This window comes from Rhinopithecus roxellana, chromosome 18, assembly GCF_007565055.1.
Source record: "Rhinopithecus roxellana isolate Shanxi Qingling chromosome 18, ASM756505v1, whole genome shotgun sequence".
In the NCBI taxonomy this organism is placed as follows: Eukaryota; Metazoa; Chordata; class Mammalia; order Primates; family Cercopithecidae; genus Rhinopithecus; species Rhinopithecus roxellana.
In genome coordinates this window covers 27,611,009-27,683,097 of record NC_044566.1, presented here as the reverse complement: position 1 = coordinate 27,683,097, position 72,089 = coordinate 27,611,009, and positions in this window count along the sequence as shown.

Below are 72,089 nucleotides of genomic sequence, written 5' to 3'. Positions count from 1 at the left end.
CTACACTTCTTTCTTCTGTTGCGGAATTTTATCTTGATGATTATTTCAGGATTGCCATGGCCTCAAATCATCTATCTTTTTGTAGTTCCTTTTGATTTTTTAGCTTCAGTACAGAAAAAATCAATTTCCTGCCTTTGAGGACTCATGTTTTCCTGGAGGTCACCTTAAACCACCTTTGGCTTTCACTTTAATCACAGCATACTTTCCTCTGTTCCTGGATTGCTTTTCCCTCTTTCCATGAATATTTATCATCTGTCATATTATTGCAGAATTCTGTCTAGCTCATCATGTTATCTCTTTGCCAAAAAAGAGTATATCTGTATCCTCAATGGAAGGTACTGCACAGAAGCATGTTTTCCACAGAAATCCAGATAGAAAATAAATGAGAGAAAATAAGTATTTCATTGGAGAAAACTAGCCTTATACGACTCCCTTATGGGAGGTGATTTCATCAATTTAATGAAGATATTTTTGGTATGAACTATGAGCCTGGCATTGTGTTAGGTGCTGAGAAGCAGAGATAACTAAGGCACTATTTCTGCCATCATAGAGCATCAGATCACTGTGGTTCAACTTTTATGCAACAAAGGTTTGAGTCGCTTTTCAGTTGCCATGGCCCATCAGAATGAAGTTCCCCTAAGCTGAGAATGCTCAGCTGAGCCAAGTATGCAAACCACAAGTGGAACCTATGTGCTCAGACCAGGAATGGGATTGATCTAGGAAGTAGACACTATGTGATGGGTTACAAGGACCAATCAGATTCAGCCCTGGAGTCATCTTTTGGCAGGATCTAGTCAGAGTATGCCTCCTGGTATCACCCAATGGCAATATCCAATCAGGCTATGCCTCATTACCCACTGTTATAAAACCTGCCCCAACTACCAGCCTGGGGAGACAGATTTGAGCATTTCCTCCTACTTCCTTGCCACTCAGCTCACAATAAACTTTTCTTGCTGCAAAACCCCCATGCTTTGGTGTTTGGCTTTCTACTGTGCATGGGCAAACAACAGACCCAGTCTTGTGTGCTAACTAAAGGAGAAGAACACCGAAATGGAGCAATCACGGAATATAATAGTTCTGCAGTAATATGTGTACTGAGAATAGAGAAGAGTCTACTCTGTCTGACATCCCTTTAAGTGGATGGCCAATGGTAGTTTGAGACAATCACACCATAATTAGCCTAAAATATGAATATCCAAGGCCACATAAAATAACTACTCAGTTTCAGGTATAAATGATCTAGGTACAACCTCTTTGCTTTTAATGACTATGAGGCATATTGGCATGTGATTTTTTTTTTTTTTTTTTTTTTTTTTTTTTTTTTTTTAGATGGAATTGTGCTGTTTTTTGCCCAGGCTGGAGTGCAATGGCATGATCTTGGCTCACTGCAACCTCCACCTTCCAGGTTTAAGTGCGTCTCCTGCCTCAGCCTCCCAAGTAGCTGGGATTACAGGCACCTGCCACCATGCCCTGGCTTTTTTTTTTTTTTTTTTTTTTTAACTAGAGATGAGGTTTCACTGTGTTGGCCAGGCTGATCTCAAACTCCTGACCTCAGGTAATCTGCCTGCCTCAACCTCCCAAAGTGCTGGAATTACAGGCATGAGCCACTGCACCTGGCCTGGCATGTGATTTTTAAAATGACACTCTTCTTAAAAAGTTCACGGGCTTAAACAAATTGATATTTTCATCTCTAAAGACTAATGGGTAAGAAAGACTAATTGCATGTAATTTGAAGTTAAAAAAAAAAAAAAAAAAAGGTGGGCTATGAAAAGTGTTGAAGACCCAAGAAAATGAAGGCATGAAAGAGGCATTTCATTGTTTATGCTGTGAAGTGTATTGGCATAACATTTTTTTTTAAACTGCAACAACAAAACAGTGTCCACATTAGATCCTTTTCTGACAGTAGATTTACATGAATGTGGCAGCTGAGATAGGAGGAAAAGAGAGGCTACAAAATTAAATAGATCTTTGTCTATTTTACAATTTTGCCTAGGGCCAACCCTGTTTCATAAATATAAATGACTTGGACTTCAAATCTTGTTGATTGAAAAAATTGCATTGTAATGTGACATTATTTACAAAATGGTGTAAATAGAATGTGTTGATATAGTTGATAAAATTTCAATCTTACATGTGATATAAAACACACGTGTCATAAAAATAAATGCGCAAAGTGATTCTGAGAAGGTAATTCTCCAAAATGCAGCAGTGATTACTTTTTATGTTTGGGATGGGGAGCTTTTTATTTTCTTCATTCGACTTTTATTTTCCTTGAATTCAAAAAAATTCATTCAGATGCAACATTATACACACATTATACACTAGGCATTGGCACTATTATCTGAATATATAAAATAAAGCCAAAGCATATGTAATTTTTCCCTCACCAACATATATCATTGTTTTTCTTTATTTCTTCCAAAAGGAAAAAAAGGGGATACATGTGCAGAACATGAAGGTTTTTTACATAGGTATATGTGTGCCATGGTCGTTTGCTGCACCTACTGACCTATCCTCTAAGTTCCCTCCCCTCACCTCCCACTCCCTAAAAGGTGTGTGTTGTTCCCCTCTCTCTGTCCATGTATTCTCAATGTTCATCTCCCACTTACGAGAACATGCAGTGTTTGGTTTATGTTCCTGTGTTAGTTTGCTAAAGATGATGACTTCCATCTCCATCCATGTCCCTGCAAAGGATACGATCTCCTTGCTTTTTGTAGCTGCATAGTATTCCATGGTTTATATGGACCACGTTTTCTTTATCCAGTCTATCATTGACTGGACATTTGGGTTGGTTATAAGTCTTTGCTATTGTGAACAGTGCTGCAATAAACATATGTGTGCATGTGTCTTTATAGTAGAATGATTTATATTCCTTTGGTTATATACTCAGTAATGGGATTGCTGGGTCAAATGGTATTTCTTGTTTTAGATCCTTGAGGAATGGCCACACTGTCTCCCACAAAGCTTGAACTAATTTACATTCCCACCAACAGTGTAAAAGCATTCCCATTTCTCCATAGCCTTGCCAGTTTCTACTGCTTCCCAACTTTTTAATAATCGCCATTCAGGTGTGAAATGGTATCTCACTGTGGTTTTGATTTGCATTTCTCTGATGATCAGTGATATTGAGCTTTTTTCTATATGACAAACATATATCATTTTTAACAACCAAGAATAACAATATAATTTGATAGATGGAAAGATAGAGCAATAATAATTTTTTTAAACTCAAAGAGATTTAATATAATCTGGGGACACTTAAAAAATAAATATTTGAAGGAGATCGAGACCATCCTGGCTAACACGGTGAAACCGTGTTTCTACTAAAAATACAAAAAACTAGCCGGGCGAGGTGGCGGGCGCCTGTAGTCCCAGCTACTCAGGAGGCTGAGGCAGGAGAATGGCGTGAACCCGGGAGGCGGAGCTTGCAGTGAGCCGAGATCGCGCCGCTGCACTCCAGCCTGGGCAACAGAGGGAGACTCCATCTCAAAAAAGGAAAAAAAAAAAAAAAAAAAAAAAAATGAGAGGCATTAGTCTGCCAGATGTTTAAAAATAGTCTCATATTGCATGGATATTGAACCCCTAGGAAATTAGAGTGAGTCTTTTAACATGATAAACTCTTTTCCCAATATTTTACCTATTTGTTTAGGTTGGAAATTCTTCTGTGATTGAACTATATTTCTATTTTCTTACGGGTATATACTTTCTCTTTTTTTCAGTTTTGCACTTCAGTTGGAAGTGGGAGGTAGGGGGCCTTGATAAATAGAAGTGAGCTGGAGAAAGTTCACATATATGACAAATTTTATGAAGCAATTTATAAGGTTAATTTGAGTAATAGAAAACACAGGAGGAGGGTTGAGTTGCATGTTACAACATGGCTGATAATGGAAAGATTAAATTAAAAAACAGAACACTAGAAGCATGTTTAAAAATAAATTGTATATGAGAATTATTTCCCCAGGGAAAATATGTAGCTGTCAGTGCTAACAAACACTTTGAGAAACACTATAAATTTTTTAGTACGTTCTTCAGCAAAGTGTGTGTGTGTTTGTGTGTGTATGTGTATGTGATCACTTCAGATAAAAATCACAAAATCATGTGTTCAAGAATTTGTTTAACTCCTAGCATGACCAACTTTGTTAATATCAAATGTTTTGGAGTTATATGTTTCTTTCATTAAATGATAATGTGTGAATGAAGAAAAATGCATGGGATGATAAGCAGTGATAAGGAAATTTGCAAATCAGCATCTAAGAAAGCAGTTCATTAATAAATGGTTCAGCCTGAATATTTTTCTTATAAAATCTTTCCTGTAGTGAATACTTTGTAATCATCTAAAAGCCATCACTTTTTGAAAATAAAGTGGACCAAGATTTTGCTTACAGAATGTCTTCTTCCTCTAAAGAACTTAGTTTTTATTTAAATTATTATTTTTAAATTATGTATTATTTGGTTTATTAATAAACATACATGTAGATCCCATGGATGTTGCCAGTAATGCTGTAGCAGCTTATAAACATACACACACAAACACAATAGTAGTTTGTCTTTAGAGGACTTGTGGCTAGATTAATCTTATTTATGTACCGCTTCTTGGAGTAGAAATACTTTAAGCAAATTTCTGATATTCTACTACCACACTGGAATGCCTTTCCCTCTAAATTGAGTGGCAATCACATTTCTAAAGTTTACACTAACAATCAAGGCTCACAAGATACAACCAGAATATAATTTCTCCCCTATTACCAATTAAAACGACCCTGGGGGACTGTTTCTTAAAATTTTGGGGTGGTTTCATGACTTTTGGGGTCTCTTGGAAAATCAGAGCTTATTACTTTAGTCACAGAAAAAGGAAAAACAACCCTCAATTTAGTAATTAATATATATATTCCAGTGTGATAATTGAAACTCTGAACTTCACTGCAAGCTCAATTTTTACCCTGTTCTGAGCTAGAGCTTGTTTTAGTTGAACTGCTGCAAGGGAGAAAGAGGGCATGAGAAGTTTCTCTTCTAGGTTCTTTTATATTGCTCCTGACCCTACTTGTCCACTATCACGATGCCTCTGACTCCTTCGTGGTTGAAGGCTGGCAAGAACAGATTTTACTTGACCATGAATTTGGCACTGGATGTATTTGACCATGATTGATGTTTAAAGTGAACCTTGTTCTTGTTGGTGGGCTTCTTGAGATTTCTCTCTTGGGCATCTCTGACTTCTGTGCTCTTGATATGTATAATACCCTTTCTTTAGCAGGCATCCTAAGACCCCCTGACTCTTAATATTAAGCCAGTTTTTGCTGAGGTCTTCTTATCCTGCACAGGAAGTCCTACAAGTTACACATCTGGTTTGTGGATCTGTCCTTTGTGGAGATGCACATCTGGTCCTGGACCTGTCCTTGGTGGGGATACAATCATTCTCCACGTGGACTCCTCTGCTCCCATGCCACATATCTCTTCAGCTATCATCTCACCATAATCCAGACATCCATCCAGTACATCCTCAAAATTCAGGCAACACATCCCACATACTCAAGTGATTTCTTTGAAGACCACCTCACAATGTGTGAGATGAGAGAAAAGTTCTTTTAACTCTTCCCAATGGAGGTAGGCTGTGAATGCAAAACCCTTACAACTGTCTCCAAAATAAAACTTTCCTTAGTTTCCATCTTCTTGTACTCCTCTGCTTTAGTTCTTTAATAGCCTTAAAGTGACTATAAGGGGCCAAGATCAGAAAATTATTTTACAATCTCTTTTGAATGTCTTGTTTAAGGTGGCCTAGCATAGGAAGTTGTTGGTAGCTATTGTCTTAAGGCCTCATTAACTGAGTCAGAAAGTTTTGAGTTTTGATATCCTGTTATGAATATATTTATACATATCATTATGTTATGAGCACATACATGTATGTGTTATGCATATGTGTGTATATGCTTTTTCTGTCTTTCATACATACACACAATCTGTGTTTGTATTAATACATTCTATTATATAGGCATTTATGAAGATGCCTCTCAGTGTAAACCCTGTTAGGAACTGGTTATACAAAATGACTAAGACTTCTTAAGAATTACAGGCTGGCAGGATGATAAACATAAAAGCCGATAAATACATTAGAAAGTGAGAAATGCTGCTGGAAAGTTCTATAACTACTTGAAGGACAAAGATTAGCCATGATGCATGGAGGATATGATAAAACAAGCATCATTAAACTAGTAACAGGTCAAGGTAAGGATCTTCAAGTTAATGGGCAGTAATTACAGCTCCACTCTATAATAGCCGAGCATTCCTGGAACTACTAAAGAAGTGCATGTGGAATCACTTTTGTTACTTTTGTGTCATGATATTGATCCAAAACTTATGGTTTCCTGCTTGTATATCCTTCTTCTACCCAATTTAACTGTGTAATACACTGAAACTGTCTCTGGTCTCTTACCAAAGAAAGCATGACTTTAAGAAACCAGCCTAATCAGACAGCTGTATATGTTAATCAAGAATAATATTGTTCTCTAGAATACAATTTTTAGTAAAACTGTATTGTAGAGACAGCTTAGTTGAAGTCTCCACATAAAAATGTTTTGTTTTTCATCAAAATTCAGTAAAAAGGAAATCTGAATTGAGTGTCTTGTGACTTTGCAGATGAAAATCTGCAGACTCCAAGAAATTTACTCTTGAAAAATCAGTTCAATTGTAAGGAAAATGCTTACATATTGAGAATCTACTCAGAAACTGAGCAAAATTCAGGGTCAAATAATTCTCTTGAGTGAAGAAAACAGTGATTAAAAAAAAGGAGAGAAATATTGCTCAGTTTCTATGTGTTAATGAAAATGAGTTCATTTGTTTTTTTCAGATGCTTAAAAACATTGCCTTCCAGGAATTTAAAACAGAAATATTTTTCATTAACTGTACTACTTTAAGAAATATTATACTTATCAAGTATAAATGCCACTGACTCTCTGAATTGTTTCTACATGTGCATGTGTTGACCAATATTAACATTTTAATGTATGGTATTAATCTTTCATTAAGGATGTTAATACATTAACAATAAAAGTTAATGATTTTTATTGGGAAGGCAATTACCCTGGTTTAGATGGTAAAGACATGACGAATTTTCAGGCCATGTTTTCTTTTTTACTTTAAGAATAAATTTAGCATAATTAGTATCCTAACTTGAACTTGAACTAATGTGATGTCTGGAGACTTGCTGGAGAACTCATAGGATTTTTCCAGATATTTTAAGGTTGACTGCAAATTAAAACCATATTTGTTTATGTAACCTAAAACTACCTCTTAACAGGAATTCCAAGACGACAGTTTTAATAAACTTGAAATATGTGAGAGTTTAAGATACAAATATGAAACCTGAGAAACATGGGGCTTACAAACTTGGAACAAGCTGTTTTTAGCATCTTAACCTCTAACAGTATCTGTATACCTTCATTAAAATGCCATACATCAGCATTTATACAGTTGTATACACAACTGAAACTAAGTCTATCAGGTTTTAATTTACAATTGAAAACATATTACAGCATATGAAATTTCTTTTCTCTATTAAATAAGAAATGCAGCAGAAAGTGATTACTGTGATACTTCATCATTTGCTCATGCTGACCTGTCAGAGTCCTTTGTGGAGATTCTTTAAAAAATTTTTTTTATTACACTTTCTAAGTTCTGGGTTAAATGCGCAGAACGTGCAGTTTTGTTACATAGGTATGCACATGCCATGGTGGTGTGCTGCACCCATCAACCCGTCACCTACATTAGGTATTTCTCCTAATGTTATCCTTCCCCTAGTTCCCCACCCCCAACAGACCCTGGTGTGTGATGTTCCCCTCCCTGTGTCCATGTGTTCTCACTGTTCAACTCCCACTTATGAGTGAGAACATGCAGTGTTTGGTTTTCTGATCTTGTGATAGTTTGCTGAGAATGATGGTTTCCAGCTTCATCCATGTCCCTGCAAAGGACATGAACTCATCCTTTTTTTATGGCTGCATAGTATTCTATGGTGTATTTGTGCCACATTTTCTTAACCCAGTCTATCATTGATGGACACTTCTCAAAAGAAGACATTTATGCAGTCAAGAGACATATGAAAAAATGTTCATCATCATTGGTCATTAGAGAAATACAAATAAAAACCACAATGAGGTCCCATCTAACGCCAGTTAGAATGGTGATCATTAAAAAGTCAGGAAACCACAGGTGCTGGAGAGGCTGTGGAAAAACAGGAATGCTTTTACACTGTTGGTGGAGTGTAAATTAGTTCAACCATTGTGGAAGGCAGTGTGGCGATTCCTCAAGTATCTAGAACTAGAAGATTCTTAAGGTAGCACACACTAAAGTGCTGTCCTCTGCTGTAGATGATGATATCATTGTTTGCTAAAGTGATATGATCTGATAAAATTCATCACAGCACTGATAGACCACCATACAGAAATCTACCCCATCTCTAAGTGGAACAAGCCATGGCTACAATGATGGGAAAAGGCCACCCTTATCCCTTGCCTACCATCAGCTGACAATTTAGCTTTTTTGCCTTAACTCTTTCTTTCTTTCTTTTTTTGTATAATTAACTTTTTGTAAAGAAAAAATTCAGAAAAAAAGATGGTAAGATTCTTTCAAATTATTTATCCACTTATTATTTGCTTATTTCTAAGTACTTAAAAGTTTCCTTATCCTCTCAAACTTACCTTAGCCTTTTAGTTTTGTATCATCTACCAAAAAGTCAAGTGTTAATTTTTATTCTCTTTTGATAGTTCTCCTACCCCTGATCATTTCTGTGAGTTTTTTCTCTTCTTTTGCGTACCATTCAAATGTCCATGTCATTCAGCATTCTTCCTTTAGTTCTTCCTTCCACCTCCACAGTTCTCTATATTTTCCCATATTGACTTTCTTCATCCTTATAACTACAACAGCTATGTCTATGCTATGGCTATCCAAATATATTTTACTATCATAACTATCTCTTCTGAATTCCAGTCCTTTTTATCTAACTGCCTATGAGACACCTCCATACTGGATATCCCATAGTTGCTTCATTAGAACAAATGTTAGGATGAAAAAATTTTCCTCTGTACTTGCTGTATGTGTATTGCCATTGTCCTTTAAGAGAGAACAAAGCTTCCTCCAGCCTGAGAACCACCATCCCTTTGATTAAGAAGGGATCCACTGAACCTTGAGTGTTCTTGTCAGTTGCTCCTCTCTCCCAACACTGACATCCTCCTTTACACTAATGATTCCTCTAATACATTGACTTCCATGTCTTTGACACTTTCCTCCAAAGATCTTGTCCTCTGTTCTGAGATATCCACTCCCATGATTAGTCTAGACCTTACCAATCTATAATACTCATGCTTCTAACTTTCTTTAGGACCCCAACTCCAAGGACTTCTCAAATCCTCCAGGATTTTTCCATAAACTATTGCTCCTGCTCCACTTTTCATTGCCTCCCCACTCTCCTCAAAAGTTCACTTCCCAGCTTACTCAGTGTAAGTTCCATGGGCAGTCATAACAATCATTTCTCATGTATACCCTCAACTTCTTCCTTTCCTTCCATGGTGTATTGGCAAACACAAACCCACACAAAAATATATGACCTTTAGGCATGCGCCACTAAGCCTAGCTAATTTTTGTATTTTTAGTAGAGACAAGGTTTTGCTATGTTGGTCAGGCTGGTCTCAAACTCTTGACCACAGGTGATCTGCCCACCTCAGCCTCCCAAAGTGCTGGGATTACAGATGCGAGCCACTGCGCCTGGCCTGTGTGTACAGATTTTTAAACCCATGATGTCTAACCTCAAATATGCCTCCAGTGTTGCCTAAAAATTCCTCTCCATTTCCCCATGGTAGTCATACTCCCACTCTTATAGATGAATAGTGCTTACCTTTTCTCTTTTTCTTTAAGCTTCACCACATTCTCCTCATTCTTGTTTTCAGCTGATATCTGCTTATTTAACAGAGAAAATACACATGACCAGACAAAAATCTCTACTTTTTCTTTCAAACAAATCTAGAAACTTACCTGCATTTGTAACTAAATACTGAATATTTTTGGTTCTATTTCCACTTCACCCAGCACCCAACTTCCTCACTGAATTCCTATTCCTACTTCTAGATATCGTGAGGTCTCAATCCTAATATCTCATTGCCATGGTAATGTCACCTGGTTCATAAGTTGAAACATTGTCTACATGCCAACCAATCACAAATATTTATTTCCTGTCCAACCTCTCTCCTTGATTCTAGATTTCAAGTGTCCATCAGCTTAATTAACATCTCTGCTTAGATATTCTGGAGATTGTTAAGGCTGTTCATAAATACTCTCCTACCTTTGGTACATGGTACAATTGCATTTCTTGGAACCCTCATACCCATGTTGTTAGCCAGGAAAGTATTTTATGTCATTTATATGAGAAACCTTGAAGAGCTACAGCATAATGGCCACATTCCTGTTCCTGTCTATTGGGGAAGCATGTGTCTACAGACAACCTCCATTAGATTGGCTCTCTGAGTGAATGAAGTGGGTATGGCCTGCTGCCAACCCGTGTGGCTTTGAAGCAAGAGTGAGTAATAAATTGTCTTACTAAGCCAAAGGTACTTTGGGATTGTTGGTTCTTCATCATAGTTTATCCCAAGTGGTAATATTTCTATTATGCATATCAAATTTAATTTATTCTGAACAACCTTTTGCTTTTCCTTTCCATATCTGATCTGTCTATAGTTTTCTCCATATCAGGAAATGGAATCACCAATATTTCAATGTCTATGGTCAAAACTATCATTACTTTTTCTTATAACTCACATCCACTCCATCAACAGATCTTTTTGGCTCCTCTTTGAAAAGGCAGTCAGATTTAAATCACCTACACTGCAGACTAGTAAGTACACAGCTAGTACCCTTGTCCAAGCCTGAGTTTTGCAATAACTCCTAATTTGCCTTCCTGTTTCTCCATGTAAACTATTATACTCAATTTTTCACATAGCATCAAGAGGGACTTTTAGAAATACATCAGATTAGTCCATCCCTTGCCCCAAATCATTCAGGGTCCACCATTCATAAAGTAATATTTCAAGTCCTTACCTAGCTTACAAGATCTATATCATCTGACCCACTTATAATGATCTGTTCTCATTTTTACTTATCACTACTCTTTTTCACCACTCACTGCTTCAGTTACTCATTTCTCACTTAAACACTACTTACTATATCCAGGACATGTACTTGCCATTTCACTTGTTGACATTTACACATCAATTACCATTAATTTAATTTAAATCTACTCTGAAACTTGTCATAATAGAGTTAAGTTTCTGGCTAAGTCTGATTACTAAGAGAAACAACATAGTGTTCTATATTATTCAGAGATGTGTGTTGTAATCATTCTGTCATCTGTTGAATTGTAGTCTTGAGAATATAAGTAATTATGAAATACTACATTTGTTAGAATGTTTCTTTTTGAAAGAAGTGTTTGTTCAGTTAAAGTTGTAAACCCATGGTAGTGGAGTTAAAATATATGCACATATTCTTAGTTACTCCTCCTTTCAACAGGTGGAACTTGATTATTTCCCTTTGAGTGTGGGCTGTGCTTACTGACTTACATTTAATGAATAAAATGTGGCAGAAATGGCAGTGTAGTTCTGAAGACTGGATCATAAAAGGCATTGTGGTTGTGGCTTTTCTCTCTCTGTTTCTCTGTCTGTCTCTTGCTCCTTCTCTCTTGGATCACTTGCTATAAGGGAAGTTAGGTGCCAAGTCATGAGGATCTTTCTTATCATCAAAAGTCCACATGATAAGAAACTGGGGCCTTTGGTCAACATCCAGCAAAGAATTGAGGCTTCCAGCCACAGTGAGTGAGCATTCTTGGGACAGAGAATGAGTATTCTAGGGAAGCAGATTCTCCAGCTCTAGTCAAGCCTTCAGATGACTGCAGTCTTGGCCACCATCTTGACTCTATATTAATGTGAAAGTCTACACCATAAATACTCATCTAATTCCTGGATCCCTGACTCTCAGAAATCGTGTGAGACAATAAATGTTTATTATTTTAATCTGCTACATTTTGAAATAATTCCAAATGCAAAAAATAGATAAATAATACACCACATTATTTTTGTCATAGAAGTTTGATTGTGATTAAATATAACCAGTGTAAAAATTGATCTCTTTACTACCATCTTACTGATCTCATAAAAAGTCAAACAGTAAAAAGATTATATAGATTACCTTACATTTGAGAATATGTATAAAGCATTATTCTTTGCAAAATTATTTTTTCAATAAAACAGACAATTTTTAATTGTTATAAAATGCCTTACAGAGTCTCTTCTATAGGGGTGAAAAGATGAGGGAAAGACAGGAAGTGAAAATGAACATTATGCTTGCTGGGTAGGGCAGATGTCAGCCTCTCTAGAGTAAAAGGCAAAAAAAGAAGAAAAAGCCAAATAATTTGCCTTTAAGCAATTAGTTACTCAGAATTTTTTAAAAAATACTACTTTTATAAGTTTACTTCATAGTTCACCTTAGATTATAGATTACCTATAATTTCAATTGAATTCAAATCAAGATTTACTGTTTGCCAGGAACTGGGCTAAAGATTCAAAGATAAGCAAGACTTGGACCATTTCCTGGAAGAGTCTAGTAGGGGAATGAGAGCATCAGAATATAACCAATAAATATATTCTATACTATATATATGGTCAACTGGAGGCATCTTTATGATATATGCAGGCTAATTCTGGGCCATTACAATAGGCCATGCAACTAACAGGATAGAAAGCATATCTAAAAAGCAACTTGAAAGTGGATTCAGTGTCCTTCTGTTAAATTCATAGGAAATGATTCTTGTGGTTTCAAGGATATTATGAGGTTGCCCCTTGTGCCTTAAATATCAGTAATAATTCTCCCTTTAAACTCTTGGCATTCCATTCTTCATCCACAAAAACAGCTGAAGATGTGGTAGCAGAGAACAACAAATTGTCCTGTTGGCTCCTGTCATCACCTGATGACAGAAGAAGACCTGTCATATCGTGTTTATAAGCACTATTGATTCCTGCTGGTCATGCTGTTATAGGACCACCTGAGTCCCCCCAAGGGAAAAAGTTTTTGAGGCCATCTCCTAGCAACAAGAAATGGAATAATTTAATACCAAACATTTACTTTATTTGCCTAAAATTCAACTTCATTATATCAGAAGAGAAAGATGAGGGAAAGAAGGGGCAATGAAACAAAGTGAATGGAGAAGGAAAAGACAGTAAAAAGGAGGAGTGGAAAGAAGTTTGCAGATGCTTGAGTTCAATATATAGGACAATTGGGGAAACATTTGAAATATATTTCCTTAGGTAAATAACTCTTTCAGCCTCAACCAGAGCAATTGGTGAAACCTTTGCCTTCCCTGAGACAATTCTGTTCCCAGAAGTTCTTAAGGAGGCTCAGAATTTGTCCCTGAGGCAAGTGTCAACTGTGTCAGCTGCTTTCTTCATAGCTGTGAGCTGATAGTTCCACATCCTCCTGTTTCCACCACACAACTCTTTTCCAACCTACAGTTTTCTTTCCCTTTTAAAACTGCTAATGAAGCAGAGAGAGAGAAGCTGATGCTCAATGCTTCCCCTTGCAGAGCCCGTTTTAGGTACTGTGGTCTCTGTCACTGTGACCCGCGCAAAAGATATGAGGCTGCACCATATAGGAGAGAGGATTCTATAGGAGCTTTGTGGCAGGCCCATTCTTATATGGCACGTGCTCCCACTATGCTGCATGGAGGCCAAGAGAGGCATTGAGGTGTAATTCCTTCGCACCATTGTTCTGGTATGGTGGTCAGATTTGTCTGCTACAGCCTAACCTAGATGTTCTCAAACTGGAACATATATTAGAATTACCTTCAGGGTTTGTTAGTACACAGACAGGTGGGTCCTGATCTCAGAGTTTGATTCAGTAGATCTGGAGCAGGCTCAGGAATCTGCATTTCTAACCAGTGCCTATGCAATGTTGATACTGTTTCTCTAGGCCTTTCTATAGAATCTCTCTCCTTAATAATCACTGGCCTAAGCCATAGTAATGAGCTTGCCATTCTCTAAGCTTCTGTTTAGTGACACTGCCGTTTTCTTCTATTTTCTTTCTACCAGAGGCCGAGAGGTCCAGGGAGTACTCCTATATTCTTCTTGGGACTTTTAATCTGTGTCGATGATGATTGCAATAATGGTGATAGTAATAAAACTTGCATTTGCTTGTACTTATTTATTGATATGTGCCAGGCACTGTGGTAAAAGCCATATACACATACTATTTAGTTTTCACAGGAAAGCAAAAATAGAAATGGTTTAATTTTATCCATATTATGGATCCATATTATGGATGTTGAAACTAAGACTTAGAAAGGTTAGTACTTCTTAAGGTCAAACAAACAAACAAACAAAAATTAGAGCAAGAATTTGAATACAGACCTGGCTTCAAAACTGTTTGCAACGATCCTGAAAGATATGTTTATTTCTCTCTCTGGGCAATTAGGAGAATTCCCTTCTCTTATTCTATTTCCCTGTCCAGTCAATTAGTTAGCCAATATGTTCTAGGCACTGAGTTTGTTTCAGATGCTTTTCCAGTGCTGACAGCCTGGAACCAAACCAAGTGAATACAATTTTATGTATGATTAGTGTTATGTAGAAAATAAGCAAGGCAGTCATAAGTGATGAAGGATCTACATAACTAGTTGGTCAGTGAGCACCATCCTAAGGAATTATGTCTGCAGCAGGCATTGAATTAATGAGAAGAAGGCAGCAATGGGAAGTTCAGTGGTTAAGTCTTCCAAGGCAAAGGAAGAGCAAGTGTAAGAAGGCTGAGAAGGAAACGAGAATAGTGTGAACAAGGAACTCAGTGAACAATGGGGAGTGTGGAAGGAGATGAGGTTGGAAAGGCAAACACAGGCTAGATGATGCAGGATCTCATAGTCTAGAAGAAATAGTTTAGAAGTTTCCATTTTATTATCCTTGCTATTAGTTATCAAAAAAGCTTCAGCAGGGTCTGATGTAATCCGATATATGTTTTGGGAAGATACTATATGGACAATGAACCATAGTCATGCTGGGGGTGAAGGAGAAGAGAGAACAGTTATGTGGCTGTTTCAGTTATCCAAGGCAACAGATGTTGGCAGTAGGAAAAATGAGAAGTGGTCAAAATTCTGGATATAATTTAGAGGTAGTTCCCAAAGGATTTATTGGTGAATTGAATGATGGAGTAAAAGGAGAATGAGAAATTACAGATAATTCTTAGGGGTTGGGCCTGAGCAACGGGTAAATGATGTTATTTGCTGAGATGGGGAAGGTAAGATAGAGAGCAGATTGGGGGTTGCAGGAGATTCTCAGAAGGGAGTGGAGGATAGAAATCATAGATCTGTTTTGATATTTAGTTTGAGATATCCATTCAGCATCATAGTGGAGATCTCAAGTAAGGGGTGAATATGTGAATCTTGAACATGGGGAACAGATATAAAGGCTAAGGCCAACAGAAGCCAAATGAGATTAATGCCATGAGTTAGGAAGGGATGTGTAGATGTAGGAGGATGAGGACTAAGGCACTCTGAGCACTGTGCCCTTTGGCTTCATTATTTCATGCAAACTCTTACTATGCTTCTATTTTAGATGAAAAACAGAGACCTCAGAAAACGAGGTAGCTTGACCTAGAGTTTGTAATTGGCAGAGTAAGGATCTGAGCTTTGATGTTCAAAAATGCAGAAGGCTGTGGTCTTAGCCACTATTGTACAGTAGGAAGTATCATGAATGTGATGTCTAAGTACTAAATTTAAGACCTTTTTAAAATCATAAAATAAATATATTGTTTTAATATATTTAAAAATATATTTGGAAAAATGTACTAATATTCTAAACAGTGAATACAGCATATTTTTAATGTATTTTCACTTGATCCTTGATAAGTCTAAGCAGGAATAAGAATTATATCATTTGGATCTCTAAGGATTTATCAAGAATTTGATAAACATCAAAGCCATGATTGCCATTATCTTAAAATAACTTACTCAATTAGTTTTAAGTGTGTGCAGAGGGGGCAGGGTATAGAAATGGGATCACTCTGCATGAATGATGCATAGCTTTTGGCATGCTAACAAGAGCTATAAAGTAGGAATGGAGGGTGTCAGCATGCACACACACCATCACACAGCTGCTGCTTGCAAATTGGGAAGAAAAATATTACCAGGCGAGCATTAGCAAAGCTAAACCAGAATTTCAACATTGCCAAACCCCAAAGAATCATCAGAGGGAAAAGGAAGAAATGAACCAAGAAAGAAATATTTGAATATTTGAATGCAGCATTCTGTGCAAAAGACTGAATTCTTTAAAAGATTTATTTAAAATACCTAAAAATTGGAAACAAAATATTTTTATGAAATGCTCAGTTTAACCATGAAAGGCGTCTCTTTGCCTCAGACAAAAATTCAAATTCTGTACATGTTCCATTATCACATAGTTTTTTCCTGGCCAAAATTGTTCATAGAAGCAGGGATAGGTAGATTTCTACAGTAACCACATTTTATTATTTAATATATTCAGAATGTTCCCCTAAGGCACAGCCAGGAGAGAGGAAAATTTTCTGTCACTCGTGCATTTATTCCAAACAGATATCCTGAGTTCCAGTCCCCATTCTTCGTGACCAGCTGTGTAGACTTGAATAAAATCATTAACCAATCATTGGTTTCCCCATGTGAAAGGGAATATTAGTAACACCCATCTCATTGGCTTGCTATGAGGATGAAGGTAAATAATTCCAGTGATTTGCTTTGTACCATGACTAGCACATAGTGACCACTCAACAAACGATGGCTATTGTTATTAGCCAGGGATCCTGCCCTCAAAGATAGATGATCAAGTAGGAAAAGATAGTAAAATTCACATCCAATGCAGAGTAAAATAAGATAAAAGTATAAGCAATGACGAAATTCAGAAAAGGAAGCAATCTCATTTATAATGGCAGGTGGACGAGGACATAATGAAGAATGGTGCAAAGAGAATGGAGAAGACAGCAAAAGATGGAGTGGAAAGAACATGTTCATCCTTGTCTGCCCATTGTAGTTGGACAGGGGTGGTGATTTGACTCAGCCATTGAGACCAAACAACTCCTAGAATTTGGAACTCTAGTGTTCTCAGCATTCAAAATCCTGCAGCAGGACTAGAATGGAGAGAAAGTAATTCACCTGCTGTTTGATCTGAGAAGGCTTTTGCAAAGTTTGCTAGTTGGTATCATATCAACGTTTTAATAAAATCATAGTATTTGTTTGTCAGGAAATGGAGCAGGATTTCCTTCCCGGTTCTATAAAATTATTCCCTTTTGGAGCACTGTTTCCAATGATCTTTTTGAGATTTCTCTTTTGAAAATGACTTCATGTATTTATGAACTATCCTAGTTAATATCTTTAATCTTTAAGAGAAGATTGATTTTTTTCTTAACTGAAATCCATCTGAACCAAATATTGATCATATCAACCACTATGATATTTTTGGTTAAAAATTAAGTGTTTCTCTAATAAACTGTGATCTTCTTTTACTTTTTTTTTTTTTTTTTTTTTACAACTTGCACATTACCTCTCAAGTCATTATGTTTGTTTGGACCGTGCATACTTTAGTATGCTAATTAACTCACCTAATACCATTACTTTATCGTCTTATTTTTAACATATTCCTATGGTAAGAAAATAGACATGACATAATTATCAGAGAATGAATATATGTAGAATGACACACTGTTACATGGGACTTCTTTGTGTTTCAGAAAATTTTTGCCAAAACCATGAAAGATCCCCTACTTGCTGCAAAGAGATAATGACCAGATTTTATCACGGCCAATTTGACCCAGTAGCTGCATCTTCTATGCACCTTCTCATTGTTCCTGTTCTGTCCATTTCAGCTGGCTCCTTACAGACTATAGGACAGCTATAGTCCATAAGTCCCCTGACAGCTCCCCACAACTCACCAAAACATTTGTCTCTGTTCCAATCATCAGTTTCCAGTCTTGATATGTTAATGTGGTAATGTACGTGACATATTGAATTTATAATTAAAGATTTTAATACAAGAAAAGATGTGACACCACAATCACATTCAATTCCTCCAACAACTAACAAATCTATTACCATATTTTAAAGCAACAAAAGGTTAAAATTAGAACAAACTGAGTAAATCCTAAAGTGAGCAAGAATACTTTTGTCTGGGCTAAACTGATAAATGTTTTGTTCACATCTTTTAATCTAGCTTAGTGAGTCTCAGATTTATAGAGTATGAGAATCACTATATATTACGGGTCATTTAAAGGATTTCCTAGGGTGATTTGAAGTAGATTTTATTTTGGTCTCATCTCTGATTTTAGAACTAATGTTCCCCTGCTTATCCGCGCCCCCCCCCCAACTCTGCCCCCACATGCAAGGTTTATCTCCACCTTGACTTCAAGTCTTTATAATGATATGCCTTAGAAGTGGGTCACATTCCTGAATCCTTCCCCCAAAGCTCTTTCCATTTACCACACTGTGAAACTGGTAACTTCTCATGCCAGTAACAACCCTCCTTGTCTCCTTTCATTTCCTTTCCCTGTTCATCACCTGCAACCTGGTCTGGGCCTCCGTTAAGTAACCAGAGTCCCGCATTGATTTGCCTGTCAGTCTTTTTTCCCCGGGCCTATATCATTGACCTCACCACCTGAGAGCTTCTTATCTGACTCCCGATAAGGAAATACCACCTCAACTCTTTGCCATGATCCACCTCTAGTAATTTTCTGAACCAACACGGTCTTGCCTACCCTTTCATTATTGTTAACACCAACAGATGTAGCACTGGAGCCAGTTTTGTCTGCTGAGCTTCAATAGCCCTACTGCTTTTGTCTTAACTGAGAATCCAATTTCCTACCTCCATCTTATGGGCTTTTTGAAAGGAAAAAAAAAAAAAAAAAAAAAAAAAAAACGTGTATTACCCAATCTGTGGATTAAATATAGTTAAGTTCTGAGTAATGAAAACTTCTTTGAGTGGTGCAGTCAAGAAGACACTGATTTGGGGTTCTAATTTAGACTTCAGATTATAACTTCACCACTGATTAGATTTGTGATTGTGGTAAGTAACCTAACTTCTTTCCACCTTGATGTCTTCATCTGTCAAGGAGTTATTGTGATAATTAAGTATGATCATGCATGCAAGGTGCTTAGCAGTGCTTAGGGTTGCATGGTTTTACTTTCCAGTGTCAATAAATCTTAGGTCCCCTTCCATTATTTCAGGATATGAAAAAAGAGGGGAAGTGATGCAACTTTCTTCTTGGGATCAGAATTCTCTTAATAAGTATGAATTTCAACTTGGAGTAGAATATGAACCTTTTTAGATCCCAGTTAGATTCCAATTAGGATAATTCCAATTTTCTTTTTGGTATCTAGAAGTATTTTCTCCAATAATATATTCATCCCATCTTCTGAGTATAAAAGAGAATAGAAGCATAGTAACCACAAACAAGAAAAGCTTAGGCAAATATAATTAATAGGGTAGCAGAGAGCCAATGAGTTGACTGAGAAAAAGGCAAACATTTAAAGTTCATTTTCAAATTAACTATTATTTTCATACGAAAAGAGATGAGAAGAAGTGTAATTCACAGGTAATTTATAAAATAAAGTCAGATTTTTAAGACACACTGGAAGTGGCAGTATGACTTTTATTGACTTTTTATTTTTCTTCCTTTTAGGAGATTTCTTCCTTTTAGGAGATTTTATTTATTTGTGCTTCAGTAACTCAGCAACTTATGTCCTGACTGCTTATATATTATGCATGAAATTGATGATATAGATTTACATATTAAGTAATATTCCATAAGTAGGCAGAAAGGTTAAAAAGCCTATTGTGCACTGAAACTTATTTTTAAATTTGCAAATTAAATTATTAGTTTATCCTTATTCTTGTGAAGTCAGTAACAAACATAATGAGAAAAGTACATAAATAGACATATAGCAAGTTGCCATTAGTCACACAGAGTAACACAACAGAGCTGGAATCAAAACACACATTTCTTAACGAAGGCAATGTAGGCAGCTGCCTACAGGGTGTAATTTGCTGATGAGATTTTTCTTCCTCAAAATATCTCTACTAAAATTTTATCACTTCTTTTGGTTAACAAATTAATCTTGAAAAATGTAAATATTCTAGAAGGGTTATGACAGCAAGCAAGCTAACAGGCATTAGAAAGGCAGAATCATAGAAATAGAGAACCTGAGAGTTGGGAGGGTTCTTTTACAGCATTTTCAGTTCCTTACCCAATTTTTACAGCCCCTCTTTCTTATCTCGGAGAGGTGATCTTTCAGGTAAAATGCTCTCAGCAGGTCCCCTTCATTGGAGAGCAGATCACTCCACTGGTGGCCATCTTCTAAATGAGGGAAGACTCTTCCCTACCCTGAGGCACAGTGACAAACTGCAAAATGCAGGTCCTTCAGTGTTGGAGTGACATGACTATTTATCTTGGTTCTATTCCATTCTGGCATGTAAACTTGAGCACGTATGACAAATTTTTAAGGCTTTAAATCATTCTTCTATAAAAAGAAGATGAAATGCCAACCTCATGAAACTGTCGGGGCTAGTTGATTGAAACAACGTATACAATTGTCTGGTAAGACAACTGGTAAGGAGTCAAAACCAACATGCTTTTCCCTTCTCTCTTCATTTATCCAACGTGTCCCTCATAGTAACTGTACTAATTAGTTGCATTTCTGTCTTTGGAGCCACAAAGAATAGGTTTAGTTCCTTCCTCTCTTTCTCTCACCTCTTTTAAATTTTTTTTTCCATACTTGTATTTAACAAAGATATTGCTAATCTTTTTATTTGATCTATCAGTACCATAATGATAATAAAAAATAACACAGTAATTTTGACATACCTTGTTTTTGCTGAACCAATATTAATGCCCCTGATGACCAACATATTCTTAATAGCCAAAATTCATCTGAAGATCATAGGTGATTTATATCAGAATTTGGCCTGACGTTAAAATGAGTTTTTTTTTTTTTTAGAAAATGTCCTTTCCTTTTTTACAAAATAGGGAGAGAACTTATATTTTTCCATTCATTTCATTATTTCATTTGACATAATTATTTAAATATTTCCAGTAAATATGGTTTGACATGCAATTAGTCTATTGCTATAAATTCATCTAAAATATCTAGATAGTTTTGCCTTTTATTGCTCTTTTCTTCATTCTATTTTATTACTTTATTGTTTCCAATGGGAAGATTTTTTTTCTCTTACGTAGAGAAAAGTACAACTGTTTTGTCATCTTTTTATCATCTGCTAGCAGTAGACCATCTGTTCAAAACAGAGGTTTCTCCTTTTTAATTAATTTTATCAAAAACATAGTTAAAATAAAGTTCTTTTAGCTTCTGCTATTATTTTCAAGTCTTAGTTCATTCCAGATTTTAATATTGTGAGAGTGAACTCAGAGTATCACAACACTCCTGTGTATTCATTCTGGGTATGGACTTCCTTTTCCTCTTCTGTACCTGCATTTAAAGCCTAATCCACACAAGCGAATGTCCTCTGTGCTACTTTGGTTTTCTCAGATACCACATCCATTTTTCCTCATATGCATTTGTATACTCAATAGTTAATAAGAAAAATTAAATTTAAATTCTCTTTTTAGAATTACAGCATCTTTCTGGGATCTAAACATGGGATCGTTTCTTTTTCTGATAGGCACCAAATTGTATAAATTAAGTTCGAGGTATGGTCATTTTGTTTAAGTCTCTTTCTCAAACTGGACTCTAATTCCATGAGGGCAGAAAACAAGACTCTTTTTCTTACCATAGTTTTCTCAGAAATCACACAGGGTCTACCATACAAAAGATATTCAGTGAGCATTCATTGAATGTACTTGTTTAATAAATATTAGCTTTGAGTGTTTGCTTGCCCTGAGCTCGGGTGTTTGAGTCTTCTGCACACTGGCAAAGGCCTGACAGCACTACACAGTAGACGGTTTCTTTGGTATGAATCAGAGAAAGGTTCAACAAACTGGCACCACAATTGTTTTCTTTCCCTCATTCTTCTCCTGCTAAATCTGTTTTCTTAAACCTCTACTCTCAGGACAAGGTCAAACTATGCCTCTGTTTTACTTACATATTTATTTTCTCAACCCATGAATCATGTATTTCCAACCAAGCCCAAAGCAGCAAAATACAAAGCACATTCTCAGCTCTTGTTTGACCAAAGGGTTTCAGCCAAGGTCCAGTATAGTCCACCAGTCTCTGGGAATTTTTCAGAAAGATGCAAATGTCACTGACAAAACAATGCATCTGCAGCAGGCTGGACAGAGGAGAATAGGTGGCACTACCATGAGTGATTGACTTGAATGGACCACGTAAGGTTCTCTTGTTATTTTTTCCAGATTATTTTGAACCAGGAATAGTTTTAAAATGAATGAGGCACAAGTGAAGAAAAATACTGTTGAATATAATTTTAAAGTTATTTCAATAGATTTCAAATAACTTTACTCATGTAGAAGAAATTGACATTTAATGCAGAAGAATTGGAGATGAAGTAAAGATTAAGCTGTTAACTTTTGAACTACATATATTGTATTTAGGGTGTGGTTTGAACTTAAGACTATATTCAAGGATTGTCAAAAATGGTGAGATGAACTTCCCATCATAAACATTATATTGAGTGAAAACCCCCAAAATTACACAGTCGAGTTCCAATAAAAATATATCCTATGACCCAGGGGTAACAGGAAACTGGCGACTCCAAGGTCAGGGTCAAGAGGTTCTCAGCTGTGTTGAAGGCCCAGAGACCAACTGAGGGACTGCTTTTGGGCTCCGTTAGCCCATGAAGGCCACTCTCCATGGTATACTCTCCTTATCCCTAAATCTTCAGGAAGATGTCTTCAAAAGTCACACATTTACCTTTGCTCTGCTACAGAGAATAGGGAAAACAATGCCTCCTCTCTGAGGGAAAGGCAGGACTATGGGGCTGTCTCCAGCAGAGGACAGTGTAGCACTGGGGTCAGCTGAACTATAACCGCCTTAGTAGACTGAAAACTGAGATGCAGCCACAGAGAAGACAAACTCACAGGCGACCATGGGCAAGGCACCTTGAAAGGAGGGTATATTCTCATAATTTTGCCATGTAGAGTTCATGCCATATTAGTAAAGAATGGAAGAAAGTAATTTCTTTATTTTTAACTCACAAACAAGTGAGACTTTTAACAGGGAAGTCATATAACCCACAATGCTAGACTAGAAAGAACCTCAGCATCCTTCTGCTTTATAGAGAGTGAACCTAAGTACCACAATGCTTCCTGTATGTGATCCAAAAGCAAACGCCATGACCCAGTGGTATGGTATGACTGTATCCCCACCCAAATCTCTCATCTTGGATTGTGGCTCCCATAATTCCCATGTGTTGTGTGAGGGACCCGGTGGGAGATCACTGAATCATGGGAGTGCTTTCCCGCCTAATATTCTCATGGTAGTAAGTTTCACAATATCTGATGATTTTAAAAGCGGAAACCCCTTTCTCATAGTTCTCATTCTCTCTTGCCCAATGCCATGTAGGAAGTCCCTTTGCTCTTCCTTCATCTTCCACCATGAGTATGAGGCTTCCCCAGCATGTGGAACTGTGAGTCAATTAAACCTCTTTCCTTTCTAAATTACCCAGTCTTGGGTATGTCTTTATTAGCAGCATGAGAACAGACTAATACACCCAGGATTCTAGCTTCATGTCCAAAGTCATTTCTCCACATTGTGGGTTCTTTGAAACTAAATGTTTGATTGCAGGGATTCTATGGGGACTCAGCATAGCACATGAAGACACAGCGGGGCTCTGGAGCCAGCTAGCCTTAACTTAAATCTAGGACCTGCCCCTTGCTAAAAGTGACCATGCCTGTTTCCTCATCTGTAAAAAGGCGATAATCAATAATACCAAAGTCATATGGATATTGAAAAGGTTAAATGAGCTGATACATGTACAGCACTTAGATATGAATATTATGTGTTCAGAAAATGCTAAATATTATCATGAGTCATGATTTGGCTCCACCACACCTTTCCTACCTCACTTCCCACTGTTTTCTCCCCCTACCACTCAGTGTTTTGCCATGTTGAACTTCTTGTCATTTCCAGAAAACCTAGCTTTTTCATGCTCACATGTCTTAATGCATGCTATTTTCTCTGCTGGAAATGACTTTCTGCTTCCTTGTGCATATCTTATTCCTGAGGTAAAGTCCATCTTGGTCCATCTTTACTTCATAGCCTTCCTCTAACCCTGTCTCCCATCCCCAATATCACAGTTAGGTGCTCTGCTCCACCCGTTCCTAGCCTCACCTCATAAACTCTCCATCAAGCACGTTCCAGATCAGATGGGGATTATGATGTTGTGTTTTTGATTCAAATGACTGTGATCTCCTTGAAGGTACGAACTATGTTTTAATCATTCTTGCAGAATTAGTATCTTGTTCTTCATCGTTTCCCAATAAACGCTTATTTTGAAATGATAAATAAAGGCTGCCCAGAACACCCTTTCTAAATTGGTAACATTGAATCCACACACCTAAACACACACACGTGCGTGCATGCACACTGTCCCATCCTTGCCTGAATTTTCTGCTCAGGATTGATTAGCATTTAACATATTATTATTTCTTCATCTTGTTTATTACAGTAACATATGTTTAAACTTAGAACTCTAATGGCAAGCAACACTTAAATTTTTCTTGTTGTTATTAATATCATTAGTTGCTCTGTCATTTTGAATGATGACAGTATTTGTTGTATTCACTGTCCTTGTTATTGTTATTACTATTATTATTATCATAATTATTATCACTGTGCTCGTGTTATTCTATATGGTCAAAAGAAAGAAGATCATTCCTTGCTTTATGAAGTCCTGTTCTATGGAAGTACAATTGGTATATTTTGTTTGTAAATATCATGAACTTATTACTTTTTTACATATAGATTTCTTACTTTCAAGTGCATGATTTGGAAGAATGTGAGACTAGGAACCATATAACCCAGATTTTGCCAGCTATGTCACCTGGAGCAAGCTCTTTCACTTATCTTTAAAATAAATGGTAGGGAAAATCCAGAGAAGCTTTTGTGTGTCACCTCCTCTGTCCTGCTCCAAAGGCAGCTGTTGCTGTTACTACTGAGGCTGGCTGCAGCTGCAGTGTCCTTGTCATATTCTTACAGAGCAGCAAGTTTCCACTGGCCAGAGTTAGCATGCAAGCTGTAACCTACCAGTCGTCCTGGAATGACCCCTGATCCCTTCCTGTTTCATCATTTGCTTTTTACAGATGAAGAACACAAAGACGTGTGTCCTTGCTTCCACTGTGCACACAGGCTTTTCCTCACAAGTTCTCACTGGGTTCTCCTAAAATATATTTTAGCTCAGTCCTCACCCTAAAGCTGCCTGTATAGAACTTACCAGCCAGTGTGCTGCAAGACCGAAGGGCAATTTCGCATGTATCTCCACCTCTGGTATATTACTTACTACAGAAAAAGAGTTTTCTGTTCTTGTTTTTATAGACTCAGAGGCATATCAGCTCCCTCATGGGCCATCGTGTGGTCAAGACAGCTTTCCTTATGGAAAAGTAATACTTGTGTTTCATCTTTCTCTACAAAGTCAGGGAAGATACTGGTTTTTGAAAAATCAAGCCTGTGTCATGGAGGTGAGAAGATGAGTGAGCTAATGCTTATGAAGTACTTTTCTTTGCCTTGGAAAAAAAATCAATAGAACAACTCACTGAAACTCCTTCAACTGAGTAGACCTGTTCTGACCCACTCATCAGAGCTCAACCCCAGTACGGAGGTTCTTGAAAGCTTATTAAACAACTCACAATTTACCAGGGATTTGTCTCCATATTTGAAAATAAGGAATAGTGAGTTTTCTCTTTAGTTCTAAATGTGCATCCTTACAAGATTTCTTACTGTTTGGTGCAAATAATGAACGATAAGGGGAAATGGGGGGTATGGTATGGTCAGCCTGCAAGCCAGGAACATTAGCTGCCACCACCCCCAACAAAACAATAAGCAAATATTTTACTTAACTTTCTTTCATGACAGAGTAACTGTTTACTTCATGAGTCCAGAAAAATACAGCAAGGAAAGCTTCTCTTAAAAAAACTTTGGGTAGCTTTGTAAAAATCTCTTACTGAGTCATAAACTGTTTACTGAATTCAATGAATCCTCACTTTTCCCTCAAATTAAATTTAGTGGGCACATCTGTTACATAATGTATTGTGATTACGCCTGACTGCGGAAATTATTTACAGAAAGCTTTTCACATCTCCTGGAGAGGCTGCCTCATGGAGAAACTATGTGAATTAGTTACAGCTTATAGATGCTAGAGGAGCACTAACTTATGAGTGTGATCATCATAGCTCTGGAGTTGGATGCTTGAAGCTCTGATGAGAAAAGTTCCCAAAGGGAGTTGTGGTCCCAGAGGAAACCCAATCTAAGATAGTTTCTGTCCTGTTCTAATTAATCCAGCTGAGTCACATGTAACTTCCTGGGTCTTCCTTCTACCATATTCCCCTTTCCAATGTAAATAATTACAAACACAATTACTGGACTGTCAAAAGGCATTGTGATATTTACAATAAAGAGTCAAAAATTCCTGGAGGAAAAACTATCATCTCTCTCACACACACACAGCTCTATGCCTTATAATGACATTTTGGTCAATGACAGACTGTGTATCTGATGGCAGTCCCATAACATTATAATGTAGCTGAAAAATTCCTATTACCTAGTAAGGTCAAAGCCATTGTAATGTGATGGCAACATATTACTGACATGTTTGAGGTGATATTGGTATAAACAAACCTACTGCACTGCTAGTCCTATAAAAGTATAGCATGTACAATTATGTAGAGTACACAATACTTGATAATAAATAGCTGTGTTACTGGTTAATGTATTATATATATATATAAAATATATATATATACACACACACACACATACATACATACCAGTTTTTATTTTTTTATGGTGTACTCCTACTTATAAAGAAAAAGTTAACTGAGTTAAGTTTATCCATCCAATGGTTTGCAGAAAAAGGAGAAGGAACACAGGTGGATAACTAGCAATAAAGGGTAACATGCTTGCAAATAGAGAACAAAGGCCTCTGAGTGCACAAGAGAAGGATAGAGGCTGCTTTCATTTGAAAAAAAGAAAGAGGGAAGTTTAATAAAAAAGGTTACACTTGAGCTGGACCTTGGATTAACAGTAGAATGCAATGGTAGAAATGGAATCAGGATTCTTTTTGCAGTGAACAGCAAGGATAAACGTATGGAGACAGAAAACCTTCTATACATTGCAAACTTGTTTGGGTGAAATATAAGAATATTTGGAAACAAGACAGAATCAGTGTTTTTAAAACTACCTTCATGTTTCCTTCCTGTAAGATGGGGATAAAGAGAATTGTGCCTCAGTCTCTTTGTAGATCTCTAAGGACTTGCTTTATGAATGTGGGTGCTCCTGTATTGGGTGCATATATATTTAGGATTCTTAGCTCTTCTTGTTGAACTGATCCCTTTACCATTATGTAATGGCCTTCTTTGTCACTTCTGATCTTTGTTGGTTTAAAGTCTGTTTTATCAGAGACTAGGATTGCAACTCAGGCTTTATTATGCTTTCCATTTGCTTGTAGATCTTCCTCCCTCCCTTACTTTGAGCCTATGTGTATCTCTCCACATGAGATACATGAGATGGGTCTCCTGAATACAGCACACTAATGGGTCTTGACTCTTTATCCAATTTGCCAGTCTGTGTCTTTTAATTGGAGCATTTAGCCCATTTACATTTAAGTTTAATATTGTTATGTGTGAATTTGATCCTGTCATTATGATATTAGCTGGTTATTTTGCTCGTTAGTTGATGCAGTTTCTTCCTAGTATCAATGATCTTTACAATTTGGCATGTTTTTGCAGTGGCTGGTACCAGTTGCTCCTTTCCATGTTTATTGCTTCCTTCAGGAGCTCTTGTAAGGCAGGCCTGGTGGTGACCAACTCTCTCAGCATTTGCTTGTCTGTAAAGGATTTTATTTCTTCTTCACTTATGAAATTTAGTTTGGCTGCATATGAAATTCTGGGTTGAAAATTCTTTTCTTTAAGAATGTTGAATACTGGTCCCCACTCTCTTCTGGCTTGCAGAGTTTCTACTGAGAGATCTGCTGTTAGTCTGATGGGCTTCCCTTTGTGGGTAACCCGACCTTTCTCTCTGACTGCCCTTAACATTTTTCCTTCAACTTTGGTGAATCTGAAAATTATGTGTCTTGGATTTGTTCTTCTAGAGGAGTATCCTTGTGGCATTCTCTGTATTTCCTGAAAATGAATGTTGGCCTGCCTTGCTAGGTTGGGAAAGTTCTCCTGTATAATATCCTGAAGAGTGTTTTCCAACTTGGTTCCATTCTCCCCGTCACTTTCAGGTACACCAATCAGACGTAGATTTGGTCTTTTCACATAGTCCCATATTTCTTGGAGGCTTTGTTTGTTTCTTTTTACTCCTTTTTCTCTAAACTTCTCTTCTCACTTCATTTCATTCATTTGATTTTCAATCACTGATACTCTTTCTTCCAGCTGATCGAATCAGCTACTGAAGCTTCTGCATGAGTCACACAGTTCTCATGCCATGGTTTTCAGCTCTATCAGGTCATTTACGGTCTTTTCTATGCTGTTTATTCTAGACTCCCACTTGATAATAATGGGAGATTTTTAACACCCCACTGTCAAGATTAGATCAACGAGACAGAAAGTTAACAAGGATATCCAGGAATTGAACTCAGCTCTGCACCAAACAGACCTAATAGAGACCTACAGAACTCTCCACCCCAAATCAACAGAATATACAGTCTTCTCAGCACCACATCATACTTCTTCCAAAATTGACCACATACTTGGAAGTAAAGCACTCCTCAGCAAATGTAAAAGAACAGAAACTATAACAAACTCTCAGACCACAGTGCAACCCAACTAGAACTCAGGATTAAGAAACTCAATCAAAACCACTTGACTACATGGAAATTGAACAACCTGCTCCTGAATAACTACTGGGTACATAACAAAATGAAGGTAGAAATAAAGATGTTCTTTGAAACCAATGAGAACAAAGATACAACATACTAGAATCTCTGGGACACATTTAAAGCAGTGTGTAGGGAGAAATTTATAGCACTAAATGCCCACAAGAGAAAGCAGGAAAGATCTAAAATTGACACCGTAACATCACAATTAAAAGAACTAGAGAAGCAAGAGCAAACACATTCAAAAGCTAGCAGAAGGCAAGAAATAACTAAGATCAGAGCCGAACTGAAGGAGATAGAGACACACACACAAAAAAACCCTTCAAAAAATCAATGAATCCAGGAACTGGTTTTTTGAAAAAATCAACAAAATGGATAGACCACTAGCAAGACTAACAAAGAAGAAAAGAGAGAGGAATCAAATAGATGCAATAAAAAATGATAAAGGGGGGATATCACCACCAATCCCACAGAAATACAAACTACCATCAGAGAATACTATAAACACCTCTATGCAAATAAACTAGAAAATCTAGAAGAAATGGATAAATTCCTAGACACATACACCCTCCCAAGACTAAACCAGGAAGAACTTTAATCCCTGAATAGACCAATAATAGGCTCTGAAATTGAGGCAATAATTAATAGCCTACTAACCAAAAAAAGTCCAGGACGAGACAGATTCACAGCCGAAATCTACCAGAGGTACAAAGAGGAGCTGGTACTGTTCCTTCTGAAACTATTCCAATCAATAGAAAAAGAGGGAATCCTCCTTAACTCATTTTATGAGGCCAGCATCATCCTGATACCAAAGCCTGGCAGAGACACGACAAAAAAATAGAATTTTAGACTAATACCCTGATGAATATCGATGCAAAAATCCTTAATAAAATACTGGCAAACCAAATCCAGCAGTACATCAAAAGCTTATCCACCATGATCAAGTGGGCTTTATCCCTGGGATGCAAGGCTGGTTCAACATATGCAAATCAATGAACGTAATCCAGCATATAAACAGAACCAAAAACAAAAGTCACATGATTATCTCAATAGATGCAGAAAAGTCCTTTGACAAAATCCAACAGCCCTTCATGCTAAAAACTCTCAATAAATTTGGTATTGATGGGACGTATCTCAAAATAATAAGAGCTATTTATGACAGACCCACAGCCAATATCATACTGAATGGGCCAAAACTGGAAGCATTCCCTTTGAAAACTGGCACAAGACAGGGATGCCCTCTCTCACCAATTCTATTCAACATAGTGTTGGAAGTTCTGGCTTGGGCAATCAGGCAAGAGAAAGAAATAAAGGGTATTCAGTTAGGAAAAGAAGAAGTCAAATTGTCCCTGTTTGCACATGACATGATTGTATATTTAGAATACCCCATTGTATCAGCCCAAGCTGATAAGCAACTTAAGCTGATAAGCAACTTCAGCAAAGTCTCAGGATACAAAATCAGTGTGCAAAAATCACAAGCATTCTTATATACCAATAACAGACAGAAAGTCAAATCATGAGTGAACTCCCATTCACAATTGCTTCAAAGAGAATAAAATACTTAGGAATCCAACTTGCAAGGGATGTGAAGGACATCTTCAAGGAGAACTACAAACCACTGCTCAGTGAAATAAAAGAAGACACAAACAAATGGAAGAAGAATCAATATCATGAAAATGGCCATTCTGCCCAAGGTAATTTGCAGATTCAATGCCATCCTCATCAAGCTACCAATGACTTTCTTCACAGAATTGGAAAAAACTACTTTAAAGTTCATATGGAACCAAAAAAGAGCCCACATTGCCAAGACAATATTAAGTCAAAATAATGAAGCTGGAGGCCTTGCGCTACCTGACTTGAAACTATACTACAAGGCTACAGTAACCAAAACAGCATGGTACTGGTACCAAAACAGAGATATAGACCAATGGAACAGAACAGAGTCCTCAGAAATAATACCACACATCTACAATCATCTGATCTTTGACAAACCTGACAAAAACAAGACATGGGAAAGGATTCCCTATTTAATAAATGGTGCTGGGAAAACTGGCTAGCCACATGTAGAAAGCTGAAACTGGATCCCTTCCTTACTCCTTATACAAAAATTAATTCAAGATGGATTAAAGACTTAAATGGTACACCTAAAACCATAAAAACCCTAGAAGAAAACCATTCAGGACATAGGCATGGGCAAGGACTTCACAACTAAAACACCAAAAGCAATGACAACAAAAGCCAAAATAGACAAATGAGATATAAAAACTACAGAGCTTCTACACAGCAAAAGAAACTACCATCAGAGTGAACAGGCAACCTACAGAATGGGAGAAAATTTTTGCAATCTACCCATCTGACAAAGGGCTAATATCCAGAATCTACAAAGAACTTAAACATATTTACAAGAAAAAATCAAACAACCCTATCAAAAAGTGGGTGAAGGATATGCACAGACACTTCTCAAAGGAAGACATTTATGTAGCCAACAGACACATGAAACAATGCTCATCATCACTCGCCATCAGAGAAATGCAAATCAAAACCACAATGAGATACCATCTCACACCAGTTAGAATGGCAATCATTAAAAAGTCAGGAAACAACAGGTGCTGGACAGGATATGGAGAAATAGGAACACTTTTACACTGTTGGTGGGACTGTAAACTAGTTCAACCATTGCAGAAGACAGTGTGGAGATTCCTCAAGGATCTAGAACTAGAAATACCATTTGACTCAGCCATCCTATTACTGGGCATATACCCAAAGGATTATAAATCATGCTGCTAGAAAGACATATGCACACGTATGTTTATTGAGGCACTATTCACAACAGCAAAGACTTGGAACCAACCCAAATGTCGCATCAATGATAGACTGGATTAAGCAAATGTGGCACATATACACCATGGAATACTATGCAGTCAGAAAAAGGGATGAGTTCATGTCCTTTGTAGGGACATGGATGCAGCTGGAAACCATAATTCTCAGTAAACTATTGCAAGGACAGAAAACCAAACACTGTTATGTTCTCACTCATAGGTGGGAATTGAACAATGAGAACACTTGGACACAGGATAGGGAACATCACACACTGGGGCCTGTCTTGGGGTAGGAGGATGGGGGAGGGACAGCATTAGGAGATATGCCTAATGTAAATGACCAGTTAATGGGTGCAGCACACCAACATGGCACACGTATACATATGTAACAAACTTGCACATTGTGCACATGTACCCTAGAACTTAAAGTATAATAATAAAAAAAGATAATTGTGCCTATGTCATGAGGTTGTTATGAGGATCAAATGAGTTGATGCATATAAATTGTTTGATTTCAAATACATAGAAGCACTCAACAAATGAAAATAACATGAAGCTTTCTAAAGCCCTCCACTGCTACTGCATTGTTAATTTTTGTAAGTCTTCCACAAAACTTGAAAGAAAGTACTTTCTCTGTTTATATGAAATTATAGTCAATTTACTATCAATTATATAACTCTTACTATGTTATTTTGTTCTGCTCTGTGTTTACTTAGTTGATCAATTGTGGTCTAGAACAGGAGTTGACAGACAACAAACAGTAGGTGAACATACCTGAAGCCCATTTTTGTAAAGTTTTATTGGTACCCAGATATAAATGTTTATTTATATAATATCTCTGATAGAGTTGTATGTCTGTGGCAGAAACTATATGGACATCAAAGTCTAAAATCTTTACTATCTGGCCTTTTATGGAAAAGTTACCTGACCCCTGGTCTGGAGAGAAACAAAATTAAGTTTCTTGCTACTATTTATTTCAATCAATTTGTTTTTGTACTTACAGCAATTTTCAGTACTTGTATTTTGGTTCTATATTATCTCATGCTTAAAATTTCATTGTGACATTCACTTTTGATCATTTTTAAATGACAGTATTTGTCCAAGTTATTTATATTTTGCAATAACATTTAACCTTGCCTGATGTCTGTATTGTCAATTGTTGATTTCTTTGTTTGCATCTCTCAAGATGTATCTTCACTTGTACTTTTAGAGCCAACTTGTTATGGTTGCATCTTTTTCCATACCCTTTTTAAAATTTAATGTTATATAAGGTGAATTTATATCCTATTTACCTATACTCTTCTTAATCTTAAGACCTTCATTTTATGTTTTTCTTTGTAACTATCTTTTCCTCTATAAGATGTGTGTGCAGCGTGCATGTGCATGTGTCTGTGTGTGACACAGAGAGAGAAAGAATGTTAGGCTATAGCTGCAGACTGCAGAAACCACTCTAGATAGTTCAAATAGAAGGGAATTTACTACAAGCTTGTTCAATGGTTTGTGAAATTGTTGGTAGGGCTGGAAGAGCAGGCTTTGGGCAGAGTTCCTTACTCCTAGGATTGCACTCAGCCATGATTGTGATTGAGAAACCTGTGATGATTTCTGCAGAGAAATACTGAAACACAAAGATGTGACCATGGCACTCACTTTGTCACAGTCAGGAAAACTGCCATTCCCATTGTGGCCAGTGGTTTTTCCTGGGCCACATTGCTTCCACTGTGATCTCTATCTGAAAATGGATGCTTTGCACTCCACTTCCTTCTTACTCACTTCCACATTTCTCAATGAATGCATATGTTTAGTAGATTCTAAAACACATCTGAAACCCTTGTACATGGAAGTCTGGGAAATGAAGATTTTAGCTGTTTTTTCTCTGCAATCAAGGGAGGCATCTAAAATAAATAAATGTTGAGCAAACCAATCCACCATATCCATCACCTTGTGTTCTTCCCTATTTTAAATAACATGCATGGCTTTGAATAATATATTTCATTTTAAATAGCACACATAAGTATCTATTTCTTGACTTATGAATATTAATTGGAATCTATTATCCCTCAAGTATGAAATATAAAGTATGTAACTCACTCTATTTTCTCCAAAATAGAAAAAAATGAGGTAATGAGCTTACTTCCATTTTCCTGTTTCCCCCATTTTCTCATAATTTATATTAATCATATCACTATTTTTGAATGATCAAGGTTTATAGCACTTGAATTCTATCCTATAATTCACCCAGTGATTGGTATGAGTCATATATTTTTATAGATTTAATTATACTGACAGTCTTTCCATACTATGGCTTTTCCACCTCTGACTTTAATTGCAGATATCCATGTTTGGCTGTATGTAATTAACAAATATGCCTACCTTGTGGCATATTTGTAAAAATTTAAAATAATGTATTCAATGTCTCATGTATGATAGGTGCTCAATAAAAGGCCATTTTATATGACCTTATTCTTATTAAGAAAAATAAAATGACAAAATTGAGAATGTAAATAAGATAAAGATAGAATAGTATTCATAACACATGGAAAATAATGAATTTTGTACTTAATTTTCTTTGAGCATCAATAATGTTAGATTTGAGGAAGAGGCAGAGCAAAATGGTAGAATAGAAGGCTGCACTGATCATTCCCTCTTGCATGGACAGAAATTTAACACCTACATACAAAAAGCACATTCATAAGACCTCAAAATCAGGTAAGCACTCACAGTATCTGGTTTTGACTTCGTATCACTGAAAGAGGCACTGAAGAGGTAGAAAAAAAGTCTCGAATTGCTGATGCCATCCCTCTCCCACCTCCAGCAGCAGTGGCATGGTGCAGAGTATTTCTGTGGTCTCGGGGAGGGAGAGTGCAGCAAATGGGAGGCAGTGAACTCAGTGCTGTTCTGTTATAACAGGAAGGAAAACCAGAACAAACTTAGCTGATGCCCATCCATGAAGAGAACATTTAAACCAGTCCTAGCCAGAGTGGAATCACTGATCACAGAGGTGGGAACCTGACTTCCCACAAACCTCGCCACCACGGGCTCAAGTGCTCTGGGGCTGTAAATAAACTTGAAAGGCAGAGTAGGCCACAAGGACTGCAACTTTTAGGAGAGTCCTAGTGCTGAACTGGGCACAGAGACACTAGACAGGGGTTAGGGCGTGGGCATACTGATACATCAGCCAGGACAGCCAAAGGAGTGCTGCCATCACCACACCCCTAACTGTAGGATACACAGCTCACAGCTCTAAGAGATGTCCCTTCTTTCCACTTGAGGATAGAAGAGGGAAGAGTGGAGAGGACATTTGTCTTAAACATGGATAGTAGCTCAGCCACATCAGGATAGGACACTGGTCAGAATTAGGAGGCCCTCTTTCCAGCCCTAACTCTTTTATGACATTACTAGACACATCCCCCTGGGCCAGAAGGGAATCTACTGCCTTGAAGGGAATGATCTAGTCCTGGCAGCATTTGTCACCTGCTCACTGAAGAGCCCTTGGACCCTGAATAACCAGCAGCAATACCCAGGTACTGTGTCGAAGGCCCTGGGTGAGACTCGAGATTTGCTGGCATCAGAGGGGGCTCAGCAATTCCCAGCTGGGGTGGCTGCAGGAAGAGACTCATTCTGCTTGAGAAAAACAGATGGAAGAGTAAAAGGAACTTTTTCTTGCACCTTAGGTACCAGCTCAGCCACAGTGAGTAAAACACCAAGCAAGTTCTTTGGGTCCCCAATTCTAGGACTTGGCCCTTGGATGGCATTTCTGGACCTGCTCTGGGCAGAGTGGAGCCCACTGCCCTGAAGGATGTGTTCCAGGCCAAGTAGCATTCACCACAAGTTGACAAAACAACCCTCATGCTTTAAGGGAAAATTGGCAGTAGTCTGGAAGTACCCTCCATGGGCCTGTGGTGGTGATGGCCACAAAGTGAGGCTCCTCTGCCTTTGGAAAAAGGAAGGAAGAGTGGGAAGGACTGTGTCTTCTGGTTTGAGTGCCAGCTCAACCACAGTACCTTAGCACAACAGGTATACTTCTAAGGTTTCTAACTCTAGTCTCTGGCTCCTGGACAGCACCTGTGGACCTGCCCAGGGCCTGGGGAACTTGCCACTCTGAAGGAAAGAATACAGACCTGGCTGGCTTTGTCACCTAGTGAGTTTAGAGCCCCAGGGCCTTGAATGAACATAGGCAATGGCCAAGGAGTAGTTACACCAGGCCTTGGACAAGATCCAGGGCTTTGCTTGCTTCAGGTCTGACCCAGCACAGACATAGAAGTGGTGGTCACAGAAGTGCTTGTGTCACTTAACTCTCAGCTTCTGATGGCTCAGGACAGAGAGAGACCCCATTTGTTTGGGACAGAGTAAGGAAAGAGAACAAGAGTCTCTGCCTGGTAATCCAGTGAGGAGAGAAAGAGACAGGGGTGGAAAGTTTATTAAAAGGGATAACAGGCCGGGCACGGTGGCTCAAGCCTGTAATCCCAGCACTTTGGGAGGCCGAGACGGGTGGATCATGAGGTCAAGAGATTGAGACCATCCTGGCTAACATGGTGAAACCCCGTCTCTACTAAAAATACAAAAACTAGCCGGGCGAGGTGGCAGGCGCCTGTAGTCCCAGCTACTCGGGAGGCTGAGGCAGGAGAATGGCGTAAACCCGGGAGGCGGAGCTTGCAGTGAGCCGAGATCTGGCCACTGCATTCCAGTCCAGGCGACAGAGCGAGACTCCGCCTCAAAAAAAAAAAAAAAAAAAAAAAAAAAAAAAAAAAAAAAAAAAAAAAAAGGGATAACAACAGAATTTCCCAAATCTGCAGGAAGATATCAATATCCAAGTACAAGAAGGTTATAGAATACCAAGCAGATTTAACCCAAAGAAGACTATCTTAAGGCATTTAATAATCAAACTCCAAAGGTCAGGGATAAAGAAAGAATCCTAAAAGCACCAAGAGAAAAGAAACCAAAAACATACAATGGAGCTTCACTGGATCTGGCAGCAGACTTCTCAGTGGAAACCTTACTGGCCAGGACAGAGGCATGATATATCAAAAGTGCTGAATAATAATAATTAAAAAAAATTACCTTAGAATAGTATACCTGGCCAAAATACCCCTCAAACATGAAGGAAAAATAAAGACTCAAACAAAAGCTGAGGGATTTCATCAACACCAGACCTGATCTACAAGAAATGCTAAAGAGAGTACTTCAATCAGAAAGAAAAGGATGTTAGTGAGCAATAAGTAGTCATCTGCAGCTACAAAATTCACTGATAATAGTAAGTATACAGAAAAAGAGAATATTGTAACACTGTAAGGGTAGTGTGTAAACTACTCTTATTCTAAGAAAGACTAAACAATGAACCAATCAAAAATAATAATTACAATAAATTTTTGAGATATAGACAGTACAATACAACATAAATAGAAACAACAAAATGTTTAAAAGCCAGGTGAGGAAGTTAAGGCTTAGAGTTTTTGTTTTCTTTTTGCTTGTTTGTTTATACAGTGTTAAGTTGTTAGCAGCTTAAAATAATGGTATTTGCAAGCCTCATGGTAACCTCAAACCAAAAAACATATACAGGTACATCAAAAATAAAAACTGAGAAATATTCACATCACCAGACAAAATCAACTTCACTAAAAGGAAGACAGGAAGGAAGAGAAGACCATAAAACAACCAGAAAACAAAGAACAAAATGGCAGGAGTAAGTCTTTACTTATCAACAACAACAATGAATGTAAATAGACTAATCTCTCCAATCAAAAGCCACAGAATGGCTGAATGGATTAAAAAACAAGACCCAGTGATCTGCTGTGTGCAAGAAACATACTTTACCTATAAAGACACACATAGACTGAATATAAAAGTATGGAAAAAGATATTCCATACCAATGGAATACAAAAAAAAAAAAAAAAAAAAGAGAGAGAGAGAGCAGGAGTAGCTATGCTTATATCAGACAAAATACATTTCAAGACAAAAACCATAAGAAGAGACAAAGGTCACTACACAATGATGAAAGGGTCAATTCAGTAAGATAACATATAAGAGTTTTAAATATATATGCACCCAACACTGGAGCACCCAGATATACACAAAGCAAATATTATTAGAGCAAAAGAGAGAGATAGGTCCCAATAAGATAACTGGAGACTTCAACACCCCACGTTTAGCATTAAACAGATCATCTAGACAGAAAATCAAGAAGGAAACATCAGACTTTATCTGCACTATAGACCACATGGAAATAATAGCTATTTACAGAACATCCCATCCAATGGCTACAGAATACACTTTATTTACTGCAGCACCTGGATCATTCTCAAGGATAGACCATATGTTAGGTCACAAAGTAAGTCTTAAAACATTCCAAAAAATTGCAATAATATCTTCTCCGATCACAGTGGAATAAAACTAGAGAGCAATAATGAAGAATTGTGGAAGCAATACAAATACATGGAAATTAAAGAATATGCTTCTGAATTTCTGAAGAAATTAAGATGGAAATTGAAACATTTCTTGAAACCAATGATAATGGAAACATAGCACACCAAAACCTAATGGATACAGCAAAAGCAGTACTAAGAGGGAATTTTATAACTATGAAAACCTACATCAAAAAAGAAGAACTTCAAATAATCTTACAAGGTATTTTAAAGAACTAGAAAAGCAAGAGCAACCCAAACAAAAAATTAGAAGAAAAGCAATAATCAAGGTCAGAGCAGAAATAAATAAATTTGAAATGAAAAAAAAAAAAAAAGCCAAAAGATCAATAAAAATGTCTCTTCTTGGCCAGGAATGGGGGCTCACACCTGTAATCCCAGCACTTTGGGAGACCGAGGTGGGCATATCAAGAGGTCAGGAGATTAAGACCATTCTGGCTAACATGGTGAAACCCCATCTCTACTAAAAATTGAAAAATTAGCCAGTGTGGTGGCATGCACCTGTAATCCCAGCTAGTCGGGAGGCAAAGGCAGGAGAATCAAAAAAAAAAGGGAAGTCTCTTCTTGTCCTTTACCCACTTTTTAATGGGGTTGCTTGGTTTATTTTCATGTGAATTTGTTTATGGTCCTTATAGATGCTGGACATTAGACTTGTGTCAGATGCATAGTTTGCAAAATTTTTCTCCCATTCTGTAGGTTGTCTGTTTATCAATAGTTTCTTTTGCTGTACAGAAGCTCTTTAAATTAGATCCCATTTGTCAATTTTTGCTTTTGTTGCAATTGCTTTTGTTATCTTTGTCATAAAATCTTTACAAGGTCCTATGTCTAGGATGGTATTGCCTAGATTGTCTTCTAGGGTTTTTTTTTTTTAGTTTGGGGTTGTACATTTAAGTCTTTAATCCATCTTGAGTTAATTTTTGTATATGGAGTAAGGAAGGGGTTCAGTTTCAATCTTCTGCATATAGCTAGCCAGCTATCCCAACACCATATATTGAATAGGAAGTATTTTCCCCATTGCTTGTTTTTGTCAGCTTTGTTGAAGATCAGATAGTTGCAGGTGTGTGGCCTTATTTCTGGGCTCTTAACTCTGTTCCACTGGTCTATGTGTCTGGTTTTGTAATGGTACCATGCTGTTTTGGTTACTGTAGCCTTGTAGTACAGTTTGAAGTCTGATAAAGTGATGCCTCCAACTTTGTTCTTTTTGTTTGGGATTTCCTTGTCTATTAGGGCTCTTTTTTTGGTTCTCTATGAGTTTTAAAATCATTTTTTCTAGTTCTGTAAAGAACGTCATTGGTAGTTTGACAGGAATAGAATTGAATCTACAAATTGCTTTGGGCAATATGGCCATTTTAACAATGTTGATTCTTCCTATGCATGAGCATGGAATGTTTTTTCATTTGTTTGTGTCCTCTCCGATTTCTTTGAGCAGTGTTTTGTAGTTTCATTGTAGAGATCTTTCACCTCCCTGGTTAGCTGTATTCCGAGGTATTTTATTCTTTCTGGGGCAGTTGTGAACAGGATTGCATTCCTGATTTGGCTCTTGCCTTGACTGTTGTTGGTGTATAGGAATGCTAGTGATTTTTGTACTTTTATTTTGTATCTTGAAACTTTGCTGAAGTTGTTTTTCAGCTTAAGGAACTCTCGGGCTGAGACTATGAAGTTTTCTAGATACAGAATCATGTCATCTGCAAATAGGAATAGTTTGACTTCCTCTCTTCCTGTGTGGATGCCTTTTATTTCTTTCTCTTTCTTGATTGCTCTGGCTAGGACTTTCAATACTATGCTGAATTGGCATGGTGAGGGAGGGCATCCTTGTCTTGTGCCAGTTTTCAAGGGGAATGCTTTTCAACCTTTGCCTTTTCAGTATAATGATGGCTATGGGTTTGTCATAGATGGCTCTTATTATTTTAAGGTATGCATGCAGCCAACAAGCATATGAAGCAAGCAAACAAACAAACATTCCCATTGATGCTGAAAAGCACTTAATAAAATTCAATATCCCTTTATATAAAAACTCTCAAACTCTATATAGAAGGAACATACCTCAACATAATTAAAGTCATATATGAAAGGCTCACAGCTGGTATTATACTCAATGAGAGAAAACTGAAAGCCTTTCCTTTAGGATCTGGAACATGACAAGGATGGCCACTTTCATCACTGTTATTCAACATAGGACTTGTGGTTCTACCTAGATCAATTAGAAATAAAGGGCATCCATGCTGGAAAGGAAGAAGTCAAATTATTCTTTTTTGCAGATGGTTTAATCTTATATTTAGAAAAACATTAAGATTCCACCAAAAAAAAAAAAAGAAACTATTAGAACTGATAAACAAATAAAGTTGAAGAATGTAAAGTCAACATACAAAAATTAGTAGCATTTCTATATGACAACAGTAAAGTCTAAAACAGAACTTAAAAAGTAATCCCATTTTCAGGTTTCTACTTATAGCTAGCCAATTTTCCCAGCACCATTTATTAAATAGGGAGGATTAGAGACTTAAATGTCAGACCTAATACCATAGAAACCCTAGAAGAAAATCTAGGTAGTACCATTCAGGAAATAGGCATGGGCAAGGACTTCATGTCTACAACACCAAAAGCAACAGCAGCAAAAGCAAAAATTGACAGATGGGATCTAATTAAACTAAAGAGCTTCTGCACAGCAAAAGAAACTACCATCAGAGTGAACAGGCAACCTACAGAATGGGAGAACATTTTTGCAATCTACTCATCTGACAAAGGGCTAATATCCAGAACCTACAAAGAACTCAAACAAATATACAAGAAAAAACAAACAACCCCATCAAAAAGTGGGCAAAGGATATGAACAGACATTTCTCAAAAGAAGACATTCATACAGCCAACAGACACATGAAAAAATGCCTCATCATCACTCGCCATCAGAGAAATGCAAATCAAAACCACAGTGAGATACCATCTCACACCAGTTAGAATGGCAAGTCATTAAAAAGTCAGGAAACAACAGGTGCTGGAGAGGATGTGAAGAAATAGGAACACTTTTACACTGTTGGTGGGATTGTAAACTAGTTCAACCATTATGGAAAACAGTATGGCAATTCCTCAAGGATCTAGAACTGGATGTACCATATGACCCAGCCATCCCACTACTGGGTATATACCCAAAGGATTATAAATTATTCTACTACAAAGACACATGCACACGTATGTTTATTGCGGCACTATTCACAATAGCAAAGACTTGGAATCAACCGAAATGTCCATCTGTGACAGACTGGATTAAGAAAATGTGGCACATATACACCATGGGATACTATGCAGCCATAAAAAAGGATGAGTTTGCGTTCTTTATAGGGACGTGGATGCAGCTGGAAACCATCATTCTTAGCAAACTGTTACAAGAACTGAAAACCAAACACCGCATGTTCTCACTCATAGGTGGGAACTGAACAATGAGATCACTTGGACTCGGGAAGGGGAACATCACACACTGGGGCCTATCATGGGGGCAGGGATTGCATTGGGTGTTATACATGATATAAATGACGAATTGATGGGGGCTGACGAGTTGATGGGTGCAGCACACCAACATGGCACAAGTATACATATGTAACAAACCTGCACGTTATGCACATGTACCCTAGAACTTAAAGTATAATAATAAAAAAAAATGAAATGTGTCTTCAATATCTTTTTCTGAGTTTAGTGGAGCATAAAGAGAAAACCCAGTTTTCCCTCTAGCCTTAAACATTGCATTTTAATTAAAATCACACTGATAAAGTAATCAAAGTGCATCCTAGCACAATGCTTCTGTTGAAGGTATGAAACTTTACTGTTGATAAATTGCTATGCAGGCAATCCACTGCTCATAATTAGAAGTTAACTACATTTAAGAAAACAATGATAAGAATTGGTAGTGCTTATATTTTAAGACATTGCATTGGGTTTAAATGTTGCTTTTAAAAGTTTTTACTTTAACTAGTGGATATGTGCTTAAATAATTCTTAACGCTTTTTTTTCAAAATGCAATACAATAATGTTATGTAGAGTTTTACTGCATCCTATAAATTTTCTTCTATAAACCTCAAAATAATGTCGGTAAGTAGCTTAGGGAAATGAAACGATTTTCCCAAACTCATGTAGTTGATAGGTGGAAGAGCTTGTGCAGTACTAACATACATGCAAATAATTGTTTTCCTTTTAAGTTCAGTATCATACTGATGCTACAGATGTTAAAACAATAAAAAAGAATCCAACACTCTTTAAGGTTTAACTATTTCCCAGGGACAAGACTTTTCTGAGCAGGTTGCTGTGATCATGCATGGTGGTGTCTTTGTGCTAAAACAATTCACGAAACCTACTATTCTGCAAGAATTATGGGATTCCTTTTTTTTTTTTTTTTTTTTTTTTTTTTTTGAGACGGAGTCTTGCTCTGCCCCCAGGATGGAGTGCAGTGGCGCGATCTGGGCTCGCTGCAAGCTCCGCCTCCCGGGTTCACGCCATTCTCCTGCCTCAGCCTCCCGAGTAGCTGGGACTACAGGCGCCTGCTGCTACGCCCGGCTAATTTTTTTGTATTTTTAGTAGAGATAGGGTTTCACTGTGTTAGCCAGGATGGTCTCTATCTCCTGATCTCGTGATCCGCCCGTCTGGGCCTCCCAAAGTGCTGGAATTACAGGCGTGAGCCACCGCGCCCGGCGGGATTCCTTTTTAAATTTTGCAAATGGATTCCTGTAACACTGTCTTTTGTGGAATTCCAAAGTCAGAACTGCCTGAGTAGCAGCTGGTTTTTATTTATAGTTGCTAAACTAACACAAATTCCAGACACTAGACATAGACTTCGTGAAATATGCAGACACAATCATTAACTTTTTCCTAAAAATTGGCCACTGCAAAGTCACCTCTTAATTCTCAATTTCACATTGCAGGCTCGAAAATGTTTTCCCACAAAAGCTTAGTATTTTGCTTTCACTGGTATGTTCCCATATCATCTCCAGTTTCAGTGATATGAATGTTTTGGGAAATCATTGCCATGTTATTTCATAAGTGTCCTGAATTTTCTTGGGTCATATTTCAGAAAATTGATACTATGATATTCAGGTATGAGCTTGCAATTTAATGTTCGAGACCATGGTTTCAGAAGCTTCCAATCACTGACCAATTATTATAAAATAACCCACAGTCATGCATGAGGTTTTTCTTTATTTCTTATTTTTCATTTCTATAATCTTCCTCATTTTTATGAGCCTTTCAGGGCATTGGAAGCCATAAGAAAAAAATGTACTCAAATAGTTACACACACACACACACACACACACACACACACACACACATTAGGTCCAATGAAATTTGATTTTTTAAAAAAAAAAATATCTAAAATAGCTCCAGAGTTTCCCAAAATGCTACTTTGGACTTGAACACAAATAATGTCAGCTTTTTATTCTACATACTGCAAAAGACCTGCAATGACATGCCCCGCCTATACTGTAGACAAACAAGGATCACTGCTCCTTGATTTTGATAAACGTGTCACAAATTTATTTTGAATAATAACCTTTTTAGATTAATATTAGAATTAGTTGCCATTCCCTGTCACACACATCAACTGACAGCACAGAAAATATGTCAAGGAACATTCAGAGCACCTGGAAGAAGGCAAACTTAGATCCTAAAAATAGTTACAGGTAACCCAACAAGAGTCATGAAAATGCAATATAGAATTGTAGGAAGCTGAAGGGCTTTTGAGCACTGCTGTTTCAATTTATATATGGCTGAACTGGAGGCTCCTTAACCTAGATAACTTGTGCCAGGAAACAACCTGAGACATCTTACCTGGTTTAATGTCATAATATAGTTTAGTATCATAGAAAATACTCAAATCTAACATTATTTATTGTGTGTAAATTCTTTTTTCTTTTTTATTGTTGTAGGTACCTAGCAGGTGTATGTATTTGTCGCATGTATGAGATACTTTGATACAGACAGGCAATGTGTAATAACCACATCATTGGAAATAGGGTATCCATTCCCTCAAGCACTCATCCTTTGTGTGACAACCAATCCAATTGTACTCTTTCAGCTACTTTAAAATGTACAATTGAGTTATTATTGACTATAGTCACCTTGTTATGCTATCAAATACTAGGTCTTATTCATTCTTTCTATTTTTTTTTTTTTTTGTACTTATTAACAATCCCCAACTTGCCCCAAAGCCCCGCCAACTCCAGACACACTACCCTTCCCATCCTCTGGTAACCATGATTCTACTCTCTATCTCCATGAATTCAATTGTTTTGATTTTTAGATTCCACAAATAAGTGAGAACATTCTGTTTGTTATTCTGTGCCTGGCTTATTTCACTTAACATAATGATCTCTAGTTCCACCCATATTGTTGCAAGTGACAGGATCTCATTATCTTTTTCTGGCTGAAGAGTACTCCATGGTATATATGTACTGTACTTCCTTCATCCACTCATCTGTTGATGGGCACATAGGTTGCTTCCAAATCTTGGCTATTGTGAACAGTGCTGCAATAAACATGGGAGTGCAGATCACTCTCTTCGATATACTGAGTTCCTTTCTTTTGGGTATATACTCAGCAGTGAAATTGCTAGATCATACGGTAGCTAGGTTTTTAGTTTTTTGAGGAACCTCAAAACTGTTCTCCAAAGTGGTTGTACTAATTTACATTCCTATCAACAGTGGATGGGGGTTCCCTTTTCTCCACATCCTTGCCAGCATCTGTTCCCGCCTATCTTTTGGCTATAAGCCATTATAACTGGAGTCAGATGATACCTTATTATAGTTTTGATTTGCATTTCTCCAGTGATCAATAATGTTGAGCACCTTTTCATATGCCTATTTGCCATTTGTATGCCTTCTTTTGAGAAATGTCTATTCAAATATTTTGCCCATTTAAAAAATCAGATTATTAGATTTTTTTCCTATAGAGTTGTTTGAGCTCCTTATATATTATGGTTATTAATCCTTTGTCAGACAAGTAGTTTACAAGTATTTTCTCCCATTCCGTAGGTTGTCTCTTCACTTTACTGTTTCCTTTGCTGTGTGAAGCGTTTTTAACTTTATGTGACACCTTTTGTGCATTTTTGTTTTGATGGCCTGTGCTATTTTTGCCCAGACCAATGTCCTGAAGACTTTCCCCAAAGTTTTCTTGTAGTAGTTTCATACTGTAGAGGTCTTATGTTTAAGTATATAATACATTTGATTTGATTTTTGTATATGGGAACATATAGAAGTCTAGTTTCATTTTTCTGTGTATGAATATCCAGTTTTCCCAGCACCATTTATTGAACAGACTTTTTTTTTTTTTCCAGTGTATGTTCTTGGCATCTTTGTTGAAAATGAGTTCATAAAGGTGTGTGGGTGTGTGGATTCCTTTCTGGGTTCTCAGTTCTGTTCCATTGGTCTATGTGTCTGTTTTTATGCCAGTATGATGCTGTTTTGGCTACTAGAGCTCCGTAGTATGTAATCTGAAGTCAGGGTAATGCGATCCCACCAATTTTGTCCTTTTTGCTTAGGATAGATAGCTTAAGCTATTCTGGGTCTTTTGTGGTTCCATATAAATTTTACGATTTTTTTTCTATTTCTGTGAAAAATGTCATTGGTATTTTGATAGGGAGTCCATTGAATCTGTAGATTACTTTGGGTAGTATAGACATTTTAACAATATTGATTCATCCAGTCAATGAACATGAAATATCTTTCCCTTTTTTTGGTGTCCTCTTCAACTTCTCTCATCAATGTTTTATAGTTTTCATTATAGAGATATTTCAGATCCTTGTTAATTCCTCAGTATTAATTTTAATTGTAAATGGGATTACTTTTTTTTTATTTAAATGACTGGCGTTCTTTGTTTTTTTTTTTATTATTATACTTTAAGTTCTAGGGTACATGTGCATAACGTGCAGGTTTGTTACATATGTATACTTGTACCATGTTGGTGTGCTGCACCCATCAACTCGTCAGCACCCATCAATTCATTATTTATATCATGTATAACTCCCAGTGCAGTCCCTCCCCCCTCCCCCCTCCCCATGATAGGCCCCAGTGTGTGATGTTCCCCTTCCCGAGTCCAAGTGATCTCATTGTTCAGTTCCCACCTATGAGTGAGAACATGCGGTGTTTGGTTTTCAGTTCTTGTAACAGTTTGCTAAGAATGATGGTTTCCAGCTGCATCCACGTCCCTATAAAGGACGCAAACTCATCCTTTTTTATGGCTGCATAGTATCCCATGGTGTATATGTGCCACATTTTCTTAATCCAGTCTGTCACAGATGGACATTTAGGTTGATTCCAAGTCTTTGCTATTGTGAATAGTGCCGCAATAAACATACGTGTGCATGTGTCTTTGTAGTAGAATAATTTATAATCCTTTGGGTATATACCCAGTAGTGGGATGGCTGGGTCATATGGTACATCCAGTTCTAGATCCTTGAGGAATTGCCATACTGTTTTCCATAATGGTTGAACTAGTTAGATGTGTGGTACTATTTCTGAGGACTCTGTTCTGTTCCATTGGTCTATATTTCTGTTTTCGTACCAGTACCATGCTGTTTTGGTTACTGTAGCCTTGTAGTATAGTTTGAAGTCTGGTAGCATGATGCCTCCAGCTTTTTTCTTTTGACTTAGGATTGTCTTGGCAATGCGGGCTCTTTTTTGGTTCCATATGAACTTTAAAGCAGTTTTTTCCAATTCTGTGAAGAAATTCATTGGTAGCTTGATGGGGATGGCATTGAATCTATAAATAACCTTGGGCAGTATGGCCATTTTCATGATATTGATTCTTCCTATCCATGAGCATGGTATGTTCTTCCATTTGTTTGTGTCCTCTTTGATTTCACTGTGCAGTGGATTGTAGTTCTCCTTGAAGAGGTCCTTTACATCCCTTCTAAGCTGGATTGCTAGGTATTTTATTCTCTTTGAAGCAATTGTGAATGGAAATTCATTCCTGATTTGGCTCTCTGCTTGTCTGTTACTGGTGTATAAGAATGCTTGTGATTTTTGCACATTAATTTTGTATCCTGAGACTTTGCTGAAGTTGCTTATCAGCTTAAGGAGATTTTGGGCTGAGACGATGGGGTTTTCTACATATACAATCATGTCATCTGCAAACAGGGACAATTTGACTTCATCTTTTCCTAACTGGATACCCTTGATTTTTTTCTCTTGCCTGATTGCCCTAGCCAGAACTTCCAACACTATGTTGAATAGAATTGGTGAGAGAGGGCATCCCTGTCTTGTGCCAGTTTTCAAAGGGAATTTTTCCAGTTTTTGCCCATTCATTATGATATTGGCTGTGGGTTTGTCATAAATAGCTCTTATTATTTTGAGGTATGTTCCATCAATACCGAATTTGTTGAGCGTTTTTAGCATGAAGGGCTGTTGAATTTTGTCAAAAGCCTTTTCTGCATCTATTGAGATAATCATGTGGTTCTTGTCTTTGGTTCTGTTTATATGCTGGATTACGTTTATTGATTTGCGAATGTTGAACCAGCCTTGCATCCCAGGGATGAAGCCCACTTGATCATGGTGGATAAGCTTTTTGATGTGCTGCTGAATCCGGTTTGCCAGTATTTTATTGAGGATTTTTGCATCGATGTTCATCAGGGATATTGGTCTAAAGTTTTCTTTTTTTGTTGTGTCTCTGCCAGGCTTTGGTATCAGGATGATGTTGGCCTCATCAAATGAGTTAGGGAGGATTCCCTCTTTTTCTATTGATTGGAATAGTTTCAGAAGGAATGGTACCAGCTCCTCTTTGTACCTCTGGTAGAATTCAGCTGTGAATCCATCTGGTCCTGGACTTTTTTTGGTGGGTAGGCTATTAATTATTGCCTCAATTTCAGAGCATGCTATTGGTCTATTCAGGGATTCAACTTCTTCCTGGTTTAGTCTTGGAAGAGTGTAAGTGTCTAAGAAATTATCCATTTCTTCTAGATTTTCTAGTTGATTTGTGTAGAGGTGTTTATAGTATTCTCTGATGGTAGTTTGTATTTCTGTGGGGTCGGTGGTGATATCCCCTTTATCATTTTTTATTGCGTCTATTTGACTCTTCTCTCTTTTCTTCTTTATTAGTCTTGCTAGCTGTCTGTCAATTTTGTTGATTTTTTCAAAACACCAACTCCTAGATTCATTGATTTTTTGGAGGGTTTTTTGTGTCTCTATCTCCTTCAGTTCTGCTCTGATCTTAGTTATTTCTTGCCTTCTGCTAGCTTTTGAATGTGTTTGCTCTTGCTTCTCCAGTTCTTTTAATTGTGATGTTAGAGTGTCAATTTTAGATCTTTCCAGCTTTCTCTTGTGGGCATTTAGTGCTATAAATTTCCCTCTACACACTGCTTTAAATGTGTCCCAGAGATTCTGGTATGTTGTATCTTTGTTCTCATTGGTTTCAAAGAACATCTTTATTTCTGCCTTCATTTCATTATGTACCCAGTAGTCATTCAGGAGCAGGTTGTTCAGTTTCCATGTAGTTGAGCGGTTTTGATTGAGTTTCTTAGTTCTGAGTTCTAGTTTGATTGCATTGTGATCTGAGAGACAGTTTGTTATAATTTCTGTTCTTTTACATTTGCTAAGGAGTGCTTTACTTCCAATGATGTGGTCAATTTTGGAATAAGTGCGATGTCATGCTGAGAAGAATTTATATTCTGTTGATTTGGGGTGGAGAGTTCTATAGATGTCTATTAGGTCCGCTTTGTGCAGAGATGAGTTCAATTCCTGGATATCCTTGTTAACTTTCTGTCTCATTGATCTGTCTAATGTTGACGGTGGAGTGTTGAAGTCTCCCATTATTATTGTATGGGAGTCTAAGTCTCTTTGTAAGTCTCTAAGGACTTGCTTTATGAATTTGGGTGCTCCTGTATTGGGTGCATATATATTTAGGAGAGTTAGCTCTTCCTGTTGAATTGATCCCTTTACCATTATGTGATGGCCTTCTTTGTCTCTTTTGATCTTTGATGTTTTAAAGTCTATTTTATCAGAGACTAGGCTTGCAACCCCTGCTTTTTTTTGTTCTCCATTTGCTTGGTAGATCTTCCTCCATCCCTTTATTTTGAGCCTATGTATGTCTCTGCATGTGAGATGGGTCTCCTGAATACAGTAGACTGATGGGTCCTGACTCTTTATCCAGTTTGCCAGTCTGTGTCTTTTAATTGGAGCATTTAATCCATTTACATTTAAGGTTAATATTGTTATGTGTGAACTTGATCCTGCCATTATGATATTAACTGGTTATTTTGCTCGTTAGTTGATGCAGTTTCTTCCTAGCCTCGATGGTCTTTACATTTTGGCCTGTTTTTGCAATGGCTGGTACCGCTTGTTCCTTTCCATGTTTAGGGCTTCCTTCAGGGTCTCTTGTAAGGCAGGCCTGGTGGTGACAAAATCTCTAAGCATTTGCTTATCTGTAAAGGATTTTATTTCTCCTTCACTTATGAAACTTAGTTTGGCTGGATATGAAATTCTGGGTTGAAAATTCTTTTCTTTAAGCATGTTGAATATTGGCCCCCACTCTCTTCTGGCTTGTAGAATTTCTGCCGAGAGATCTGCTGTTAGTCTGATGGGCTTCCCTTTGTGGGTAACCCGACCTTTCTCTCTGGCTGCCCTTAAGATTTTTTCCTTCATTTCAACTTTGGTGAATCTGGCAATTATGTGTCTTGGAGTTGCTCTTCTCGAGGAGTATCTTTGTGGTGTTCTCTGTATTTCCTGAATTTGAATGTTGGCCTGCCCTACTAGGTTGGGGAAGTTCTCCTGGATGATATCCTGAAGAGTGTTTTCCAACTTGGTTCCATTTTCCCCCTCACTTTCAGGCACCCCAATCAGACGTAGATTTGGTCTTTTTACATAATCCCATACTTCTTGCAGGCTTTGTTCATTTCTTTTTCTTCTTTTTTCTTTTGGTTTATCTTCTCGCTTCATTTCATTCATTTGATCCTCAACCACTGATACTCTTTCTTCCAGTTGATCGAGTCAGTTACTGAAGCTTGTGGATTTGTCACGTATTTCTCTTGTCATGGTTTTCATCTCTGTCATTTCGTTTATGACCTTCTCTGCATTGATTATTCTAGCTATCAATTCTTCCACTCTTTTTTCAAGATTTTTAGTTTCTTTGGCTGGGTACGTAATTCCTCCTTTAGCTCTGAGAAGTTTGATGGACTGAAGCCTTCTTCTCTCATCTCCTCAAAGTCATTCTCTGACCAGCTTTGATCCATTGCTGGCGATGAGCTGCACTCCTTTGCAGGGGGAGATGCGCTCTTATTTTTTGAATTTCCAGCTTTTCTGCCCTGCTTCTTCCCCATCTTTGTGGTTTTATCTGTCTCTGGTCTTTGATGATGGTGATGTACTGATGGGGTTTTGGTATAGGTGTTCTTCCTGTTTGATAGTTTTCCTTCTAATAGTCAGGACTCTCAGCTGTAGGTCTGTTGGAGATTGCTTGAGTTCCACTTCAGACCCTGTTTGCCTGGGTATCAGCAGCAGAGGTTGCAGAAGATAGAATATTGCTGAACAGCGAGTGTACCTGTCTGATTCTTACTTTGGAAGCTTCCTCTCAGGGGTGTACTCCACCCTGTGAGGTGTGGGGTGTCAGACTGCCCCTAGTGGGGGATGTCTCCCAGTTAGGGTACTCAGGGGTCAGGGACCCACTTGAGCAGGCAGTCTGTCCCTTCTCAGATCTCAACCTCCGTGTTGGGAGATCCACTGCTCTCTTCAAAGCTGTCAGACAGAGTCATTTGCATCTGCACAGGTTTCTGCTGCTTTTTTTTTTTTGTTTTTGTTTAGCTGTGTCCTGTCCCCAGAGGTGGAGTCTACAGGGACAGGCAGGTTTCCTTGGGCTGCTGTGAGCTCCACCCAGTTCGAGCTTCCCAGCGGCTTTGTTTACCTACTTAAGCCTCAGCAATGGCAGGCGCCCCTCCCCCAGCCTCGCTGCTGCCTTGCGGTTAGATCGCAGGCTGCTGTCCTAGCAATAAGGGAGGCTCCATGGGCGTGGGACCCTCCCAGCCAGGTGTGGGTATAATCTCCTCGTGTGCCCGTTTGCTTAAAGCACAGTATTGGGGTGGGAGTTACCCCATTTTCCAGGTGTTGTGTGTCTCAGTTCCCCTGGCTAGGAAAAGGGATTCCCTTTCCCCTTGTGCTTCCCAGGTGAGGCGATGCCTTGCTCTGCTTCAGCTCTCACTGGTCGGGCTGCAGCAGCTGACCAGCACCGATTGTCTGGCACTCCCTAGTGAGATGACCCCAGTACCTCAGTTGAAAATGCAGAAATCACTGGTCTTCTGTGTCGCTCATGCTGGGAGTTGGAGACTGGAGCTGTTCCTATTCGGCCATCTACACATTTCACTTTTTAATCCCTATCTAAACATCCTAAAGTTTATGAGAAAAAGTGCAGCATCACAAGGAAAATTGTTTAATAGTATTATCTTGAATATTCACTGTTTGCAAATTTCAACAATTGAAGAAAAATGCTAACTTTACATATACAACAATATAATTTATGGGATTTGTTTCAGCATAACTCCACAGAAGCTGGTAAGGTTACGTATGTGTGGATATACATGAAAAAACATTTGCAAGGCATTGTTGATTGTGGAAACTGAAGAGATTCATTTCACTATTCTCTCTACTTTAAAATTTTTATGCTGAAATTTTAATACTAATATGCATAAAATGAGAAAAAAAGAAAATTATTAGGTGATTTGATGGCTTATAAATCCAATGGAAGAAAAGAAATCCTAAGAGTTAATATGAAATACATTTCATCCAAATACGTTTTAAGAGCATTTCCTTTAGGAAAGTTTCAAAACATGAAAACTGAGAATTCATTTGGATTGTAGCATGGCCATGTTATGATCCTCTGATGCTTAATACTGAGTGTCAACTTGATTGGATTGAAGGATGCAAAGTATTGTTCCTGTGTGTGTCTGTGAGGGTTTTGCCAAAGGAGATTAACATTTGAGTCAGTGGAGTGGGAAAGGCAGACCCACCCTCCATTTGGGTGGGCACAATTTAATCAGCTGCCAGCTCGGCCAGATTAAAAGCAGGCAGAAGAATGTGGAAAGACTAGACTGGTTTAGTCCTCTGGTCTCTATCTATCTTTCTTCCATGCTGGATGCTTCCTGGACTCCAAGTTCTACAGCTTTGGGATTCAGACTGGCTTCCTTGCTCTTCAGCTTGCAGACGGCCTATCATGGGACCTCACCTTGTGATCGGTGTGAGTCAACACTCCTTAATAAACTTCCCTTTATATCGACATCTGTCTTATTAGTTCTGTCCCTCCAGAGAACCCTGACTATGGCAGATGCCAACTAAATAGCTTCTCTCTATTATGGGAAATACTAATAGTTCGTATTTCATATTAAGTTCTCTGTCATTATACAATTATTTTATGTCATCCAGACACGAAAGTTATAAATACAGACTATCATATGTGAAAATAAAATTGTATAGGTTATTATTTAGATGTTCCTAAACATTTCATGATTTGAAAAGCTATGCATAAATGTATCTATACTTCTACCAAACTTTTAAAAAATTCATCTATTTGATAATGTGAAGAAACAAATATAAAATATTTCTAGTTTAAATGACGATATACTGATTATTACATCTACAAAAACAAGTGAAGAATTGACAAACTATATCATTTGAGAAACTGGGTTTTTCATATGAATTACCTAGATGGAATCTTTATGCTGACTCAATTCTCTGGATAAAACGAATTCTCCACTTTTTAAAAAAAACTTTTGTAAACAGTCTTCTTTAATTTTGTGTAATAAATTGAGCCCCTTCTAGCACTAAGCTCAGCTTAAAACAAGCACTGATTCCAAGTGAAAGTGTGGAATAATTTGGGAACATTTATTTTGCTGCCTTACATGTGTACAGACTGATTACATAAAGACAAAGAGGTCAGGCTGCTTAATTCGATGCAAGAGTACTCACTGGGGCAAAACCTGGAGTCTGTTCCTGTCTGTAATACAGGTTTATGTTCAGTACAATGTTCATAGATCTTCCTGAAGTGAATTACTCGTGATTGTTTTCCATGCCTTATTAGTTCTAAAACTTGTCCTACACATTAGTATTATCTAGACAAAACATACATACAATACCTTTGCTGACTGACCACCAAAATCCAGTATACATAGAAAACTAAAGGAATATTATAATCTGGCTCTGCTTTTGTATCTGACATCATTCCTTTCTATTTTCAAACAAAGCATTTCTCCCACCTTAGGGTTTTAGCATTTGCAATTCTCTATCACATGTTTGCTTCTTAATCATCAGGTTTCAGCTCTATACTGTCCTCCTCTATAAGAGCTTTTTTTGACCATTCAATGTAAAACAGATTCATCCAGTCCTTATCCAATCAATAATCAATGCATTCCCCTGTGCTTTCTTCACTGAATTTTTTTCCTAGTTAAAATTGTCTTGTTTAATTATTTTGATGTTTATTGCCTGTCTCTCTTCACTAGGATGTAAAACATAAGACATCTCCATGAGCACACAGAACAACTACTCTACTACTATTACTACTACTCCTCTTTCTTCCTCTTCCTCCTCCTCCTCCTCTTCCTCTTCTTTCCTTCTTCTTTCCACACCTGGTCTCTCTCCCTGTCGACCAGACTGAAGTGCAATGGCATAATCATAGCTCATTGCAACCTGGAACTCCTGGACTCAAGCAATTCTCCCTCCTCAGCTTCCTGAGTACCTGGGATTACAGGCATGAGCACCTGTTTTTTATTTATTTGTTTGTTTTCACCACTGTGTTTAAAATACTGCCTGGCACATTACTAATGCTCAGAAATATATTTTTGAATGAATAAATGACAAATGAAAATCAATGAATGAATCAAGTTTATGTAGGGCTTGTTTTCTGAATCATAGTTAAATATAAACAAATATTTACTCATCAATAAAAATTATGACACTTTCATTAGAACAAGTTACTAAACAAGGCTCTAGATTAAATCAAACAAGGGCAAAGTTGTGTCATTTATCACATACAGTTTAACTATTTACTATTGTATAACAGCAAAAGCTCAAGTATTTATAATACACATGGTACTTTGAATTCTATTTGGCAGATTTAGAATCCAAATTATTGAGCATATATTCTTTATTTGCTCAAGAGATCAGACTAACGGTGCAATGGGAAGGGACAGCTGGAATTAAAACCGATTCCGGGTTTAAATACAGAAAGGCAGCATTTTTAAACTTAAAATGGATTATATTTGAAGAATGAGGGAAGGATGACCCCATGGCTCAAATGTAGTAGACTTTTAAAAGGAGAGGTTGTCCTTGATGGTGCAGAAGGTTAAACACTGCTAGAGAAAACTGTAGGCTAAACTGATGAGATCTGCTCTAATTTATATTATCTTATGTGAACTAACCCTAAGGTAGGCTGTTCTCTCTTTTCAGAGACTCTACTGGATACTTCAGAGATCCCCAAACACTGGTGATCTGTGACATGAAGTTCCACACAAGTGCATCTCTATTAACCATGCTGGCCAGTTGTTTCTCATCCTCCGTGTTGCTCCTCCAGATTTTTGGCTCAACAAAAATACCCTCCTTGTTTCATGGTTCTATCCATACACTTTTTCTGACAATGTTACTTACTTCTTTTAGGAATGCTGCACTTGTCTTGCCCATTCCCCATTCTTCAAGTGTTTATATATCTCAACCAACTCTTTCACAATATTTGTTGATGTGGCCACCTGAAAAAAAAAAACAAAAAACAACAACAAAAAACTCTCTACATAGTGGAATGTTTACTAAATCTGGGAGGAGTTTACCCCATTGCTTGACTCTGAATTCTGATATAAAATTCTTCATATTAGGCCAAACTCTTTATACTTATAGTTTTTCTAAATTGATTCCAGTTTTCTTTTTGAAGCCTCTTCCATGTAAGATGCCTTTGAATATTTTTAGATATTTATTATGCCATTTCAAGTCTTCTCTTCCTCATTAAAGATAAACATCCTTAGTTCAAAGTAGTTTGATGCTGGCCCACCCAGCTGGCTTCAACCTCCTTCAACAGCACCATCAAAAGGACTCCTTCTATAACATTTCCAGTCAAGAGTTCTGGCCTCTATTGAAATACTGGTTTGCTGGCCTATTCATCTAGAGTCTAACTCCCTGAATAGCAAATAGGCTGGACAGGCTACTTCCTAAGAGCAGAGAATCCTACTCATGAGATCAGTGACCTGTGTTTATCAATGATAAACCTACCATGCATCCCATTCCTGTGAAAACTATATACCTTTCCCCATGTTATCTTAAATGCACTGTGCGATGCTGGCATCTGCTGATCCAACTGCCCACCATCTCTCTCCATTTCAAAACTGCACAATTCCTCTGGAACTTCATTTCATATTAAATATAACCCCATAGATACTCAAACTTTTTAGTAAACATTCCATCCACTTTATTTCATTAGCTGAAATCTGCTTCCTTTTCTGTTTATACCTCCCTAAAAGTTGACATGATTCAATCATGTATTGTCCAACCTGGTATATTTTTGAGAGTAAATAGATAAACCATTAGTAATTATAATATGAGATTAAGGGTAAACTGGGACGGGGAATGCCCTGAACAAACCAGGATATATGTCCATAATAGTTTCCTGGGGCTGCCATAAGAAATGACCACAAATAAGTGGTTTAAACAACAGAAATGTATTCACATACAGTTGAGGAAATTAGAAGTCTGCAGTCAAGATGTCAGCAGGTTTCCCTCCTTTCAGAGACTCTGGGGGAGAAGCGATCTCATGTCTCTCTCTTAGCTTCTTGTGGTTGCCAACAATCCCTTGCTGTTCCTTGACTTTTAGATACATCACTCTGATCTCTGCCCATATCATCACATTGCCTACTTAACTGTGTCACTGTCTTCTCCCACTCTGCCTCTTATTAGGACTTACACTAAATGTCAGAGTCATTCTAATCCCATATTATCTTGTCTTGATCTTTAATTACATCTGCTAAGAGCCTTAGTCCAAATAAGGTTAATTGTGAAGTTCAGGTCGGCACGGATTTTTGAGGGACATGATTCAACACACCACAATGGTCAAACTACCTACAGGGTGATGGTCATGGCTTTTGGAGTTGTGAGGTGCAGTTAGCACATTCCTTCCCCATGTCATTTCTATATTGTTCCTTCATCTTGTATTAAAATATCCCTCTTGATACTCATGTCAGTTGGTTAAGTCATATTCCTTTTTTTTTGCTTCACTCTCAGTCGAGTCCCTTCTTTTATCAAAACATATTTAAGTTCAACATTCATATGAATAAAGTCTAATACCCCAAAAAGTCATTCACTTGATAGTCTCTGTTCCATTGACCTTTACCCCAACTCTTTTTCAAGTTTCTATTCTGTAACTCATATTATAGATAGTAAATTATAAAAATATTCATTTCAAAAATGGCTAAATGTCAGAAATTTCATACAGTTTAACAAAATAGAATTTGTTCTCAATTCTCTGCCTGATAAGGCTTGGATCTACGTCCCCACACAAATCTCATGTCAAATTGTAATCCCCAGTGTTGGAGGTGAGGCCTGATGGGAGGTGATTGGATCATGGAGGCAGTTTCTCATGAATGGTTTAGTACCATCTCCTTGGTACTGCCCTCACAATAGTGAGTTCTCACATGGTCTGGTCATTTAAAAGTATGTAGCAACTTCCCCCTCTCTCTCTTGCTCTCACTCCCACCATGTGAGAGGTCTCTCTCCTGCTTTGTCTTCCATCATAATTGGAAGCTTCCTCACGCCTCCCCAGAAGTAGAAGCCACTATGCTTCCCATACAGCAGAACCATTAGCCAATTAAACCTCTTTTCTTTCTAAATTACCCAGTCATAGGTATTTCTTTATATCAGTGCAAGAAAGGACTAATAACTTTACAGCAGTGCAAGAAGGACTGATAACACTGCTTCATTGTCCTTCTGTCATATTTTCCCCAAAACATCTCAATTCTGTGTCAAACTCATTGTTCCTTTTCTCTTGTCTCACACATGGTGTCTGGAAAATCCTACACTAAGGCAGATTGTTGCTACTTCATTTTAGTTTCCATAAATTATTGTGTTAGTGTTGCCTAGAGCTCTTCTTAGTGATCACTTGACTGGTTCTTCACAGCGACTATTTCAAACCTTCTCCACTCTGTTCCAAGTTCCTACTTCCCACACCATCCTTCACACTCATCATGCCACCTGTCCTCCTACTTTATAAAGGAAAACAAAGCCAACAGATGGAAAATTTCTTCATTTTCTGATGTTCTATTTTAACATTTTGCTACATTTACATCTTATTTTCTCATTTCCATCCTACCACAATGGTATGAAATACCCCCACTTTTTATTTAAGAATAGTTTCTCTGCTTGCATTTTGCATACCATCCCTTTATCTTCAGGGATGCTCCTCCACTGATTATTTCCTGCATACCACTTCTCTTGTAGCTCCTACTTCAAGAAGCACTTCTATCAAATATTGAGAAAGCACTTACTATATTTTAGGTAACATGCAAAACACTGTCAAATTAATAATGAACGAGATATTCACTGCCACTGCCGTCATGAAACTTATAATCCGTTTAACAAGAGACTAATTCAACAGACTACATTTTGTTTTCTTTTTTGTGTGTGTGTGAGATGGAGTCTTTCTCTGTCACCCAGACTGAAGTGCAGTGGCATGATCTTAGTAGCTCACTGCAACCTCTGCTTTCCAGGTTTAAGTGTTTCTCCTGCCTCAGCCTCCCAAGTAGCTAGGATTACAGGGGCCTGCCACCATGCCCAGCTAATTGTATTTTTAATTGTAACTTGTATTTTTAGTAGAGATGGGGTTTCGCCATGCTGATCTCGAACTCTGACCTCAAGTGATCCACCCGCCTCAGCCTCCCTCCCAGTGCTGGGATTACAGACGTGAGCCACTGTGCCCAGCCAACAGACTATATTTTCTATTCATCAAATATTTTCTCCCATTTATCTTTTAACTCTGATTTTTTGTCATACAAAAATCTTTTTGTCTTAATTTTATTTGTTTTCTATTTTTACATAGTCAAAATTTTCTCTCTTTAATTGCATGTAGATTTGAGACATAGTTAAAAATACTTTTCTTTTTTTTATTATTATACTTTAAGTTCTAGGGTACACGTGCATAACGTGCAGGTTTGTTACATATGTATACTTGTGCCATGTTGGTGTGCTGCACCCATCAACTCGTCAAACATCCAGGCTGTAGAGTAATTCTCTGCATTTTCTTCTAGTACTTTCATGGTTTCTTTTTTTCACAATTATATTTTCTGATAATTTTGAGTTTATTCTTTGTGTGATAAGGTATCAATCTATTTTTTTCCTACTCAATGAATAGCCAGTTGATACAACTCCATTTCTTAAAAGGTCTATCTTTGCAGCTGTAGTTTTTGATACTATCTTTATCAATTACTAAATTTTCACCTGTAGTTTAATCTAGTACTAGACTTTCTATTCTATTCCACTGGTCAATCTGCCTATTTAGGGACCAGTTCCATGCTATTTAGAGAGGCTTTATAGCTTGTTTTAATATGTGCAGCTATGCCTCTCTCATAATATATATTTTTCAATGCTTTCTTAACTATTCTTGAATGATGAGTTTTAAAAATCAACTTGTGCAGATTAAAAAACTGATATTTTTGTTGGGATTAAATAAAATTTATTAACTTAGGGAGAGCTCACATTTTTCATAATTTTGAATTATTTTTATCCAAGAACAAGGGATATCTTTTTATTAGTTTCAAGGCTACTTTTGTACTTTTCAGGAGGGTTTTAACTTTTCTGTATATAGTTTTGCAATTTCTTGATAGCTAAATTTTTTTCTAAGTATTTTTATATTGCTACTGTTAATAGAATTTTTTTCTTTCATCATATCTTCAACCCAGTTATTGTTTGTATATGTAGGGTACTGGGTTTTGTCTGTAATTTTTTATCTTATTTCCTTACTAAATTCTTTTATACTTTGGATTTATCATTGTTTCTCTGGGTTTTCCAGGTGCACTATCATATTATCTGCTAATAAATAAAGTTTTGCTGTTTTAATACTCATTTACTTACTTTTCACTGTTTTAATTGCATTGGCTGACACTTTGAATATAACATTACCTAGAAGTGGATGTTGTGATCATTCTTGTTCCCAACCATAATGGAAAAGCCTTTTGTGCTTCCTGATTAAGAAACTGGCTTTAGAATTATGTTTTCATAACATTGAAGAGTACCATCCATTTATAATTTCTTGAGTACTTCAGATGTTGAATTTTCAGCATCAATGGAGATAAACATTTTTTCTTATGTCAATTTCTTGAATGTTATTATTAAATATTCTGATTAGTATTAAACCACATTTACATGGCTGGTATAAATCCCACCTCAACTTTGTATTAGTCTGTGCAGGCAGCCATAACCAAATGCCATAGACTGAGTGGCTTAAACCACCCAGAAATATGTTTCTCACAGTTCTGGGGACTGAGAAGTCCAAGATCAAGGTGCCAGCAAGGTAGATCTCATTCTGAAGTCTCTTCTCTTGGCATGTGGGCAGTCACGCTCTTCTTGTGTACTTACTTGACCTCTTCTTTGTGCACGTGTGAAGAGACAATGATCTCTCTAGTGTCTCTTCTTATGAGGATACTAATCCTATGAGATCATGACTTCTACCCTTATGAACTCGTAAACCCAAATTATTTTTATAAAGATCCTATCTCCAAATACAGTCACATTGGGGATTAGAGCTCCAACATATGAATTTGGGGGACACAAACCTACATTCCAAAATATTTTGCCCCTTCTCCCTCCCCCAAATTTATGTATTTATTGCATACACAATACATTCATTCCACCATTCTGAAAAGATTTCACTCATTCCAGCATCAACTCTAAAGTCCAAATTCTTATCTGAATACCATTCATCTAAATAAAATGTGGGTAAGACTGAAAGAGTTCATCCTTAGGCAAAATTTGTCTCCAGTTGTGAACCTGTGAGAGCAGACATGCTGTGTGCTTCTAAAATACAAAGTAGGACAGGGCTGAGGCAAACATTCCCACACCAAAAGGGCTAAATAAGGAAGGAAGGACAGTTCCCAAGTAAGTCCAGAACTTAGCAAAGAAAATTGCATTAGATTTTAAGTCTTAAGAATAATTTTATTTGGTTCAATGCTCTGCCCTCCAGGCCTACTGGGATGGCAGCATCAGCCTCATGGCTCTGTGGGGTGGCCTCATTTTTGTTCTGCTAGGAGAGCCAGCTCTGTCCACAGGTCTCTCTTTGGTGGCCCTACTCTCTGTAGCCTAAAAAGAAACAGCCTTGTTCCATTGGCCTTTGGTGGGAGTGGCTGTCTTGATGATCTCTAAATCCCTTTAGGGCCATTCTTCCCTTTGCTTAAAGAATATCACACATTTATAGCCTGTATTAGTCTGTACTCACACTGCTAATTAAGACATACTCAAGAAAGGGTTATTTATAAAGGAAAGAGGTTTAATTGACTCACAGTTCCACATGGTTGCGGAGGCCTCACAATCATAGCTGAAGGCTAATGAGCAAAGTCACATCTTACATGGCAGTAGGCAAGAGAGCTTGTGTAGGGGAGCTCCCTTTTATAAAACCATCAGATCTCATGAGACTTATTCACTATCACGAGAACACAAGGGAAAAGACCTGCCTCTTGATTCAATTACCACCCACCAGGTCCCTTCCTAGACATGTGGGAATTATGGGAGCTATAATTCAAGATGAGATTTGGGTGGGGACACAGTCAAACCATATCATAACCAAATAACTCTATGGTTCATTCTTGTAGAATCCAAGAAGTCTGGCAACCTTTCATTCAGTTTTGTTTTTTCTCTTCACTGTAATTCAAACTGTCAGTGTCTCTGCTGGTATAATCCTCTCTCTATTCCTGGACTCTTCTGAGATGACTGATTAAGCTCATGAGTTGAATCCATGATCTATTTATCAAATGATTGTTCGGTCACAACCCTAGTGTTCTTTTAAGAACAAGATTTCTCATTTTTTTAAATATAGATAGGCTATAAATTTTCCAAAACTTCAAAATCTGATTCCTTTTACCCTAGCAGTATTTTCTCCAATTGTCTCTCTCCTCTTGCCTTTTATTATAAGCAGTCAGGAGAAACCAAGCTAATCCTTGAACACTTTGCTTAGAAATCTCCTCAGCTAAATATCATATTTCACTGCTTGCATGTTCTACGTTCTACAAAACATTTGAACACAGTTCAGCCAAGTTTTCTGTGATTTTATAACAAGGGCTGTCTTTTCTCCAGTTTCCAATAACTTTTTTTTTTTTTTTCTGTCTGAGACCCCACCAGAATGACCTTTAATGTCCACATTTCTGCCAACATTCTGTTCATGACTATTTATGTATTCTTATTCTTCTTATTTTTTTAGACGGAGTCTCGTTCTGTCACCCAGGCTGGAGTGCAGTGGCGTGATCTCGGCTCACTGCAAGCTCCACCTCCCAGGTTCATGCCATTCTCCTGCCTCAGCCTCCCGAGTAACTGGGACTACAGGCGCCTGCCATCATTCCCAGCTAATTTTTTGTACTTTTAGTAGAGACGGGGTTTCACTGTGTTAGCCAGGATGGTCTCAATCTCCTGATCTCATCATCCGCCCTCTTCGGCCTCCCAAAGTGCTGGGATATTTATGTATTCTTTAAGAAGCTGGAAGTTTTCTCTCCAGCTCTCTTCTTTTCTTTCTGAGTCTTTATTGAAATCTCCTTTAACATTTGTATTTCTTACCAACAGTCTCTTCTCTGTTATAAAATGCAATCCAGGCATTTTATAGCATACACCTCTTATCTCCTCCAGCCTCTACCTGTTACCTATTTCCAAGAGGCAGGAGAATTGAAATGCCTATTTCCAAACACCTATTTCCAAGGCCACTCTTACATTTTTAGGTATGTCCTATAGCAGCACCCGAATTCTCTGTACCAAAATCTGTGTTAGTTTGCTCAGGCTGCCATAACAAAATATCACACATTGCGTAGCTGAAAAAAACATAATTGTTTTTTCTCACAGTTCTGGAGGCTGGGTAGTCCAAGATCAAAATACCAGATAATTTGCTTCTGGGTAAAGGCTGTCTTCCTGTGAGAGCAGGAGTAAACTCTCTGGTGTCTCTTCTTATATAGACATTAATTCTGCCAGACCAGGGCCTTACTCTTGTTATCTTATCTAACCTTAATTAAGATAAAAGTCTCATCCTGAAATACCATCACGTTGGGTGGTAGGGTTTCAACATGTGAATTTTAGGGGAACACAAACATTCAGCCCATAACAGACATGATGTATTACTGGTGGTATTGGAGTCTACTCTCTAATATTTCATTTTAAAACTGCAATACTTACAAGAAATAGTAGTCCATGATTTCCTTTGTTAACTGTCTTTAACAGGTTATAGAACAATATCATTATTCATAAATTAACTTAAATGTTTTTAATCATTTTTTGTATTCTAACTTGTCTTTAAAAGTTTGGAAGAATTAGTTGGTGAAGCCATTTATGATACTATTTTTCTAAAGTAATTCATTTACAACTGTTTGCAACTATGAAAATGTATGTCTTTAATTCTTCTAGACTTAATGGAGTTAATGTTCATAAACTAAGTTTTTGTCTAAAGTTATTTATTTGTATAGAGATCTGCCTATACTTCTAAATAGTGAAGTGACTGGGGACTGATCTAGATGTATTTATTCCAATTTTTAAAAATTAAGACTAAAGTCTAAATTTTGAATATTTTTGTATTCAGGTATCATGGAACATACATATTATGATATTATGTTTTTCACTGTTATAATCATTGTTTCTACCCATTTGCATCTCATTTATTATTTTTCTTTTATACAAGAATATGCCTTTACTGCTACCTAGTCAGGAGATTGATGACAGGTTCCTCAAGGTCAAGAACCTGTCTTCTTCTCAGTATAATATACCATAGAGTACAAAACTCAATAATTTTCAGCAAATATATATTATTATAAAAAGCAATATGGATCATAACAGATGTTTGACATTTCATAATAATCTTCTAGCAGCATGACATCATGTAGTACCCCCGTGCTAAAAGCAAAAATTGACTTAAGAAAACATATCTTTGTATATAACTTGTAATAAAATCATAGCTATACAATTTTCTTAGACTCTGCACATAACTCTAAATAATGTATTTAGAGAGCAGCAATTGTCAAGAAGTATGAATAAGGAATGATAATTTGGCATTTAAAAGAGTGAAAGTTTTATGCCATTAACCATAAACAAAGAAATATGTGAGAACAAAAAAAAATGTGCTAAAGGAAATATTTATGAACTACTTGGAGTTCAAGGACAAGTACATTTAACATCTAAATGAAGTTCACTGGTTTTTGTATTTCCTTGAGAAAGATTGAATTTCACCTACTTTCACTTTCACTTTTTTGTAAAAAGTTTGACTTTTTACAGAGTAGGATTCCAGGGATCCATTAAACCTTTCTAAATGTCATTAATGTCATGATCATACATTTTTTTTTTAGAAGTAACCATGTCTTCCGGTTGGTCTTGTTAATGAAGTTTTGCATTCTCTATTAGCATCATTATCGAACATGAAAACAAGGAAGAAGCATCACCATTAGAGTATCAAGTGAACAGCACAGCACTTTTCTGAGTCACTGATCTGCTGTCAGCAATAAGCAGTCTATCAAGGGGAAAGTGACCTTCAGATAAACTTTACTTTATCTGTAATGTTTCATTGATTATAGGCTTCTTTTAGCATAGGATATAAAATGTAGATCCTGTCACTACAAATCATCATAAATAATTTCACATAGTATCATTTCTGAGCAAAATTTCATCTGAAAATAGTGAATGAAGTATTTATAAGAAAATATTCTTTTAGTCTAAGTTTGAATGGTCTATTTTCATAATTTTTATTTTACCTGCTGTATTTAAATAGTAACCAGACAGTTGAAACTAATATGCCATTAAATTTCAAATTTTCAGACCCAATTTAATGCACAAAAATAAAACTTGCAAACTGATTCAGATTAATCAAGAATGAATGTTTCAAATGCAACAAATTATGTTGCACAAGCTTTTAAAAATGTTTACTTCAACATATTAGATTCTTTGCACTGCATTATTGTACCCTTTCGGTCAAGGAAAGGAAAGTTTTATGCATAGAATTAACTGCCATATATATCTGTAGAGTCATAGACACATGTATAACAGTAGGGATGACACGTGTTATGGTTTAGATATATCAATAAAACTTATTTAACAGCCTACATTTTACATAGTATAAATACGAGAATAATTCTCTACATAGTTTTTAAATAAATTCAATAGGTATTTCAAGTGTGTGATCTATTTACTTATGAATTCTGGGAGACATTTGAGAAGAAAATTATGATCTGCTTTTTTCTGAAATATTCTGTAATTGAAGCAAGATATTTAGCATTAATTTGTCTTAGATTTTTTATATTTACAATTCTCACATTTGCTTCACATTTTTGGGCTTAGCCTGAGGCCAATCAGAGTCTGAGTGTAGCTATGGATCATTAGGCTATGTCTGATGTGCACGGATTTTACTGGGCCAAAATGTTCCATTGGCTTTAGTTATTATATTGATTATAAGCTTCATTTAAATATTATTGATATATTTAGGTGATGTAGTTTTTTGATATTTGAGCTTTACACAATAGATAGTAATTGAATACATTTGAATGCATATTTCTTTGCTCATCATTAAAAAAAAGAAAAGTAGCTTATCTGCTTAAATATACAAATATATTGGAACCTCACACACTCCTCTAAGGCCAAATAGTGAAAATATTTTGGGTGAGAAAGTGTTGGCATTTCTAGCAGTAAAATCTTGATAATCCATTATGATTAAAATTAAATTCTCTACTGCCCCCTCCAAAATAGAGGACATTATTCCCTATCTCAGTTCATGAATCAAGCTGGATTTCCTGTTGTCATAGTTGACAGCTCCTCTTTCCTCAAATTTTATTTTCACTAATTTGTGTCAATTCTTCCCGTCCAATGTCTTTCAAGTCATTCAACCCCATTATTTCCTCACTTTTAAAGATATATTTCATCTTCAGGTTTCATGTGCAATTTCTGGGCCTTCATTTCTGATGCCATGAAAGAACATCATAATGCAAGGGTGAGAAGATGTCATTAGCATGGGAACATAGGAACAACTTTTAATCTGCTGTAGTTAATTAATACAAAATGTTTCACAAAATGTATGCCAAAAATTGATCATCGTACAGCATTGGGTCTTGGTATAATTGTTGAAAAATAATGTGGTCTATATTGTGTACTGGGTTGCCATTTATTAAAAGATGATGTCAGTTCCTTTTACAACAAACCACACAAATTCTGCATTGCCTGTAGGACAAGGTTCAAACTTCTTGGAAAGCCATACAAATCTCAACAATATAATTTTGGCACATATATCTCCTACAATGTGTGTGTATATATGAGTTATGAAGAGTTATGGGCCAGGTGCGGTGGCTCACACCTGTAATCCCAGAACTTTGGGAGGCCGAGACGGGTGGATCACCTGAGGTCAGCAGTTCGAGACCAGTCTGACCAACATGGTGAAACCCAATCTCTACTGAAACTACAAAATTAGCCAGGTGTGCTGGTGGGCGCCTGTAATCTCAGCTACTTGGGAGGTTGAGGCGGGAGAATCTCTTGAACGCAGGAGGCAGAGGTTGCAGTGAGCCGAGATCATGCCATTGCATTCCAGCCTGGGCAACAAGAGTAAAACTCCATCTCAAAAAAAACAAAAACAAAAACAAAAGTTATGAATTGTTGGAATAACTCTAGGCACATACATACATACCTCGTAGGATTCATATACTATAGAACATCAATGTATGACAATTGACTATGAACTAGTAATTAATAGTCATTATAGAGCAGACTGCTGTCAATTTTACTTAAATCAGCATGTCTCTAAGAAGTCAAAATTGTACCATACCCACTTTGGCTCTTTTTCAAATGCACTGTGGGGAGGTGTCTATCTACAAGGTAATTAATGAAACATTTTATTTTCAATCTCAGTCTATTGTGGTCTTTATAAATTCCTAGTTTTAATCTGAGAATTTTTATACATTTAAGTAATTTTACTAAAATGAGAAAAATGTGAAGACATTACCAAATAAAGGAGTCAAGTTAAATATTAGGGAAGACAGGAATGCAAGGGACATTATAAAAATACAATTGGCCCTTGAGCAACAGCGGGGTTAGGATGCTGACCTCCTGCACAGCCAAAACTCTGCAGATAACTTTCAATCCCCTGGAACTTAACTACTAATAGCCTACTGTTGACTGGAAGCCTTACAGAAAACATTATCAGTTAGTACATATCTATTAGGTCCTGTATTTGTACAGAAAAGTCAGCTGGAGAAAATAAATTGTTATTAAGAAAATTATAAGAGATAATATATTTACTCTCTGGTAAGTGGAAGTGTATTATTAAGGTCTTCGTCGTCTTTGTCCTCACATTAGGTAGGCTGAGGAGGAGAAGAAATGGGAAGGGTTGGTCTTGTCTGAAGAGTGGCAGAGGCGGAAGAAAATCCATGTATAATGAATCTGTGGAGTTCAAACCTGCGTTGTTCAACCTGTGTTACAATATTATTATTGCAGTCTAAAGCATCCTGGCAGCATACAAAACTTGCTACCCTGTTTCCTAATTTCTATTTCCTTTCAACTATAATACTTTTCCCAATTCCAATGAAATACTTTCTTTTTCATAGTGCAAATGTTTTAAAAATTTAAGAGTAAATGAGACCTAATGTTAATTCAACTATTCAAATTAAAGAAAACTTATTGGACATTTATTATTTACACAGCACAGTTTCAGTGCTAACAATTATAACTTTCTAACAACTCACAGTGTAATTGAAGAGATAGTTGCATAAATATTTCTGTACAATAAAGAAAGAGACTCATTCCCTTTCTGTGCTCTAAGACTTTCACTGAATGGCACTCTTGACCACCCAGTAGAAAGAACAATTTATCTGCTTCTGCTTCCTCCATTTTCTTTGAGTCAGAGTCTCGCTCTGTCACCCAGGCTGGAGTGCAGTGGCGTGATCTTGGCTCACTGCAACTTCCGCCTTTCGGGTTCACTCCATTCTCCTGCCTCAGCCTCCCGAGTAGCTGGGACTGCAGGAACCCACCACCACACCCGGCTAATTTTTTGTATTTTTAGTAGAGACGGGGTTTCACTGTGTTGGTCAGGATGGCCTGGATCTCCTGACATTGTGATCTGCTCATCTTGGCCTCCCAAACTGCTGGGATTACAGGTGTGAGCCATGGCACCTGGCCCGTATTCTCTTTCAAAAGGAGTCACCAACCTTGGTGAATCATATTTTCCACCAATCATTTTTGCTCTTCCCTGGCATCTTCTATCTATCTACCCACTTATCCACCTAAATGCATATATAAATAAGTTATTCTTATACCTTCACTATCTATATTTACCACATTATCATGTCTCATTGATTCTGTCTCCACAATAATAAATCTTAAATGTGTCTACCACTATGGCAGTGACCGACTCTAAACAACACCAGAGTAGGCATTTTAAAAAGTATATTGAATCCTGTCTATTCCTAGCTTAAGCACAAATTTATCACTGTTATATGTAACACTCTGCATGTTCTCAACTCATCCTTGATTCCTCCTACTAGCACATATTTACTGAGAGCCCAAGAATGCCAAGCTCAGTGCTGGATATACAATAGTGCAGAAGATGCATATGTTGTCTGGCTTTTAGCAATCTTGTATTCTGGTTGAGGATACAGAAACAAGCATGTTAGTAAACAAATCAATTATAATACATTTTGATGAATGCCATAAAGAAAACAGATTTGGTTCTAAACCATAATGGGATTAGGGAGCACCTATTAGATAGAGTAGGGAGTAAAACCAATGACAAGATTACTTAAGAAGAAAAGGCTTCGACTGAAGGAGCTAGCCACAGGAAGAGTGGGGACAAAGCATTTCAGGCACAGGGATCTGCATGTCTAAAATCCATGAAATAGGGACCAGAAAAAAGCCTGAGTGAAACAATCCAAGTAATGTAAAAGGTAGTAGAGAAGTGGTAGAGAAGTAAGTAAGGGCTTGTTGATTTGATTTGGCTGTGTCCCCATGCAAATCTCATCTTGAATTTTAGTTTCTATAATGCCCACATGTCCTAGAAGGGACCAGGTGGAGATAATTGAATCATGGGGGCAGCTCCCCCCATCCTGTTCTCATGATAGTGAGTTATCTCTCATGAGATCTGATGGTTTTATAAGAGGTCTCCCCTCTTTGCTGGGCATTCATTCTCCCTTCTGCTGCACTGTCAAGAGGTACCTTCCAACATGATTGTTAAGTTTTTTGAGACCTGTCTAGCAACGCAGAAGCATGAGTCAATTAAACCTCTTTCCTTTATAATAAATTCCCAGTCTCAGGTATATCTTTATTAGCAGTGACAATGGACTAATGCACTTGTATTTGTTTGTTTGTTTGTTTTCATAACAATTACACAAACTTACTGGCTTCAAACAACACACAGTTATTACCTAACTCACAGTATTTGTAGGGAGGGAGTCTGGACATAGATTAACTGGTGCTCAGCTCAGAATCACAGTCTCACAAGGCTGCAATCATGGTGTTGGCCAATGTCTTTTTTTCTGGAGCTTAGTTTACATGGTTGTCGGCAGGTTTCATTTTCTTGTGCTTGTATAACTGAGGTATCCATTTTTCACTAGTTTCCAGCCAAGGTTCATTCTCAACTCTTATAGGTCATTCAAAGTTCCTTGCCACATGAACGCCTCACAGACCGCTTTATAACATGCTATCTGACTTCTTTAAAGCCAGCAGGAGAATCTCTTGCTCCCATCTGCTGTAATGTGATCTTATATAATTGTGTAATTACACAGTGACATCTTTGCCGAATTCTATTGGTTACAAACAAGTCACAGTTTTCATTGCACTCAAACAAAGAGGGTTGTGCAAAGACATGACTCATTGGGGACCATCTTAGCATGCTTCTGCTGCAAGACTCAATCATGTAAGTCATAGTTAGGAATTTGGATTTATTCTGAGTGGAATGAGATGTGGAAGGGAAGGAAGAAAGATGGAAGGAAAATAGTTAATGAGGCTCAAATCATGTCCCAGGGAATTATGAGGAAAGGTGTACTTAATTCTATTTATTGACTCAGATATTTATCGGAGAACATGGGCTCTAGGATAATAGGACTGGTGGATGAACACAGAAAGAGGTAACATCAGAGGAAGATAACACCTTTGCATAATCTGCAGGTAGATATGAGCAGGATGTGCTTGGGGAAGAGCAAGTAGCACACACTTATCAAAGTGCTCAGGAGGCACCAGTTCAATAGTACGTAGAAACCCAATGGATTTGAAAGCAGTAGGTTATTTTATATGGTCTTAAATGGAATCTATATTATCAGATATCTTAGTTTGGAAGGTAAGCCTGGTGCTACCAATAGAGAGAATGAATTGGAGGAAGGATTTATCACACCAGTTAAGGAGATCATTATTTTCAAAGAATTAACAAAATTTTTAATACATTTTGAAATCTTTGAACTGCACATCAAGCATCAGAATAAGTTTCTTTAAAAATGCCGCATCCTAATTAGTACGTGGAATAAAACTTTGGTTTGTTTGCAGGGACTCCTCTGAAGGATGAAGGTTTTAACACATCTAGAAAGAACTAGGTACTCTGCCTTTAATTAGTGAGTTTTAGTTTTAGGACAAAGGACCTAGGGGTAAGGAATAAGGGTTTGTAATCTATGTGTCTGCTAAGTAGAAAATTATTACTTCCATTGGAACTGGAATCCTGGTTCCTCTGTTTAATCTTTGCATCCCCAGTCCCTGACAACATACTAGATCCTTCAAAATTATTTTTAAATGGACAAATAAATGGTCACATCAAATAAATGTTATTATTATTGAAACCTCCAGAGCACCACCTCTGTCCATCCCCTCTTTCCTGCTGTTTTTTAACCTCCTGATATCAAAAGACATCAAGAGATTTGAGGCATATTCTAATCTTAAAATCTCAATGCATTAATTTTTATCTTACTTTGTATTAAAATGAAGTTGTGTAGATTGTCTTATTCATAGGCTCTATGTAATGTATCAGATAATTCACAAGATGTACGGCAAACTTAAATTGCTTGAGTACTAATGATTATACAGAGATTTGCACTGTTTTTGAAATTAAAGTTAGATAATTCTTTATCTTAAAATTTCTATCGAATGCCATTCTGGGTTATGAATGACTATACCCTGGGATATTAGTTCAGATGAAATAAGCGATAATTGTGAGAAAAGATAAAATAGAAGAAACCAATGTTTATTAGTGCATGACTAAAGGTATATTTGATATTTTCTTCAACACAAATATTTAAATATCCTTTCTGGAACTTTTAAAATAAATAGCATATTAGCTTTTAGAATTATTTAGAATGCTTATGTGTTCTTGTTCATTGATTTTCATTATTATTAAAGAAGGATAATGCTTTTTCCTTTTAAATAATTCTAGCAGGCCGGTTATAGTGGCTCATGCCTATCATCCAATGCTTTTGGGAGGCTAAGGAAGGAGGATTGCTTGAGGTCATAAGTTCAAGACCAGCCTGGGCAACATAGTGACACCCTGTCTCTACAAAACTTAAAAATAAATAGCCAGGCATGATGACGCTGAGGTGGCAGGATCATTTGAACACAAGAAGTCGAGGATGATGTAAACTGTGATCAGTGATCATGCCACTACATTTCAGCCTGGGCATCAGAGAGAGACCCTGTCTCAAACAAATAAAAATACAATCCTGTTCAATATACACAAGCCAATAAATACGATTCACCACATAAACAGATTAAAAGCAAAAACCATATAATCATCTCAATAGACTGAGAAAAAGCTATCGATAAAATCCAATATCTGTTCATGGTAAAAACAATCAACAGACCAGTCATTGAAAGAACATACCTCAAAATGATGAGAGCCATCTATTGACAAACCCATAGTCAACATTACACTGAATGGGCAAAAGCTGGAACTATTCCTGTTGAGAACTGAAACAAGACAAGGGTGTCCATGCTCACCACCCCCAGTATTCAAGCTGGAAGTCCTAGCCAGAGCAGTTAGGCAAAAGAAATAAAAGGCATCCAAATAGGAAAAGAGGAGGTCAAATGATCTCTCTTCACTGACAATGTGATTTTATACTTAGAAAATGCTAAATAATCCACCAAAAGCCTTCTAGAATGGGTAAATGACTTCACTAAAGTTTCAGGATGCAAAGTCAATGTGCAAAAACCAGTAGCATTTCTATACACCAATAACATCCAGGTTGAGATTCAAATCAAGAACACAATCCCATTTATAATAATGACATACACAAAAATGAAATACATGGGAATATAGCTAACCAAGGAGATGAAAGATCTCTACAAGGAGATCTGCAAAACACTGCTGAAACAAATTAGAAATGACAAATAAATGGAAAAACAGTCCATGCTCATGAATTAGAAGAATCAATATCATTAAAATGACCATACTGCCCAAAGCAATTTACAGATTCAACACTCCTCCTATCAAACTACCAATGTCATTCTTCACAGAGTTAGAAATACTGTTCTAAAATTCATATGGAACTGAAAAAGAACCCGAATAGCCAAAGCAATTCAAAACCAAAAAAAAAAAAAAAAAAAAGACAAAGCTAGTGGCATCACACAACTCACCTTCAAATTATACTATAAGGCTACAATAACCAAAACAGCATAGTAATGGTACAAAAACAGACACATAGACCAATGGAACAAAA